We start from the raw sequence: 71,788 nt of genomic DNA on the forward strand, positions 1-71,788 counted from the left end.
TGCATTTCATAAGACTTTCTGTTACCATGGCAATGAGCATGGTATAAATACCCAGACAGATCTCCCTTGTGACAGAGCATTCTGCTGCTCCCATGCTGCAGGGCCAGTCTGTGTACAGACACTTTGATGGGCATCTGCAAACCCTCTCTGGTAAAACTGTCAATTATTTTGTTCAATCTCAAGCCTATAGTTCACTGAGCAAGAATGCTCTTTCCTCTTCATTCACCTCAACTTACTTTCTGGCTCCTACAAACAAGTAACAAAATTCTTTCAAAACATAGAGTACTACATCCTTATTAATTTGTATTCAGGCTAAATAATCTATAGGAAGAACTACCATTTTATTTGCTTTAGTTATATTTGGAGTCAGACTCAGCACAAGCATTTCCAATAACAATTCAATGTGATGGTAACTGCTAATGTTGTTGAATTTTGAGTTGTAGTGGAGTTATAACAGATCCAGGTTAGCCAGTCACAGAGAAGCATAGCCTTTAGCTGAGTGCAATAATGAAAAAATAAGTGCCTATGTTTCATAACACAGAAACCCTCCAATTGATTTTTCCAGGATGGGTGCAGTCTTGCATGAGATGCAGAGAGAAATAGGTGGATTTTGTTATAAAAATCAAGCATGATCCTATGTACAAAACCTAAACATCTTATTTTAAAAGGTTCACTGCCCCCTGATTCATTTGACAGGTATGGTAATGGCAGTAATCAGATTTACCAGGACACCTCCTTTCCATTCACCCCCCGCTTTTTGAGTGTACAGTTGGAAAGAGGAAAATGAAACAGCAGAAGGGTATATATGCTCCTTTATATCACATCTCTGCAGGAAGACAAACAACTTCAGAAGGGGAAAAAGCATGACTTCATTTGGAAATTAGTTTTACTTTTATGCTGAGGAAACTCAGTCAAACTCAAATCCAAGCTACGGCAAGAGAGCTGGTATTTTCCACATAAATTAGCTGGGTAAATTTCATATGGGAATCCCACATAGGTTAACCCAACCTGTTGTGTGGAGAACAAAATAAAAATGTCAAGCTGCCTGATTTTATCTTATGACAGTTAACAGAAGATCAAGCCAAAATGGAAATGAGAGAAATGTGCCTTGAAAGAAATCCATACTAGGATTAATTTCTTCCTGTACTCTTCCTGGTAACAAGCATGTAAAATGGAAACAAATGGGGCTGGGAGCAGGAGGAGAGTCATGGAAAAGCCAGGCGATGGGATGAAAGAACCCTTCCTGCTACCAACACTGCCTCACTTCTGACATGCTGAAATTTTCCAGACCAGCACTTATTCTCCCTTTAGGTTCTGAATAATACAGAGAAGAGGCCAGTAGAGCCCAAATGTGAGGGAAAAGCAAAAAAGAGTGAATGTCCCCCAATTCCTCACCCTCTTAAAATAAGTCTATACTTCTTCATAGTTTCCTCCCTCTCCTCACTTTTTATTTCTAAGCCAAACAATAAAAAATAACAAGGAAGAGCAAGAGAGAGCAAAGGAGTTTGGAAAAGGAAAATCTGCGTTGGCAGTGAGAGCTAGTCAAGATGTATGTTTATCACATTTTGTAACAGAGGCAGTTCTAATAGAATTGTACTGTAATTCCATGTTAAACTGAATCAGAGCTCACACAAATCTTCACACTAAATAATGTCACAATCCTGCAGTACTTTTAAATTGAAAACTCTTCCAAGAACTGAGAAATTGGTTTGACCTTTCCTTGGACACAGGTGAGGTGACTCATGTAACAACTGGAGGAAGAAGAGGATATTGCATGAGTGACTTCTGTTTGTTATATGACAAGCAGCTTCTCCTAACTGTTTACTTAAGCATCTTTCATTTCCATCTGCTTCCCTTTGACCACAACAGAAGATGTCATCCCCAAGATGTGGCTTACACTTGCTTCTTGCAAGTGGCTATTCAGTAGACCTAACCAACTTGAACAGAACAGAAAATTCTTTCTTACTGAAAAAACACTTCTCAACCACTGGCCTGACTCTGATCTAGGACCCGTCCTTGTGGCTGAAGCCAATGGAGGTGCAAAAAATGCATGAAAAATGGTTTTCTGATCAGCTGGTTCTTTCAGGCATTAACCTATTTCCAAATTCTAATTTCATTCCAATAAAAAATATCCCAAAATAACAAATATCACCACTTCTAATAACAAATATCCCACTTGGTTAGACCTGTAGTCTATCTAGCTCAATAAGTCTTTATCCAATAATGGCCAAACCCAGATGACTAGAAGAGTTTAGAAGTAGAGGGCAGGTATTTTCCCTCATTTCCCTGTTTCCAGAAGTTTGTAGGTAAAGGACTTGCCTGTTCTAAGATTCCTGGGACAGATTTCCTGTGCCATGATGATGCCTTTTTCACAGGGATAAATATCTGCCCGCAATTACTAGAATGCCCTGAAGGTCAGAGACAGCTCTTGCCAAAGGTGAATGATGCTCTCTAACTCCAAACGTTCAACAACTACTCCCAAGTGACTTGTGGGGACTTTCCCAAGCCATTTGCCTGATGGCAGAGAGAGGCCTAATGGAGGAAAAAACCCCAAAACTCAACACCTTAGAAAAATCTTAGGCAAGTATTACAATTTAAAAAGTGTACATTGGATAAATGATAAATAGAAAATACTATGAATGGGCTGAAGGGCTATTTTTTAACACTTCCCTTCCATGTGAGCAGAATGATAATTGTATCCTTGATGTGTCAATATCGGTTACACACTGAGAGAATTTTTTTAAGACAGTTTTTTAAACTCTTAAATCAGAACACATGCACCAAGGTGAACGTGCTGTTGAGGCAGGAACACTGCCACTTCTCTAAGAGTGACAGCATCACTGTTGTCTATCAGTGACCCACTCTGTAAAAAGGTACAATCTTCCATAAAAGCCTTTCCAGTAATTTTGGGAAGCTGCAGGCAGGATAATCTCTGATGTCACATACTCTGATGTGCCAGCATCAAGAGCATAACCCCCAGGATGTCCCAGATATGGCCCTGTGTTAGCTTGGAAGCTGGACAAAGTTACTGTCTGCAGGCTTTTGCACATCAATCAGAAATGGAACATGGAGCCCTGGAGTGTGTTACAGACAAGTTTATAAACAAGGAAAGAGAGATGCAAGTCTTTCCTTTTCTCCATTTGATTCCAGGACTGTGGATGAGTTGGGCATGCCTTGCCATATTCTTTACAGTGAATAAAGGCATTTTTTCTTCTGCTATTATCACCAAGAGGTGATATCTGTGTGACTGCTCTGTATTCAGCAGGCACCTCTGACAGTCTCGCCTGCACTCTGTCCACCAGCACTTGACAGTGGCCTGTAACCTCAGATTAAAGGGATGACTGCGTGCCTGTGCATGCTGCTGCCCATGGATAGCTGCTCCATGCCTGCAGGAAGGTTGTGGTAGCTGAGAGAGAATTCCTACAGGTAGATAAACACATTCAGAATCGGAGGGTGTGATGATTTGGGGGTAAAAAGTCAGGACACCCAGCAGAGAATCTGCACCAAACTAGGACTATACTGATGGGGATTAATATGAGAGACATTTTGCCTAATATCAGAGGAGATTTTAAATTGGACAGAGAGGGAAAAAAAAAAAAAAGATATCTTTGATCTTTTGATTTTGAGGTTATAAAACCTCAAAAAAAAATAGCAATGATCCTTTTACAACTGGATCCATAAAAATGTACTCCATAACCCATGGAAATCTGTTACAGTTCTCTACTTACTGTGGCATTACATCCCTTGGTATTACTGGAAGGCAGCAGTGTATGTGTGCATATGAGTGAGTGTGACAGCACTCGGGAGGATGAGAATGGAGCTTTTTTTAATTTTGACTGCCTTTTAATGAATGAAAAGTGAAAAATTCAAAGCTTTTCTGCATGGTACTGATTTCCACATTTGGCACCTGGGATTAATTCTGCAGGCTTACTGTGTGTGGATGCCCCTCCACATCTCCAGGAGTGCAGCATCCAACCCAAGGTGCTGCTGCGTCCCTGCTTCCTGGGGATATTGTCTCATCACAGCCAGGAAAAAAAATAAAACAACAATCCAAGCAGGCATCTGCAGAACTGGCTTCTAGACTTAACATTCAGGGTAGGTTACAGCAACACCTGACTACCAAACTATTGCATTTGCTAAATATTTAAGCAGACAGTGCAAATAATTGCAGATAAAACCATTTCTTTGTGACAAAAGAATATGAAGCAGCAGGCCAGGATCCTGTTTGGCTTATGTTGGGCATATTAAATGAATCTTAGCTGGTGTTGATAAGTCTGTCAATCCACAAGAGGGGGGAAAATGCCTTAAAGGAAATAAGCAGAGCAGGAAGAAGGAAATCTGTATTCAGGACAGTGTTCTGGGTACTGGATTGCAGCAGTGACGGAGAGAGTGGAGGTGAAAGGGAGACGTACATACTATTCCATACGCTGTCCTGATTATCAGGCAAGGTGGCTGAGGCACTGTGAGTTGACTTGGAATAGATGTGTAAATAGCAAGTAAATGTTATCTCTGATCCTTTTATGATTTTTAATAGCTTTTTTAGATTCAAATGTTGAGAAATATACAGGGAAGCTGACAATGGCATACCTGGAAAAGAGTGGAGAGCAGTCACCTCTGTAGTTTCCACAGATGTTGTCTTCAACACCGGGACAATCTTTACCCAAAGGAGCAGAGGGCACTGACAGGGTGGTGTGCTAACACCACTCCTTTTGCTCTAGCTGAATAAGGGAGCATCTTAAAAAGCATTCAAGTGCAGTTTTGGTTGAGAAGTCAAATGTCTCAGTTAAATCCATGTAGTGCCAGACTTAATATCCCCTGCTGAGAGGCAGGGCCATGCTTGCATGACTGTACAGGCTTCTGCACTGGAGCTGGACAGGAAAACATTTCAGAGTTACTAAGTGCTGTACAGAAGTAAATATTTAGACATCTATGCATACAAATGCACACTTGATTGGTTTATAGATGTGCTTATGTATTTAGGCACCTGCTCTTAAATCAGTGTAAACCTTAACAAAATCCTCCTGGAAATCCCACCAAGCTTGGTGGTTTTTTTTCCATTTTCCATTCCATAGGATCCAGCCCACTGACTGAGGCCCTGTGTACTTGTGAGGCTCAGTTCCCTCTGAAGATGGAATGGAGGCTTTTGCATCATGTAAATACCTTTTAATTTCTTTGTTTTCAGCCACCTGGAAAAGAGATCAAATAGAAGATAAGGCAGAGAATCTCTAACAGGGCAGCACTTGTCTGGCTGCCCATGTCAGCCTATGGCCACAACTCCCTTCCTCATCCATTGCTTCAAGACTTTACACAGTGAGGATAGACAGAAGATGTCCAAGGCAAAGAAGGATCCAGAAAAGTGGTGGCATTTCCAGAGTGATAAGGAGCACAGCTCCTGCATCAGTCCTGGCCATGTCTCACTGTCACAGGCTCGAAACCACTTGAAAGGGCTGGACATGTCCTGCACAGCCCTGGCACAAAGCAAGCTCATGCAGTTTGCCAGTGATGTTGACCCATCAGGTCCTAGAGGGAGCAGTATTATCTGGCCGAATGGGGGGCAATAATGTTTGACCTGGCAGGGATGTTCACAAGTCATTCTGGAGGCTCCCAGATTCACAGTAATGAGGTTTCTGGTGCAACTACCCAAATTTTCTTTTTAATTTTTTCCTTCTTCTACCTTAACTGAGGTAACCTTGGACTTACAAATATGCAATAAGCTCTAGACTCAGTCAGTGGACTGACTGTCAACCACAGTCAGGTGACATCCTGCCCTACTTTATATGTGAGCAGCATCTCACAGCTGAATAAATGGTTGATTATGAGCAATCTCTATAGAGCAGTCTGTGGAGACTGTTCTACCTGTGACTGATAGGCACACTGTGCCCCTTCCTCACCACCTGAGGGATTTGCACTTGACCAGAGTTAAAAGTGTATTCATGAATTCCAAACTTTGTTATTGTAATTCCCTATTCCTGCATATACAAGTGCCAAGTTTAGAGAAAAAATCGATTTAGAACATCACATCTTCTCAAAAGATGCCTGCAACCAACAATACTTCATCCTTTATATCTTATTCTCAACTCTGCTGCTACCCTGAATACTGAAAAAGAAATTGAGAAATCCTATTTTCCTTTCCAGTGCTCTTCAGGGGAGTGCATAATGTACCCAAGGTCTGGCTAGACTGTGTGTTATTTGGATCTCCTGAACACCTCCACTGGTCAACTATAAAGTTTGTGCCAGAGCAAACTTTCAGAAGAGAACAGGTACAAGCCACACATGATTTGAAGGGAAATTTGAGACAATTTCTTTAGTTCTAATCCAGCTACTTAAAATTTGTGAGGGATGCCTGGACTCCTATGATGTGCTAAGGAGTCACATATTTTAAAAAGGTGAGGAGAAACTGTACATGTACAAAACCCACAAGTATGGACACACATTTCCAAGCATTCTTTAAAAAGCTGCTCTGTCTACCTCATACCATAATATAACCTTATCCTCTGGACCTATCACACAAAGGTTTGAACTAACTCAGAAACAAAAGGGGAGGACTGCTGCAAGGTCAGGAGCACTAAATACTTACTGCAAACACCACTGATAATTAAACCACTTTTTATTTTTTTGTCAGAATTTGTCCATTTAATAACACATATGCCTTTCTTCAATCAGTTGAATTCCAGCTGTATATGCCTCATCCTGAAGAGCAAAGCTGTCAGCATAATGGGCACATTTCATCTCTGGGTTGATGTGGCAAATTTCAAAGGAGCATCAAAATCCTTCCTGAACTGCAGAGTTCACCTCATGCTCCCATGTACAGAAGTCCCAGGGTTCAGTGGTGTGGCAAGGGGCCAGTGGCTCAGCATGTGTCTTCCATGGAGAAAAAGTCATACCTGAGAGGATACAACCAATATGAACTCTGAAATTACACTTCCAGACTTGCTCTTGCAAAAGGGAAGTTTCTCCTGCCTTGCATTATCTGAAGGCCAGAAACTCAGGTGCAAAGTCCCTTGAGGGTCCATTGATTGTTTTAAAAGGCTCCATGAAAGGTAATCATCAAAAGATTCATTATGGGGAAAAAATCCTTAGGGATCTGAAAACTGAAAAGGCAAAGGATAAAAGTCACAGTTTAGTCTTCTACCTTCTTCATCCTTTCTTGAAGCCTCTACTAGCAAGGTCTGGAAATACTTTTGATTATCTCCGAAAATGACAGAAGATGAAGGCACTCAGCACCTTGCACAATCAGGTACTTAATGTCCTTACCCTCCCTGGGGCTCTGCTGCTGACAGCAAATGAACTGATAGCTCCTGCTGCTCCCACCAGCCTGGTTCTGTGTGTCATCCACCTACACACACATTCATTCTCTCCCTCATGATTTATTCATTCAATTTATTTATTTATGTAGGTCATTTTCAGTAGTAGTTTTACAAATAATGGCAGAAGTGAAAAAAGAGGAAGACAGAAACAAAGTTAAGGAGAGAGCTGGTGACACACAGGGAATGGCAGGGGGGAAATCTACTCTGCTGAAAACAAGACCTACTCTAGAGGACTGCTCCTCATTTTCTCCTCAGGCAGAGCCTGAGCAAATTCCAAGTGACATCAGCTTCACCAGCCTTTGGCACTGACTTCCCACAGCCAATCCACCTGGTGCTCATACCCTGGGCTTATATGGTCTTTCTGATTGCACTTGAGGCCTTCTGGAGCTCTCTGAAGGCTTCTTCTGCATTTAGAGACAACTGTTTCAGTTTTCCAGGCATTTAGTCGTTAATACTTTTAAAGCGTTGGTCACAGGGGTCTTTGCAGTAAAGAACATACCTATTTATATTGCCTAACTTATGTGTCTAAATTAGATTACTTCCTTTTGTTTCCTTTTTATCCACCCTCTAAAGAAACTCCATTTTCTACACTGAACCCACAGGAACTCCAGGGAAATCACTTTCCTAAGGATATAATCAGACATGGTAAGCTGATCTTAAGGCTTTCTATCACTGAAAGAAGCAGTCTTGTTCCTTCACCTTGTGTGCTTCTTCCTGTCTTCTTCCTCTTCCTTCCCCTAATTCTACCTGTTTCCCACCCATGCTTCCTTACTTTTGACACTTACCTGACCCTTCACTGAGCAGATTTAGCTCACTGAACTGACAGAAAATAAATCCAGAGAAGTAAAGAAAAGGACAGTTTTCTGATGGGTTAATGAGCTGCATCAGCTCAATGAATATGAAAGTCAGCCCAAGGGTGAGTCAGGATCATGTAGGAGGGAGTGTGAAGAGCAAGGAAGATTGACCCTTCTCACAGCAGAAAGTGATCAAAAGAGCTCAGTTTGTCTCCACTAATGGTATCCTTAGGTGGGAATATAAAGTAGATGCCTGGAATCAGACAGAATTTATCCTTGCTGTTCTGGCTCTGCAGTAATGAATTTATATTTCATTTTCTTTCCCTTCTATGCTCAGCTGGCATGTTCTAACACAATTCATAGCCTGAGAGTGTTATAGAGACCCCCTTCAAGCACAGCATCTCTACACTGCTAAGAAAATCTGTCTCTCAGATGTTTCACAAATACAAGAAGCACTGAAAACCATTAGGTATCAACTGTGACCTGCCCTGTTATGGACTCTAGTGGAGAAGCACATAATGGGAGCTAAGAGCAGCACAGTTTTCAGACTGTGAAAGTCAAACTGTGACTGAAGTGAAATGAAACCTTGTCTGCTCCATTTTTTGATACCTTCAGACCAAGACAGGGCACTTTCTTCCTGACATGCTGTGCCAAGCACAAGGTACGTAACATGTTATGCTCAGCAACACTGTTAGTTCAGTGAAATTTAAGGTTCTGTGATATATTGGAGGTGAAAGAAAATAATCTCATATTCCATAACTCTGTAAAGCACTGATTACACAAAGGAAAAAAAATATATACCAAAGCAATACTTTTTAGTTAATAAGTACAACCAATTCCCAAGAACCAATTGTTCTTCCAAAAAAAAGAGGACTTCTCCCTACATCCTTCACTTTGGATTAGTAAGCCTCATCTGACAGGAAGAGAGCTCCTTTGCTTTTGATCTGTGGGCATGAGCACCAAACCAGCAATTACAGCAATTGCAGGTGTCCTCTGTTTTTAGAGAAGTAATTTTTGAATGCACATGCTGCATCTCAGCATTCTCCTAGCAATATTCTGGAAATGCTTTTGTCACTTCTGTTTCTCCCATGGTTTAAGAAATTATGTGCTCTACCCCAGATTTTCCTGCTCAGGCTGTGATGGAAGCGCAAGCAGAATGTGCATCAAAGGGTTACACGCCACGTGGAGACCTTCAAAGCCCTCAAAATATAATCTCTATTCTGATTGCAAAATCTGTGGCAGATATTTTATTTCAACAAAGGCCTCAGCTTCTCTTCATGGGTTAAGGAGAAATACTTTCATTTCCTATCTTTACATTCAGAATGCATGCAGACAAATCCAGTCTGAACTACAGCTATTGAAGTGGTGGGTGCCTGCCCTGGCAATGGTCTGTCAGTCTTTTTTTAAGGAATCTTTTTGTCAGACTCCTTGAATCAGAGTCCTCCAGTGGTCTAACCAGTCTCCTAATTAGCTTTCATCCCCATCAGCCATGACCAGTTATGGATTGCATTTCTCCTGCCTCGATTTAAAACTAGTCTAGCTTCCTACAGTTCCTTCATTTCTCTAACTTTTTCTTTTTTTTTTTCTCCTGAGTTAAAATTTTTAACAGGTTCCTACCCATGGTCCAGGATTAGTGTAAATAGTGTACTATTATAGTGTAGTATTATAGTGTACTTTGGTTCTGTAGCAAGTTGGTTTCCTGTTCAATATCACCCACACTAAGGAAACCACATCTCTTCAGAGATGCACCCATTTTAAGAAAAGTTATTTTTAGGCTGTAGAAGACTATTAGTCGTTAAGACAAAGGGGTCAGGTAAGTCCTTAAAAAATAAGAAGAGAAGGGAAAGCCTTCTGACATACTGAGAGGCTGATGGGAGAAATACCATTTGCAGGTTGCTCTGCTTAGGGGAATTAAATTAATCATTATTTCAAAATAGTTTGGAAGTTTCTGTGTTTGAAAATGAAACAGTGTTCTGAAGGACTAAGCAGACTAATGGGTGAAATTGTTGTGGGCTACAAGACAGGATTTTCAACTTCAGGGTGGGCAGAGAGGATGACATCCCCCATCTTCAGTGCTCTTTGCCACTTCTCCTGCATGTTCTGAATATTGTGATTTATGGCTCTTATCGCAGGCGAGATGAATGCCCTGGCCAGGTTGATCCCTGCCTGCTGCTCTGTGCTGTGAGCACAGCTGGACACCTCCACTGCCTGTGTGTGTGCACATGCACAGGGGCTGCAGTCACATCTTCCCCTTTGGGCTGGATGCAGCTCAGAGCACAGGAAGAGTCCGAGTCCTCCCGTGTAAAACACTCAGAGCTGATAAAACACCTGCCGTGTCATTCACTTGTCCTTTCTCACCCCTCTTCAAGATGTGGGGATACAATTTGCCAGCACAGACAAGCCCTGGCACAATTTCCTCATGCAGTGTAATGTTACAAACAAGGAAGTGACATGATACAAACCTAAGTTGGGAACCTCTTCAGCAGAGAATCTTCAGGGTGAAATGAAGGGACAGCTCAAGATAAGAGCTCAGACCCAGCACTCTCTGGGGAAGTCTTCATTGTTTTCCTGTCACATTTTAGACTGACAAATACCTCTTGTACATACAAATTTGTTGCTCTTTTCTGACAGCAATTAAGATAGAACTTATTTGCATGAAGAAAAGGGTCTGATCAGCTATTCTGGCAGCAGATATTTTGCACTACAGGACTATGTGGTCTCTTTTTACCTTTTAGAAACAGATTAGGCTACACTGCAGAAGGACACTGTTTGTACAGTATGAAAGGATCTATCCAAGGAAAGGTACAGAAGAATAATCAGCTTTTAAGTAATTATTTCACTGATTTTAACAACTTTCCCATATACACAACCCATCCCTAGGAATGTTAGTTTTTTTATCTACATTCTAGCAAGTCAAAGGAACAGGAATTGGTCTGAGTTTTCATTCCTTGTTTTATACCAGAAAATGTTCAGTTCTTATCTCTTGATGTACTGGTATTTTATGTACTGTACCTCTGACTAGCACTTTACAAGATGCTACAGAGAAGGAGGATTTTTTGTGTATGTCTTTGTAAGATAACATATTATACATTTATGGAAAAAAAAAACAAACCATCAAAAAGACCATTCTATATTTCTCTCTGCTCCAAACTACTGGTAAGTTTAGTTCATGTGCTTGTGCAGGAAACAAGTTTCCAAAGGCCTGTTCCAGAGAGCCCTGATTAGATAACATGTAAAGGAGAGAAACCATGGGCTAGAGGACTTTGTTTTCACTTGCTGCTCATTAGAGGCAGCCCAGAGCTAACCTAAGCCTCCTGGCTGGGAGATACAGGATAAAACCAGGCACAGACAAAATAGCACAGTTTACACTTGATACAGCTGTACCCTGGGTTCCCACACCATCAAAAAATAATAAGCCACCAAAGGAAGAGGCACTGTCTTCAAAAGCCTCAAATCCTTGCACGCAAATTGCTGCAGTCCAGTACTTGGGGGGATTCTTGCATTGTAAAGCTGGCAAGAAAAGCACCCTTAGTCTATGAAGGTGACTCTACCCTCCTACAGTTTCAGACAGAAAATTAGACCAAACTCTTCTCCTGCTGCAGAGGATGAGACAGGCAAGTGGTGAAGGCAGGTCTTAACCAGTTTCACCCTGACTGGTCTTAGGGCTCTCTTAAGCCTAATTAAGAAGGCCACCTTAGAGGGGGGAAGAAAGAAGAGTGTCCATGTGTATCTAATATAATTTCTAAATTAATTTAGTTAAATCAGTATGTGTTACGTGAGCAAGGCTTATTGTCAGAAAGCTAATTCTTAATTAAAATGAGAAATAGAGTGGTATTATCTATTACAAAGAGGACATGGGCTGAAACTACTACTGATGTGCGTGATTTCTTCTAAAAATACCAGAATGCAAGGATTAGGTACAAGTGAGTTAATAAGGTGTTGTACTGTGCTCTGAAGGCTGCTTAAAATTAGCTGTAAATGTGTTTTTGCTTGTCCTAAATGCATTGCGGACAGACAGAATTATTTTCTTCTCTCTCAGTCTTTCTTTGAGCTGTCATACTCTGAGAAGCCTAGGTCTGTAGGCACTAGAAGGAGAGAGATCACTCTGTTGTTGCTCTTCTTTCCAATCTTGCTCTCAAGCCTGAAGGAATCAGTTCCAGTAAGTGACGTTCCGAGGTGAAGCGCAGTCATTTCCCCACACAATTTATTTTGTTTGCACTACGGTGCCATTGGGCAGTGCTGTGCCTTCTGGTGAAAGCACATTTTCACGAAAAGCACCCACTTTCAGGATCAAATCACTTCTTATAAACCAATCAAACAAAAGATAGGAGGGGCTACTGTTGCTTTGTGCCACAACTCAGTCATGTCCAGGGAGGTGCAGCCACCGGTGACCAACGTGGGAAATCAACGAGACAAGTCTCCGTCTGGTTAAACTCGGGAATAGAGTTATTTGGCACCACCAACACAGGATTTAACCAAGCATAAACCAGAGACTAAGAACTAAGAACAAAGGCAGGGTGGTGGGTTTTATGGGGTAGAGCAAGGGTGGAGTTTAGGGTCTGGGTCCAATAGGGATACAGCAAAGAAGAAGTCTCAGGGGTACAAACTAATAGGGGTACAATAGGAGGGGTTATTAAAGTAAATTCAGCATACATTAGCAACATAAGAAGGTAGAACACTTTTGGCTGATACTTTATAAGGGATTTGGGGGTGGAGTAACTCTTCCCGGGCTTATAGGGCACATCCCCCAAGGCAAAGGGGTGGAGTCCACTCCTCCCGGGACTTAAAGCCACGCCACTCACCTCAACACTGCCCGTCTAAAATCAAATCCCCGCCTCTTTGGGTGGGGGCACTCCACAGGCTACAGCTCTCCTGGCTAAACTCCCATTGAAAATAAAATGTTGCTAGTATTTACTGAGATTCCGTGTCTTCTGTGTTCCACAGCTGTGCAGAAAGGTAACAATTTTTAGCATTTTGCACAGCACTGCAACTAGCCACAGGCTGTTAATTACTTCTGCAATCAGCAGGGCAGGGAATCTTCTATGCTTAACTGTAAGCCGCATGAATTGTGGGACACATGAAGTTCTCAGGATGTGGTCTGTGCCCCACAAAAATCTCTAAGCAACTCTCAGCTACGTGCTGCCTGGCCCCACGCAAAGGATTTCATGTCCCTCTGGCACAACAGGATGTATTTAGTTAGATGTAAGAGGTTGGTGCTTCCAGATGAACTACAATCCCTGAAGAGAGGCAATCCCACCCTCAATCTACAATTTCTGATCTTCCAAAGTTGGCACTGGCCAAAATTACTGCCTGCATGGAAACCCTATAGTATCTGAGAGCAACCTGCGCCTCTTGCCCACTAGCAAAATTAATAGATAATAAGGTATATAATCTACTAGAGGACCAGTATTCCTGCACTGCTACAGATATGAATTTGCCTTTTTGCTACACTCTTAAATTTTAAGGGACAGTGAATAGTTGCTGGAGTTCACTAAGTCAACCAAGTTTGTAGTCACACAGTTAAACATGTAATCAGCTCTTCAGCCTGGAGCCAAACCTGTTCTGGCATTCTCTTGTGAGAGCTGGCATCTTGGAGCCTTGTGACAGAGGCAGTGCTTAGATAAGATTCTAACTTCTACCAAAAATGCTGGTTTATCCCTTCTTGGGGGGAAAAAATATCCCAGTCTAGAAGCTGTGCAAGATGGAAATTTCTTGGACAGTATCTTAGCCCAGAAACTTCCTTCACATCCAAAGTCTGAGCAAAGCATGGCAGCTCAGACACAGTTCTGTGTGTCCTTACTTCTGAGAGAGAGGGTCAGCATTTAAACCTCATCTGACCACAGCTGAGATCTACAAAGAACTTGCAATTAAGCATGTTCTGGTACCCACCTTTGTCTTTAGAGGAGCATGACAGTTTGCACTGTCTGAATGTATTAGCCAGCAGCAGTTAAACACAATCGAGCTGTCTGCTTCTAAGGTCAGGACAGAATACGCCACAGCTGCAGTCCTTCTCCCACTGGGTATGACTAATCACATCTACTTCCCTCATATTCTCTCCATCTCTTTTAGCTGTTTGCACAGATAACTTTTTTTTGGCCAAAAGTGCTTTCATGTTGAAATAAGGGCTCATTTTGTATTTTTTCAGCACACATGTAATTTTTTCAAATTCTGAGTAACACCCAGGGATGGTTAGACAGGGAGAAATCCCAGGGTTTGGAAGGTATTGTCAAATTGTTCAAGTCCATGACTGAACAGTGCAATTCATCACTTTACCCCCATGTGCCTGATTGCCAGATCAGGGGCTCTTTCTCCTTTGTTAGCATTTCAAAGATGTGGGGTCCAGAAAGGATGTCACTGTTTTGCTCCCATTTCAGAATTACTTGTGAACAAAGCATTTTTTTATGCAGAGAAAAAAAAAATGCAGCTTCTGTGGTTAAAATAGTAAATTGAGTTGTAATTAACTTAATCGCAATAATAATGAAAATACAGTCTTTTGAGGATAGCAAGGCCTTTAGCTGGCTTTATTTCCCATCTGACAGAGATAAATCAATTTAAAATTTACACTGGATATCAACATTGTTAGTAAAGAAGTCCCAGAAGAAGCTCAGAGTAACACAGCTATGTTCAGTATTTAAAAAAAATAATCCATTTTGCCTTATGATAAGAAAGGGGACCTTTGTAAATTCAAGTAAAATCAAAGATTCTATTTTATGACTCGGAGAATGTTGCTTTTCTTAGTTTGTTCACAACACATAATTAGAACTGGGGTGTACTTTACTACGCACCACACAAGAAATTCTCTGTCTCACTAACCAGAGGGACTGATGGAGAACTCTCAATCTGTTACTAAAGGTCTCCTATCATTCAAAAAAATAGTTTTCAAACTTAATCCCACAGATTAAGCAGATCAAAGAAAAGACTTCAAATTATAATTTTAAAGATAATAAATTTAAGGCTTTTTCTTTTTTAATTGGTTCCCTTTGTGATTCTTTTAATAAAAAGAAAAAAAGCTGAGCATGTGCAGCAGCCAGCTACAAACCCTCTTCCTTTAACATACACACACACAATTTTGCAAAGAATGCTTCATTTTAGATGCCATAAGCCCTGTACAATTCACAAAACAGTGATTTGTGGCTTGAAGTACTGGACTGTCAAAAAATTAATTAATTTTAAAAGTGTTTTTAATTAAAAAAATAATAGCTAATAGAGATACAGGACATAAAACCATTTGTGACTAAAAGGTCATTGATATTTTTCTACTGGAGTTTCAGCACAGCATTATAGAAGTCTTACATTCATGCAAATGTTATAATGGAAAAGTCTTTTTTCAGTATTGGCATGTGTTTGATCTAATAGTGACACATGAAACATTAGAATTTAAATACATATCTTAACTTTTATTGAATTGTAAGCTCTGTAAGTTTATAATATGTAGCACTGCAATTACTGATAACTCTATGTGGGAAGTCTCCCACACTATATTGGATTCTCTCATGTCTTCTGAAGAGAATGAAGGATATTAAACTCTTATTAGTCATAATTTATATAGACATTTGGATGTAACATTGCTAAACGTCACAACACTATGAACTAAATAATTAACAAAAAATATTTGCACTATATTTGCATGCATTTTTTTTATTATTTAAAAAAAATACTTAAATGTCAAGTCCAGGAGGTGCCTGAGTGATGAAACATTTCTCTCATTTAAAAGCCTGACAGAGAAATGGAATGACCAAGCTCTGAGCCACACAAAGACAGGACAGCTCAGAGCCTGCCTTGTAGAGCAGGATATGGTCTGGGCTCCCACTGAACATTTGCCCCAGGGTTCCAAGAACAGTAAATGTTTAACTTCCATGGAAACAGAAAGTCACCTGCTGTCCTTCCCATTAGCTCTATAACCCTGTCAGCTCCACAGTTAATAGCAACAGATTTGGATCAACCAACACATGCCTACCCAAAGTCAGGTTCCTGGGCTGTAGGACTACAACCTTTTTACACACAGGTTTTTACATACAGAGGGGTGCACTGACTTGAATTATGGAATCACAGAATAAGCTGAGTTGGAAGAGACACATCAGGATCATTGAGTCCAGCTCCTGGCCCAGCACAGGACACCCCAGGAGTCACACCATGTGCTTGAGAGCATTGTCCAAACACTTCTTGAGCACTTCTTGGTGTTGTGACCACTGCCCTGGGGAGCCTGTTCAGTGCCCAACCACCCTCTGGGGAAAGAGCCTTTTTTAATATCCAGCCTTAACCTCTCCTGACACAACTTCAGGCCATTCCCTTGAGTCCTGTCACTGGTCATGAGAGAGAAGAGATCTGTACCTGCATCTCCTCTTCCCCTCATGAGGAAGTTGTAACTGCAGTGAGGTCTCCCCTCAGTCTCCCCTCTTCTCCAGGCTGAACAGACCAAGTGCCCTCAGCTGCTCCTTGTACAGCTTCCTCTCAAAGCCCTTCACCATCCTCATGTCACACAATGGGGCCCACACTGCACACAGAGACTGGCTGCAATGCTGGGCCATCACCCCCATCCCCTGTGTCCCTACCACATCCTCCTGACAGGCAACACCCTGCCTCCCCTATGGCTCTAAGGCCCTGTCCATGCTCCATGATGAGCCAGGAAGAGCTGGTCATCAAAACAGATGTTTCACTGTGAGGGTGTGAGGCCCTGGCACAGAGAAGTTGTGGATGCCCCATCCCTGGAAGTATTCAAAACCAAGCTCAATGGAGTTCTGAGTTCTGAACAACCTGCTCTAGTGAAAGGTGTCCCTGTCCATGGTAGGGGGATTGGAACAAGATGATCTTTGAGGTCCCTTCCAGCCCAAGCCATTGTGTGGTTGTTTGTATGGGCCAGCCAAGCCTGCACATCAGGTCACTCGGCTGGATGGGGCCCCAGTGCCACACTGAGTGTCTGTGTGAGGGATTGTCTGTCTGCAGGAAAACCTGAGGTCAGAGACAATGCTTGTGTGAGACTTACCAGGCCTGCCCTCTTCCCATTGCTATGAGAAAACTTGTCACCAGGTTTAAAAGGCAGAAGTTGAATCCTGCTGAATGAAGAGAATAAACACAAATGAAAACACAGTAGCTTTTGCAAGGAGCCCTCTCTACTCCAGAAGTCTTGTTACTCTTTCCAGCAACCTCACTGGCCCAGCTTTCTCCCTCCTGTAGTTTTGTTTTTGCTACCCCAACAGAATTCTGGAACCTACTTCCAGTTCCTTCAAGCTGAGTTTGGCAGAATGCTCATCCTTCCTGGAAGTACTTGTGTCAAAGAACAGTAGCATGCCAACCTCAGAAAGGCAACAAGAAGCAGGAAACTTAAATATTTATTTTTTCACTACTATTATGTAGGCCAGTCAATTGTTTTTGAACTCCTAACGCTCATGTCCAATAGTTAAAACAACTGATCTTGCCAGGCGTCCCAATAGCACAATTGCTGTGGGTGCAGAACCGTAAGACTTGAGCTTCTGAAATTTCTATGTAGCTGGTCCTCCTTTATTTGGAAACAGTATCAAGAGCTTCTTTCCTATGCAGCCACGAGAGAGGAGAGCCCAGCACAACCTGTGCCACAGCTCTGATTAACTCCTCTCCAAGAGGAGTGGAGCAAGGCAGACATGCTGAGGATATCCACCCCCCAGCCAATGCTGAAAAATTCACCAAGACCAGAGTTTTTCTGAGGGAGAATTCTAACAGCGACAAACTTAAATTGCATCAGAATTTCCCCCCTTCTTTTTCATCAATAAAGTCTGAGCTTGTGCAACTGAAATCAATGGGAACTTTATTACAGATTTAATCAGAAGAGAAGAGATGGGAAGAAAAGGGGAAAAACAATTAAAAATCTTGTATTGCTAAGTTATAGCTCTTCTAAAGAGCATAATCAGATTCCTGTGCATGTAAGTCAGTATTTTCTTCATTAGTGCAGCAAGTTTGCCATAAAATGACTACATTGCATTTATTCATGCATCTAGACTGAAAAAAAAAAAAAAAATTCATACATTTGGAAAAAAAATCTTTGAAATGGGCAGACAAGAACTTAAAATACATTAAGCCAATAGCTTATATCACAATATGATCCAGAGAGTATCTATTATTCTATCCTTTATAGACCCTTTATAGATTAATTTATATGAACGGAACAAGTATTTCTTCCATCTGTATTGAAAAAAAAACCCTCTCAACTAATCTAAAAAACTTTTAAAACAAACAAACCTCACCCCCCCCCCCAAAAAAAAAAAAAAGTTGGTTATAAACAAATGTTAGTGATTTTAGGAGTAAATAATTCCCAGCCGACAGTCATCATCCACCCCCAGCTCACAGGTTCATCTTACTGCGACAGAAGCAGCCCACAAACCTGACATGGCTCACAGCTGCAGCAATACTGCCCTTCCTACTCGGATGGGTTATTGCTTTTGTTATTATTATTAAACTGATTACACACTTCTCAGGTTGAAAAAGGTTTCCTTTAATATTTAACTTTCCTGGAAAGATATGTATAAGAGGAGAGGTTTTTTAAAGTCTGCATTTCATACAAAACAAATAAGACCTCTTATTCTTTTTATTAAACTTGGAGGACTTTGGGTATTTATTTCTTGGGTGCTTATTTCAGGGATTTCTTTGTAATCATAAGGCAAGAATTCATGATTTAACACTTGACTGAATCATGACACAAAACACCCAGGATTTATAGTTTCCTTACACAGTTCCCTTTGGTAACCAGCACACAACACATCAATCTTCAGCTGTTTACAGATGTCCCCTCTCCCTCCCTTCAGAGGGGTCAGTTGATCTGTAAGGCAGAAATATGAAAAATTCTAAATGCTTTTTGTCTATCCCTAAATCTCACTGGGTGCTCTGCCACTCATGGCTCCCTTTTCTCTCTTTAACAATGACCTCAAAGGACTAGTGCTTCTCATCTGGATACTCCTCTCGAATGTCCTGCATTTTCTGAGTCATTAGGAAGGGATTGGCCAGCCTTAGGTCCAACAGAGCCCGCTGTTCCTTGACACCCCCAAGAATCACATCAAAAGCACTTCTGAGGTGCCAAATCTATAATCTGGTTCTCCTTCACTCTGGATTTCAGTAACATGAGCAGAACAGGGACAGAGATGTGATCCTGCCCCTCTGCTGAGCCCTGTGAGGATCTCCTGGAGTGCTGTGTCCAGCTCTGGGCTCCTCAGGACAGGAGAGACACGGAGCTCCTGGAGCAGATCCAGCAGAGGGTGACAGAAGATGGAGGGACTGGAGCATCTCAGTGAGGAAAGGCTGAGGGAGCTGGGCCTGTTCAGCCTCGAGAAGAGAGGGCTGAGAGGGGCCCTCATGCCTGTGTGTCAGTGTCTGCAGGGAGGGGACAGGGGATGGAGCAGGCTCTGCTCTGTGGGGCCGTGGGACAAGAGGAATGGGCAGATGGATGTACAGAGGATCCACCTGAACGTGAGGAGGAATTTCTTTCGTTTGCAGTGACAGAGCACTGAAACTGATTGTCCAAAGGGTGCGGAGTCGCCCTCACTGGAGATATTCCAGAACCGCCTGGACACAATCCTGTGCCATGTGTGCTCTGGAATGGCCCTGCTTGAGGAGGGAGGTGGGATCAGATGGCGCACTGTGCTCCCTTCCATCCTGACCCATCCCGGGATCCAGCAGTCCCGTGGCACAACGGCAGCGCCATCCCCATGTCTTGTGTGTGTCCCCTTGTCCCGCCTGTGTCCCGTGTGTCCCCTTGTCCCGCCTGTGTCCCCCTGTCCCTGTGCCCCCTGTCCCTGCCCCTATCCCTGCCCGTGCCCCCCTGCCCGTGTCGCCCTGCCCCTGCCCGTGTCGCCCTGTCCCTGCCCGTGTTCCCCTGTCCCTGCCCGTGTCCCCCTGTCCCTGCCCATGTCCCCCAGTCCCGCTGCCCCCGCCCCGCCCGCACTTCCCGGAAAGGCTCCCCGTTCGCTTCCGGTTCCGTGCCCCATCATGGCGGCGGCCCCTGCGCCCGGCGGGCTCTGAGCGCTGCGGAGCCGCCCCGCTCCCGCCGCCCCTTCCCCGCTCCGTCCGTGCGGGGCGAGCCGGGCGCGGTGCCGGCGCCGCCGGGAGCCGTTCCCGGGCTGCCGCGCGGCTCCTGCCCGGGGCCGAGGCGCCGCCGCCGCCATGGCGCCGGTGCTGCTGGAGAGCGCCCAGCTGGTGCCGGCCGGCCCCGCGTCAGCCCCGGCCCCGCCGGCCCCCGGCGCCGTGACAGCCGCCGCCAGCCCCGGCTATCGCCTCAGCACCCTCATCGAGTTCCTCCTGCACCGCACCTACGCCGAGCTCACCGTGCTGGCCGACCTGTGAGTGCCGCAGATCTCTCCGTGCCCGGCTGGCGGTGCCGCCTCGCAGCATCCCGAGAGGATGCGGAGGCCTCGCCAGGGATCTGTCCCGGAGCTCCTCCGGGGCTGCAGTGGGGGGAGGTGGTCGCTCTTTCCCATTCATAAAATGGTTTGGGTTGGAAGGGACCGTAGAGATCACCCAATTCCAAGCCTGCCGTGGGCAGGGACACCTTCCCCAAGACCAGGTTGCTCAGAGTCCCATCCATCCTGGCCCTGAAGACTTCCAGGGATGGGGCATCCACAGCTTCTCTGGGCAACCTGTGCCAGTGCCTCACCAGCCACACAGTGAAGAATTTTTTCCTGATATCTAACCCAAATTTACTCTTTTTCCATTTGAACGCATTCCCCATTGTCCTGCTGTTGTAAATACCCTTGTCCGTTCTCCCACCCGGGGAGATGCCTGTGCATGCAGGTTGGTCTCTGCATCAGTCTGTGTCCAGGGGCACAGCAAAAGCTACTGAGTGATCTATCATAAACAGAGAAAATGTCTCTGGGAACTGAGAGCAGCTGCAGGTTGGCTGCTTAAATGCTTAAGTTTGCCCCAAGTTACTGCCAGAATACTCCAACTGTAGTGCTGGTACTGATATCAAAATATGTGAAACTGGAATGTCTGAAACTGAGATATTTTCAGATGCTGCAACTCCTTAACTTACCTCTGTAGTTTTTAAAATACCATTTGATTATTTTTGGGAAATAAGTTATTTACATTTGCTTAGTGATCTGTGTCGATGTTGTTGTGTTTGAAGTGGCAAAACAAAGGGATTGTTTTGGGCCAAGAAAAATTTTCATGAAAGCATTTGGATTCTGAATAAACCTGTTTCCCTCTTACTTTGTTTAACCATAGAGGTTCTTGTGGGGAAGCTGTGTGTTTCAAGAAGTGACATACAGAGCAAATGGGAAAAGATAGGTATAGCTCTTGTACAGTGCCATGTCTGGTAAGGATGCAAACACAAGTTTGCCTCATGTGAGCTGAAGAATATTCAAACTCTGGAAAGGGCAAGGAATTTTAGAGTTTTAGTTTGCTTTGAAAAACTTCCAAAATATCAGTCAAGAAGTCCTTCCTGTATGTTTATGGCGTGTGTAGAATAATTGATCTCAGCAGCCTTCATCAAACTTTTCAGTTAATTTGACCAGTTCCAGTTTGCCTGGTACAGAGTAGTGACATGGTACTATTTTTCATATACTTTGTAGTTGTGTAGAAGTTCCTGTAACTGAAAGTGGCCAACAAAATTTCTAGTTGTCTGGAATGTAATAGAACAATATATAATACATCTTTTTTTTCCCCCCTCTTCTTTCATATAGATTACCAAGAAAGACTGATATGGAAAGGTGAGTTATAACTTCATAGATAAGAGAATCTGTAACACATGTTAAAATATAGAACTTGTTTAGGATGTTAATATACTGTTGTTTAAATAAAATCTTTTTCACATAATTTTAGATATGATGCAAGAAAATAAGCTTTGTCTGTCTTGCTGTCCCTACATAGTTTCAAGATTTTTCTCAGCATCAGTGACAATATTGGGTTTTGTTGGTGTTTGGGTTTACAGTTTTTTGGGCTTTTTTTTTGCTGTTATAATAAGTGAACTCTGTTAAGGGTGTTTTTCTCTTCATGAATCTTGAGGCAATGAACTAACAGTAAAGCTGATGTGAAAGGCAACTAGAGAATTTAAATAGATTCTAGTTAGTGTGATAAAGGAATGTTTTGTTCAGAAGTAACGGTTCAACAATGACAACGAGGTAAAAACCTCTTTTCTGCATTTTTCCATGTTACCTGGTCTTTCTTATCATGAACGCTGTTTTCTGCTCCTGTTCTATGTGGTTTTGAAGTGTGAAAATTATTAGAGAGCAAATGTAAGAGACCAGAACAGTACAGTGCTGAGATGAAAAAAATCCATTTACTTTTCTGTTTCTCTTAATAAATGTTATGAAACTTGTCAGAATATTGTTCCCTTTATTTGTGTTGACATATGAATTGACTTAAATTTCTTTAGAAGATATAGGAGCTATGATATTCCTAAGAATCTTAATAAAGAATTCTGTGTACCAGGATGATCAGTAATTGTTATCTCAAACCTTCCAAAACTCTCATAACATGTGGAATTAATCTCATTTTCATGGAATCACAACCTGGAATGATTAACTGTACTCCTTTTCCTTCTTCATAGTATTTTATTAAGAGAAACAGTGTGGGTTTTGATTTGGTTTAGTTTGGGTTTTTAATTATCACAGTATTTACTGAAGAAATTACTTCAAACTTGGGACCAGAACTCCCTTGTATTCATGGGCGGGCTTTTCCCATCTAGATATTTAGCATTTCTAGGTGAAGTTGGATTCTACTTTTTTGGGCACATGGGTGTGGGGCAACAACTTAAATCATAATGGATTAGAGAAAAGAAAATAAGACAGCCTTCAATGTAGAAAGAATGTCCTACAACTGAAATTGTCTTGAAATTAAATGTTCACATCCTTCTTAGCTTTGACTTACAACTCCTCTTGGTGAAATGGATTTCCAGCTCTTGGAGGAGCTCATCTGTAGGAATGTGGCTTAATTATCCATATTTTCTCTAGCTTTGAGATTCTAATGGATTCAGTAGTTGGGCTTCAAGCTCTGTTTCTTGGAGCTAGAGCCTGGTGACATGGCACATATACTTTGATGAAGATGTGATGGTGTTATCCTCTAAAAAAATTCACATAAAATATAAGTTCTGTGTTACAATGCCTGCTTAAAAGATGCTGGGATAAGAAAAACTGATTAGAAATTATGCATCATACTATAATACAGTGTTTTTTTTTCAGGATCATTTATTAGTTATCCATTGTAGGAATAAATAACTCTTAGAATAAAGTGGTTGGATTGAAAACAACATTAGTACTGTGGTGGAAAATTAATATTGCTGAGTTGTGGGGGAAATCCAGGGGTTTTCTTCTTGGTAATGGAGACTGGGTTTCGCACAGTATGCTTATCTTTTTCTGGGTGACCTACTTTAGTCTTTGACCACATCACTGTTTCTTTGTTTTCCTCATGTCTAAGTAGTTTTTCACTGGTTTAGTTTGTAGCTGTTGTACCTTGGCCTTCTGCACTTCTGAAAAGTGTCTGGGTTCATCTTCTCTACAATGCCCCTTTAGATACTTGAAGATGTCAGTAGGATCTTGCCACAGCCTTTTCTTCTTAAGCAGGAGCAAATTCAGCTTCATTAACCCATCCTTGTATTCCACATGTTTCCTGCAAATGTAAATCCATTTTCTGATCTCCCCTTAATCACAGAGCATTTCATTCTGTAGAAGGCAGTTTATTTATCAGGGATGATTTGCCCTTGGCAAATTTCTGATATTGTTTCCAGGCTAATTTCATGCTTGGTATGTATCAGGACATAGCTTAGAGAAAGACTTGTCCTATGAAATTTTTTCTTACTTGAACTTAGGCCAAGTGACCTACAGTTCCCAAGATCCTCCTTTGCCTCCTTGAAGAAGGACATGGTGTTTGCCTTTTTGCTGTCATCATGACCTTTGGTCACTCTAGGTTTTGGAAATTATAGAGGGCAACTTTACAGTGGCATGGATCAGCTCCCTCAGAATCCTTGGATGCAACACATCTACTCCAATGGACTTTTGTATGTCAAGCTTCCTTAAGTGGTCCTTAACTTGATTTAATTCTGCTGTAGCTAATGCTTTACTCCCCAGACTCAGCCATTAGTCTGAAGAATCTTAGAGATCCAAACTTAGCAGTGAAGATCAAGGGTAAAAAATGCACTGAGCAACATGGTTGTTTTAAAGATTTTTAATTTTTGTTTCTTGTATGGTAAATAAACTCTTTCCTGAGGTTTCATCTTCCTTGAATATTTATTTTTGTGTAGTCCAGTATGTACCTATAGTGAAAGACAATGCAGGAAATTTGAAGGCCTTTATATTTTATTAGAGAAGTAGATTCCCATTGCGGTTGTCATTCAGGGATGATGATGGTGGTTCTGAAAGAAGGGTTTTGTCAAATCAAAGTAACAAGTCTTCTCTAACTTCATTTAAGTGGTATAAATGGAACAGCTACCAGAATACTCTGTCTAGAGTCAATTATATTTGACTAAAAAATATTTGTCAATTATTTTCATTATTAAATTGTTGTGCTTCTTGTGGGCTGGTTTTTTAAATTTATTTTCAGTCACAGAACATCAATTTGAATTTTTCCTGCTGTCATGCTGCTTTTACCATAGATGTTTGACATAACTACTGGATTTTAGCAACTTCTGGGTGGAGTTTGTCTGAGAGATTACTGGCTTTCTAATGTCTTATGCTAGTCATAATCATAAAGTTTTCCTGAATCTTTCTAAATTCTCAACGTCTTGTTTTCATAGTGTGGTTACTGTTAGAGCAGTGTGTGCGTATAGCAGCTTGTCCACCACTTGAAATCTTAATATCAGGCTGAATGCCATTCCAAAACATGTGCTCTAGAACACAGAGAAATTACTGGCTTAATGCCCAAGTTCTTGGATGAGGTTCATGTAATGGAAGAAACAGGACCAGATGGTATTAGTTGTGCTTCTGGCCTTACATGTTCATCTCCTACAAGCAGATTATGGTTTACTTGCACAAAAGAGTTAACCTCATTATACCAGCACTCTCAGCAGAATCAGACTCTTTCTGTGTTAGGAATTTGTGTTTTACAGATTGGGATCAGAAGGACATGCAGCTTCTGTTTGGTAGAGGCCAATATCTTATGCAGTAATTAATGTTGTTTTTGTCCAAACGCTTCTGTTACTTTAGAAAACCATAACAGCTTAGATTTGGGGTTTTTTACAAACTAAGTAGAAAACCATGGTGAAATTAGTAAATTGAGCACATAGGAAGGGAGGAAAACCTCCATAAACTGTTGATGAAGTGGTATTTCAGAGTGTATTATGTTACAGATCTGCACTGTAGATCTTTATGTCTCATCTGATGCATCTGCACTGTAGATCTGTAATAATGCATGAAAATCTGCCAGTGCCCCTCTTGCATTCTCATTTACAAAAAATAGCTCTGAAGACATGCAGACATACACTCCTTCATTTTGACTGTCTTGTACAAAAGTGGTGGGAGGATTATTGAGAATCAGTAAGTTCTTACCTTAATTTCTTTGCAAGGCAGGAATGGAGAGCAAAATTAAAGGATGGGGGTTTTGTGGTCTTCCCCACCACCACTCTATTTCCATATTGTAACATACTGTGTAACAATATTGTAAAATGCTAGAACGATACTTTGTTCAGTATCTTATTTATTTACTTATAGTGAGTATATGAGTGTAATGTTACTGTCATGTCCTATAGTCCTTGGGTATGTTGCCTACTTTAAACTTAGTTTTAAGCCTTGGGGAAATCCTATAAAAGGTGTAAAGGTAATTTAGTTGAGCTCAGTATGGAATTGTTTCTCTTACAGTCAGTGATTAATTCCTATGAATATGTTTTTTGTTTCCCCAGACAGTCATGATTTGTTAGAATCCATGTATGTTGTTAGGTATTCACAACAGAGACTTTTTTCCCCATGCTCTTAATCAAACAAGCCACATATAACTACTGTTGCCTGCATTAATACAATTAGAAGTTATCATTACAGCTTTTTTTATTTTTTTAAAATTGGCACAGTTAAATTACAGCTTTATTATATATCTGAGCACTGGCTTAATACACATTTATTTTTTTTTTTTCCAGAAAAATAGAGATAGTGCAGTTTGCAAGTCGCACTCGTCAGCTGTTTGTTCGTTTGTTAGCCTTGGTCAAGTGGGCTAATAATGCTGGGAAGGTGGAAAAGTGTGCGGTAAGTTAGAGTCTGGCCTGAAACAGCCTCTGAGGGATATGGGATATTGCTGCACCCTGACTTCTTTTTACTACAGAAATTTAAAAACAAATATTCCTGTTTAGAAATTGTATAATCTTTTTTTTTTTTTTTTTTTTAAACACTTCATGTTCCCAAAAACTCATCAGTGGCTGAAAGGAAAGACTTGTCTGCACATAGTTTCAGGAAGGATTTGGGTTAAGATAACAGGACAGGGAAGATGGTGATCTGAGTGTATTAGTTCTTATTATCACTTTCATCCTGGATAAATAAGAAAAAAGTCCAGAATGCTGCAGAAAAACAAGCCCCTACTGATTACAAACAAGTATGGTTGCATTCCAGTAGCAATCAGCAGATAAGGAGCTGTGAGGCTGTACAGATCCCCCACAGCATCAGGAATGTCATGTGGATTTTAAGTGTCCTTGCATGTGAATGTAAGAAATGGCCAGAATATTCATTATTTCTTTGTTTTGTAAATGCAGTTACTTGAATTGGAAGTAACAGATAAAATAAATATAAAGAGCCATTGATTTGTGCATTTTTTTGATTTGCCTTTTTTTTTTTTTTTTTTTTTTTAAACTCCTTGTTCTCTACAGATGATATCAAGTTTCTTAGATCAGCAAGCAATCCTGTTTGTGGACACTGCTGATCGTCTGGCATCGCTGGCTCGAGATGCTTTGGTTCATGCTCGGCTGCCCAGCTTTGCCATCCCATATGCAATTGATGTTCTGACAACTGGATCCTACCCTCGGCTGCCCACCTGCATTAGGGTAAATAACTGCCCTGTCTGGGGGGTGTGAGAACCCCCTGTACAGCCTCAAATGCACGGTAATCAAACTAATTGTCTGTGTGCAGGTGGAACTGTAGCTCAATACAGGCCTAGTGCCAAGTCTGCAGTGTCAGTTTCTCATGCAGAACACTTCCTGTTTGAACAAGTTACACTTTCCCAGTAAAGCATTCCCTCCATTTATTTAGTTCTGCCAAATTTAACGATTTTATTCTGTGGTCAGTCTTGGCTAAAATGTAGTCAGGTAGAAAGCAAATCTGAGTGTAAGATAATAAAACTTCACTGGACAATGGCCTGTAGTATTTATATTTTCAGACTTCTGGTCTGGTTAGTTTTCACAATTGCTGCTATCAATCTGTTACACGTGTTTGAGATGCATAGACTTGTCTGTGTTTATTGTAACAGGATAAAATAATCCCTCCTGACCCAATAACAAAGAGTGAGAAGCAAACCACACTTCATCAGCTAAACCAGATCCTTCGCCATCGACTCGTGACTACAGATCTCCCTCCACAGCTGGCAAATCTTACAGTTGGTAAGAACTGGAATTACTTTTTGAAGGATACATTCTTGCAGGCTGATTTAAAATTGTTGTTTTGATGCTAAAGCAAAGCTAAATGATAGTTTGAGACCATTAAGGATGCTTCATCTCTTAAGACTGGGATCCTATCTCTGTATGACATCAAAATACATATTTTTTTCCCTGTTTGAAAAATGAGAGCACTGATAAAATTGCTGAAATATTATTTATTTTCAAGAAGGAATCTTGTGCAGGTAATGCCAAAATGTTTTAGACATTGTCTTGCTCTTTCAGCAAACGTTTTGTGAAACAGTCTTTGGGCTACTTTGTCTTAATTGAATTTTAAAATTAGTTAAACTGTTAGGTCTTTCTGCAGAAACTCTTTGAACTTGAGTTTAAACAAATGACTCCATGTTGCTTTTTTAAGCTGTTTTGATATTCATGTTCAGGCAGAGTTTGCCTGAAAACAGAGTTTGTTCATATTTATGCATGCCTTTTGTTCAGTGGCTCACCACAGTGCCAGATCTCTTAAACTGTTTTGAGATCTTTGTTTTTATTTAGCCCAAGTACTGGTAAACATTAAGAAAACCTTTTATATAGGAAGGATATCTATAAACTGGACTAGGCTATTGCAGAGTCATAGAGAATAGGGTGGGAATGGACCTAGTCCATGCTTTTAACCAAGACAAGGTTAGCCATTTGTAAAGCATTCCCCACAGATCTAGATCAAAGATGCTTTTGGAGAATCTTAGTGCTGCTTTTCTTTAGTCCCTCTGTGCTTGCAGTATCAGTATTAGAGGTATTTTTGTCTATCAGAAGTATATATGAATGATAATATGTCTGAACTTTTAAGAGTTTTCAGTTAGCTAAACATTTCAATGACTATTATTTTCTATTTTGGAGTGTGGTTTGTTTTAAGAGCATGTCTCGGGTGCTCTTGAAAATGAAACTTCCTGAGCTAAATGGTTAAAATTTTTGCAGCAATATTTCTAAATGTCTTTAATTGTAAAGGCATATGATGTAGTTTGTTAAATGATTGAGAAGGTTGACCTGCATGTCAGAGTAAGGACTTGTACTTACTTGTTTGCTCTGTCTCATTCTTTTTATGACCTTGCTTGCATAGTTTTAAAGTCCTTGCTCCCAATTCTTGAAACAGATTGTAGTTTTCATAGAGATGTGAGGATGTACATGTCAATTAGAAAAATAATGTGTGTAAACTTTGCTTGTTGTGTGTATATAAATTCTGCAAAAGATTACCTTCCTCACATGAAAATGGATTTATAATATTCTGATATTAAATAAATGCTTTGCAGTGAGATGTGTTTTCAGGGCTACATTTCAGCCTGGGCTGAGATCCATGTTCTGAATGTCATTTGAATATTGCTGAAAGCATTCATTGTTAGTAGTAGCAAAGAATAGGAATATTTCAGCCAGATGTTTTGTTTTTCAGGCTGGTAGCTCCATGTTATGCTGTATTACAGAAGTGCAAATGTTAACAAGTTATCAGATTTAACAAGTTAACTTCAGGACAGTTTGTACATCTTTCTATGCTGCTTATTGACATTGTGTCTGTTGCAGACTGTAAAATGTTCCCAGTTGCATGGAAACAAGCAACAGAGCAGAAATGATAGGGAAGTAATCCATTATGAGTGCCAGGAGCTACCACACTGTTATTTTTTAGGCACCTTAGGAGACTCAGTGAAATAAAGTATTCTTGTCTTCCTTAGCCAATGGCCGTGTGAAGTTCCGAGTTGAGGGTGAGTTTGAAGCCACCTTGACAGTGATGGGTGATGACCCTGACATCCCCTGGCGCCTTCTCAAGCTGGAAATTTTGGTTGAAGACAAGGAAACTGGTGGTAAAGAAAAAATCAAACCTTTACACTTTGTTTTTAACATGATATTTGTCTCTGAAACTGTATAAGTCTGTTTTTTTGCTGGGTTTCCTCCATATCACCACTTAAGAGAATGTACTTGTCCTGTTTTGACCTTGCTTTATAGGCTTCTAATATACAGTGACAGTGTAGTAAAATGACTGACATTTCCAGAGTAAACCAAGAATTTTGTTATTTTGTTGCAAAACCTGGTATGGAAATTGCTCAGTACAGTTGTATCTTTTTTATTTTTAATTTGTCAATTTACTGAATTATTTTAAGTGCCTACTTTCCTGATGGCTAATGTGACTTATTTTTCATATGCTAAAGATGGTCGAGCCTTGGTTCACAGCATGCAGATCAACTTCATCCATCAGTTGGTCCAGTCCCGGCTGTTTGCTGATGAAAAGCCCCTTCAGGACATGTACAACTGCTTGCGTATCCTTCTGAAAGGGGCTTCTGAATTAGGTGTTTAATGTAGCCTTGCTCTTATTAGCTGGAAGTCAGGAAAGATAGATTCCCTGCTAAGCTTGCGGGAAATGTCTGGACATGCAGTTATGGTGGCCTTGAAGTAAATGATGGCCTTGGAAGCAGTAATTCTCAGGTGTCAACATGTCAAATTTAATGCTGCATACTAAATCAGCAAAGGTGAGGGTGAGGTATTCAAGGCAGCAGGTTGTGTGGTAAGTCAGTGCAGCGGCAGCAGCAAATTTTGGGGGTGAAATACAAAGCTGACTTGCTCTCAAGAACTGCAGTAAAGTGCAGTTGATGAGGGTGCATTAACGCCATTGTATCTGTGTGAATAATGAGAGGAGATACGGGGTGTGCAGTGATTTTCCACTTGCAAAGGGCAGATTGTTAGACAATGCAAAATGGATTTCAGTGAAATTCTTTCTGCAAAAAGAGTTATTTTTTTAGGGTGACTGTGGGAGATAGGGTGAGTGGAATTTCTTTGTTAGTAATCATCTTTTCAGTAAAAGATGATGACAACTAGAAATCTGTAAAACAGGGCTGTGACACTCCTGTCTAACAACCTGTCCTAGTTTAGAGTTTATAAAACCACAAGAAATCCCTTTGAGAAATATTTGGTGCTGTTTATATGTCCTTATCTCTGGATTAGTAAGTTAGTGTGTTTTCAGACGGCATCTTGTGACTTAGATGACAAAGGGAGGGATGTGGTATACAGAAACAGGCTTATATAGTGTACAGCCTTCCTGGACATCTTATATTTTCTTAGCTCCATGCATTAGACTCCTTCTGCCTGGCTCTTCAGCTGGAAGTCTTGCATTCACAAACACTAATGCTGATCCGAGAGCGCTGGGGTGACCTTGTGCAAGTGGAGCGGTACCATGCAGGGAAATGTCTCTCACTCTCTGTTTGGAAGTAAGTTCATTTCAAAAGGACTGTTAACAAGCAATAAATGAAATAACAGGAGGGATTATATTTACCAAGCTTGAACCATAATTCTCAGAATTGTACTTTCTTTTTGATGTGAGACTCCTAAATTCTTGTAATTAGGTACCTACATGTGTTGTGTGACTTGCAAAGTAAGGGCTGCATGTTAATGTACAGAAGAGCATTGGATGCAGTTATAAATGAGTTTATCTAAGATACCTTTTTATTTAGATATCTGAGATATCTAAAAACTGATTAGATTTCTGTCAGACTTCTGCTGTATTTATTGCTTGATTTGCACTGGATAACATATTAAAAAGCAATCCCAGTACACTTCTGATTGTGTTAAATTTGCAGTCATCTGAAATTCTTCATGTAGTTACAGTTTACCAACAGTTCTGCTGTAAAATGTCATCTAAAACAAATGCCTTTTTCAGTTCAGCTGACACAATGTTGTTTTTAACCAGGACACACAGAATCAAGGTTTAGCTACTGGAAAACATATTTTCTGTTCTTCCAGTTGTGTGGTTTAATTATTCTATTTATTTTAAGTCAACAGGTACTTGGCAGGAAAACAGGGACTGCATCTGTCCATAAGGTCACTATAAAAATTGATGAAACTGATGTCTCAAAACCCTTGCAAATATCTCATGAGCCTCCACTTCCTGTCTGTGATTCCAAATTGATGGAAAGAGCCATGAAGGTAAAGGTTTGCTTTGCAGGAGGCATCTAATTTTGTGAATAGAAAACTCAAGTGCTTTACTCTGTCAGTTTGTTCCACTTTGATTCTATTTAAAGAGCTGTTTCTAAGATTTCTAGTAGGTATTTACTGTAGGTTGTGTAGTGTTTATGTGAGGGACCTCAAATTGTTGTTACAAATTATTGGCTCTGACTTAATCTTAAAAATTGCACCTACTTCACAAGTGCATTATACCACTTATGAGAGAGAATGCTCCGGCTGGGGGGAAACAACAGCGTGTCAGTTATTGTTAGGGTTTGGCCTGAAATGCTTTGTAGAGAGACAGTTCTTCTCTTTCCTGTCTTGGAGCTACTCTGAAGATCAGCTTCCCCTTGTCACTGGAGTTGGCTACCCAGCAGTGCTATCCACTTCAAAAAATCTTACATTGTGATTCAGAAATCTTTTGCTGAAGAGCTCATGTGGCATGTTTGTTACAAGTGTTAGGTGAAGCTTAGTTTTACATTACCACTAACCAGATTATATCATGTGGCCTACTTGAATGTTCAAATTCCTGTATTTTACAGGTGGAATTGTTGCAATGATCCAAAATGAGTAGCTGCAGTAAGCTTCCTACTTGGATCATGCTTCACTGGGGGTAATTCTAGATCTTGGTAAAAGATATTTAAGAAAAACTGCATTCTGGGTATTATAATAAATTGTCTGTAAGTCCTTCAGCAGATGTGTGTATATCACTGTGATACATCAGGATGTCTGTTTGTCATTATTGCTTTCTGTGTTTGGGTTTTGGAGAGCTAGGAAACTGGAGTGAATGGTGTAGTCTTCACACTTTCAGTACAGTTTTTCCACAGGGAAAAGCTCCCCAGCTCAGATCTACCACCTGTCTCACAGAACTTTCTCCTGATGGTAGCCTCCACCCCCTGTACATACTGTGTATTTCAGCCTCTTGGCCCATCATGCTACCAGTGCTGACAGATAAGTCTGTATGGTGAATATCAAGAGCTACCAAGGTTTCACCTACAGAGGGATGTGGGAAACCGAGTGAAGCATGGTAGCCTTCTACTCTATTTCTAGAGTAGGAATTCTGCTGTTAGTTTAGTAAATATATATTACATTTTCTTATTTAAATTAGCATATTTAGGGATTTAAATATAGAGTTGATTTAGTGAAGATGCTGTATTTATGTGTAAATCCAAGAAATGGCTCTTTATCTACAACATCTGCTGAAGATCCGCTGGAGCTGACACAGTCTAAGCTCACTGAATGAAGTCTGCAGCCCGTCGATTAAGATATGAGGCCGCTGTAAATTTGAGATGTATCAAAGTTAATGCTGTCCCCCTTTATGGGGACTTGCTCTGAGCTTAAAAAATTATCAGCTGTGGTAAATACAGTGTTGTTGTAATGTTTGAATAATGATCTCAGCTATAATGACGTAGATGGCACACTGGGTTTCTGTTTGTTTAAGATACTGTATAAAACTGGCACAAACAAACATGTTTGTCTGAGCAGGTTGTTCTGCATTAACCTACTGAAAATTGGATGGAGCTATAGAACATGTAGTCACTTCTAAGTGAGGAAGATTTAACCCATTGCAGCTGCTGAGGTGAAATGCTGTAGTGTCTGGATAAAGACTTGATTGTTAAGGCCTTGGAAAGCTTGTGTTTAGGGGAAGGTCATTCTGGTGTACAAAAGCTTGCACTGAATATAGTATAATTCTGTGGTGTATGAACCTCTTCTGCATTTATCTCTTATACTAGAATAAAATTTGAGTTTAATTCAGCTTGAACAGTTTTCAAAGCAGTGTGAGGTTACCTAGAAAAAAGGTTTTGCTGTAATCTGGAGCTTTGCTTATGCAAAATATGCAAATAATGTGACTGGAATGTGAATGAATGTGAATGCAAATGCTTTAATTTAGATTGTACAAGTAAGTTACAGTGAATGTAAGTGGTGGCATGAGCTTCAGCACTGGCAGTGCAACAGAATGTAGAGGCAAGCCCCTAGATAATTTTGGGTTCGGTAGGGTTGGCCATACTCAGTGTCAGTCACTGCATTGTTACCCTGTTAGCAGGACTTAAACTTGCTGGATTTCATGTTACAGCTGCATGTGTGTTTGTGTGGAGGCAATCATATCCTATTGAAGTGGTGTTTTGGGGTGTTTTGTGTTTAGGGTCTTTTTCCTTTAGATAAGTTGGTTACCAATGGCTGAGAAAAAAAGCTAAGCTGAAAATGGACCATCCTTGATCCAGAACAAGTAGGTCTGCACAGGGAGTGGTAACAGCATAATTTGTGAAATGTCTTTTACACCTTCTTCTAATCTTAGCTCAAAACTCCTCCCACTGCCTGCTGCACAGACAGAATCTCATGGTAGCTTGTTGTATTTTATAGTGCTCCAAATACTCAAGTTAATAGTTAATGTGACTCACCACTGTTCCAAGCAAATTATTTCTGAAGTGATCGTTTCATTAAGTACCTTTGTTCCAGTGTGCTAATGCAGAAAATCTACACATCAAATATGAGCTTACTCAAGTATTTTTCTTTTTTACAGATTGACCACCTATCAATAGAAAAACTCCTAATAGACAGTGTCCATGCAAGATCTCATCAAAAACTCCAGGAGCTGAAAGCCATTCTTAAGAGCTACAACGTTAATGACAATTGTATGTGTTTTCTATTGAGGTTTTTCTAGTTCATTTCTACTTGTATATAGGGATGGTTTCCTTCTCTCTTGATGTTTCTTGTTTTCATTAATTTAAATTAAAGAAGTAAAGGGAAATGTGTTCAAAATTAACAAAACTTAGCTTTGAATTATTCTGCATTGATAAATGTAAAATACCTGTATGTCTAAATGCAGTGTAATACTGAAGCTGGAAGAACACTGTAGTCTGGCTTGAAGGGTTAAAATTTGCCTACTGTAAAATTGTTTGTGTTCAGAATTGAAAGCAAATCTTTCACTGCTTTGAACTAGTTTTGGATGAGACTTTCCTTAAACTGCTGTTGAAACTTTCGGGATGTAGGTTGATAATTGTGAAGCAATGAGTTAAAAGATAGTCGAGGATTAATAATCTTCAGATTGGGTCTGCCTTTTCTCATTGATTTGTAATTGTTTTCACAGAAAAATTCTTATATTCAGATTCTTCTCTATGTCAACACTATAATAATGTAAAAGTGAAGTTTGTGTCTCTAAAAACATACAGGTTTTTGATTATAATTGGCTACATTTTAAAATAGGCTTGAATTTTGACTGAAATTATTAACACCATTTTTTGTTTAGCATTCATTGAGACGGCTCTCCCAACTCTTGTAATCCCAATTTTGGAACCATGTGGTCGATCAGAGTGCCTGCATGTATTTGTTGATCTCCACTCTGGAATGTTCCAGCTGATGCTGTATGGTGTTGGTAAGTAAGCACAAAACCTGGAGGTATTTCATATCTTGCAAGAATCCTGTGCTTTGAGGTAGTTCTGTGGGAACAATTCTGTTAGATCTGCAAAGTTTTGTGAGCAAATGAACCCCACACTTGGGTCATCATCTAGGTATTGGAGTTTGAGGAATAGAAAAGAGGATATTATTGCTTAAGTGTCACAGTTCAGTTAAGATTGTTTTAAGAGGACAACAGAGTAATTATTGTTGGGAGTCAATGGAATGCATTTTCTTCATGACTCATGATTCCTGGCTTGCTCTGTTAATGGATGGGGTCATTTCACATGGACCTGAGTGATAATTGTATTATGTGACCTTATACATCTTGAGTTACTTCTGTTCAAGTTTTAACTTCAGGTTTCTCATTGCTTAAGAAAAGAAAGTAAGTTATTTTAGTTTATTTGGTTAATAACATCCTGCTGTGGTCTTACAAGCATTATGGATCTGTTGGTGCACGGGACAATTACAAGTTGCACCAGAAGTTTCATCTCAATATGAGAAAGGGATTCTTTACAGAGAGATCAAACAATCCTTAGAACAACCCCCTGAGAGTTCTGGTGGAGTCTGAATCACAGGGAGATGTTCAAAATGTTCAAGTTAGATAATCTCATCTGTGTTCCCTTTCCCACAAAAGGTTGGATCAGGTGATCTTTCAAGGTCCCCTTTGAAGCTCGAACCTGGACTGTTACGTGATTAATTAGATGAGATTCTTTCAATGAAAGTTTGAAGGTTTGTTTGAAGGGCTGGTGCTAAGACCATTCACCCACCTGGTGTTCTTGCAGATCAACTGACACTCGATGACATAGAGAAGTCTGTTAATGATGATATGAAGCGAATCATTCCTTGGCTTCAGCAGCTCAAGTAAGTGACTTGAACAATTTGCTTGGTTTGCATGGAATGAATCACTGCATTTGTATTCTGGATGAGGACACTTGCATTTTACCACAGTAGGGGTTATACTTTCTCACTGTTGTAAACAACCTTCAGTATTTGCCATCTCCTCTAAGCAGTGAAGTCCTGTGTTACTTGTTCCATGGTCCTGCTTTAATTTTGCCCCTTACAGGTAGCCTCATGCTTTCCTATATGCACACTTTGCATGAAGTCTTTTGACTTTTAAGTAGCAGACCACTTGCTTCCTGAGAATCTCTTTTTCTGCTCGTGTTCATTGTCTGTGTCCTTTATTCCACTGTGTTTCTTGTTTCTCAACAAGAATGATCTCACTTCTCACAATACAGAGGAAAAACCAGGAAGTGGCCTAGGATGATTTAAATAATACCCGTTTATATTCTAGCACTTCCGCCCTTGCTGGTTTAAGCCTCTAATCATCCTTCTGTAAAGCCCTGAGATTTAAGCACAAGATACATTTGGCTACCATAAGAGGTTGTAGCAAATAATACAAACACCGTTTTCATCTGCATGAGAACTGAGTTCCACCTGCCCTGTCGTTTTGGAAATTCCCAGTGCTCTGAGTTAATTGCAGGGTGAAATCTCTATTTGAGGAATTCTGCTTCTAAAAGAAGCTTGATGATGCGTGAAGCACTGGCACCCTGGAGAAACTAATCAACCTCCCTTTGTTATAAATAATGTACTTGAGATAATGGCTTGGGTAGTGCTGCAGTTTCTGAGGAAGCTCATCAGTCCACAGAATGTCTTTTAGGACAACGGTATCTGACATGTATCTGTGAGAATAAATGTGGTGTGTTGTGATGGAGAGATGCTGAGCAGCCACACTTTCCACTGCTGTTGTCAGTGGAAGTTTGACCGAGTACCCAAGCCATGCATTTCTGAGCCCCTTTCAAGCCTAGCTAGTCTCCCTGGCCTTGCCACTATAGCTAAAATCCATTGGAGTATGACAAAGTTTAATTCCAAATGTGAGAATAAATTTGGCATCTTGCATGTAGTTCTTCATCTCCAAACTTATTCAGGTGAATGAGTTTCTTTCTAACATAACTCCGAGTGAAATCCAGCTCCAGTGACTTTTTTTTACTGTATTGCTTAGCAGCCTATGGGAGCAAAGGTTTTTCTTTCTATACCAAAATGTAATTGAAGATTCCAGATTGTCGAATAACTGCAATCTGCATGGGTATTTTAATGTTTTCCTTCTATGTTTTATATTGTAATTTCATAGTGTAGTATATAAAAATTTATTCAGCAAATAATTTCAGGGCTTTTCTTCTTGAACTAACAGCTGTCAAGCTGAAGAAAAGATGTAAAGATAGTGATAAGAAAATATAAAGTAATGAAATTTCCTATGTGATTTTTCTGTATTTAACTTTTGCTGCAGTGATAGATGTTGGTTTAAATATGGCTGACTCTTAATTTGACACTAATTCTCTACACAGCAGTGTATTAGAATCATAAAACCAATCTCAGGGTACTAATACCTTTATTTCCATGCAAGGTTCTGGCTTGGACAGCAGCGCTGCAAACAGTCTATAAAACATCTGCCTACAGTGAGCAGTGAAACTCTTCAACTAGCTAATTATGCCAGCCATCCAGTGGGAAACCTTTCCAAACACAAACTGTTCATCAAACTCACTCGCCTTCCCCAGTACTACATTGTAAGTAACTGAAAAATGCTTCTGTCTTTTGCTCCCTGTCATGGATATCCCAGGCAGTTTGTTGTGCGGTTAACTCTTAACATTATCAACCAGGTGATTGATGTAATGCTTGATTCTCTTCTCTCCCCCCTTCTCCTGTGGGTTTATTAAGCACTCAGGCTTGTACAGAAGGAGACACATACAGATTTATTACTCAGCAACCTTCCCATTCTCTGTGTTTTCTGAAAGGTTTGGTCTTTCTTCTCTTCTTGGATACCTTTCCTAGCCCACAGTATCAATACATTGAAAAAAACTAATGTCTGTTCTTTGAAAAAGAAAGGATAGGAACTGAATTAGATTTACTCTTAGCTTGAGAATCTTCTCAATTTGTTTCGTTTAAATATAGGTTGTAGAAATGTTTGATGTTCCTGGCAACCCCACAGAACTAGACTACAAGTACCATTTTCTGTCTGTGAGCTATGCTGAGGGAGATGACAGCCCTGCCACTGCACTTTTACTACAGCAGTTCAAACCAAACATTGAGGAGTTGGTACTGGACACAAAGAGTGGCAAACAAATGAAAAGTGGTGTCAAGCGCAAGGTATGTGTTACAAAAGTCATTGGGGTGGTTACAGTGCATGAAAGCTCAACACAGGTTCTGAGCATCAATTCCAGCTTTAGTTGCCATGTTTCCAGTGTTTGTATGGCTGACATCTTACTTGTAGTGGTTCTCTGGACTGCTTCTCTTAGGGAAATGCTGGGAAACTGTTTTGTAACAGTTGTCCTTCAATTCATGCCAGGCCTTCTCTGCTGCTCTCGGAGCCAAGGCAGAGCTCTGTGCAGAGGAGTGTTTATATATTGTATGTGAAGAGTGCTGGCATCTGTGATACACTTTGGGCCATGTGTAGATTTTGAAGGACTTGCAGGGGCTGATAAGAGTTACTTCTTGGGGCCAGGCTGACATGGCTTAGTGATCTGCAAGTACTGTTTTAAGCACAGACTTTAACTGAATTGCTCAGTCCTGAAGTGGATCCTTTCAGGAGTTTGTGCTCGGTGTGATTCATTTAACAATTATGTTATTCTCTGACATCTCTTCCAAGTGTTTACTCCCAATATGCAATCCCAATACATTTATCTTTATTTTAATTCTAGTTATCTGGAGATCCATGTTCCATAGAACCCAAGAAACCAAAACGGTCGGGAGAAATGTGTGCCTTCAATAAAGTGCTAGCTCATATTGTAGCCATGTGTGATACAAATATGCCATTTATAGGGCTTCGGATAGAGGTAGGTATTAAAAATTATTTTGTTTCCTTCTTCCTCTCCCCTGTGTCTGATTCTGGTGTCTAGATATGACTATTTGGCAAATTTGTGGTCATGTGCTCATTCTGGAGTTCCCCTGCCAGCTGAGCCCGGATGACTCAGTCTTTTGCACTGTGTTGCTCTAGTCTTGTTACAGCTGCTTCTCTTAGTACAAGGCACTGCAAAAAGCTTGAAAAGTTGAGGGAAAAGGGAAAATGAGGATGAAAGATGCACTTGTGGGAAGGGTTGGGAGACAACTTTATACCAGATTTGCACAGACCATTTTTTGGCTTTCCTGCTTGAGGATGTGAAACATCTGTCACCTTCAGGGGGGAATAAAAAAAATCCTTGAAAATGTTACAAGTTTTTGGCTTGACTTTTTGTTTGGAATAACATTTTTCTTGTTCACTCCTAGTTATCCAATATGGACATTCCTCACCAGGGAGTACAAGTAGAAGGAGATGGCTTCAGCCATGCAATACGTTTATTAAAGTAAGCGGATATTCTGTGTTTCATTTTATTAATGTATGTACACTTGAGAGAAAAAAAAGTCTTGTTTGGAGAATAACAATAGAAATAACAGGACAGAGGTGGGATTTTTGTTTTGGGGTTATTTTTCTTTTTTTTTTTTTGGAGGGGTGTTAATACTGTGTGTCTTGCACTTGCATGTGAAGCAGTGCTAGAGAAAGGGGAAAATTAGACTACAGTTTATTTCCTTCATTAGCCTAAACTGAGGTGCTCTGAAAACAGTTTGACAGTCCTCAATCTTTAAATCCAGGCACTGCTAAGGAAGATGCAGTGATGATTCATGAACATGCAATTTTAGATCAGATCAGAGGCCTACATACTCCATATGTTATTTGACAATTATGTGAAACTGCAGAGGAAAATGCCAGGAATCCCAGAAAAGACAATTGCATGGTAAAGAGGTTGTAGAGGAAATATCTGAGAATCATACAGTAATTTAATAGGTTATTTAGGCCTAAGTGCAGGACTTTGCATTTGTTTTCATGGAACTTCATAAGGCTCCTGTTAACTTGTTCCTCTAGCCATCTGCAATCTCTCTGAAGGGCAGCCCTGACCTCCAGCATGTTAAGTGCTCCCTTCAGTTTGTCATCATCTGCAAATTTACTATTCTTCTGTATCATATAGGCTACTGAAATAGGTATATTAAAGTTCTTAATGGGAGGCCAATAGTATCTGCCTCTGTGTTAACCCTGAGGATTGCCAGCCACAATCAGCCACTAACTGGAAATGCAACAAATAAAGTTTAAAGTAAAAAACCACAAAGCTTGAAGACACTTCCTTGAGTGAAACCTTCACAACTCCTTTTCTGCTGCAGAAATGTACAGTGACATAAAGACACTAGTCTCCAAATGCATCAGGCCATACCTTTTTAACTTTGTATATGAGCAGAGAACTTGTGAGCTGAAGTTAAGGGTGGAACATGAGATTTCTGGCTAGATCCTCAAGGAATTTGAAAAAGAATTTGGCATGTTTTTACTTAAGCTTTATTTAGTCTGTCCCCTGAGCTCAATTCACACATTGGGATACGAATAAATTAGTGAGTACTAAGGGAACTGCCAGGTTGTTCATTGCATGTAGAGCAAGCTTGTTCTAGAAGGCAAATGAATTCATATTGCCACAGAACTTAGTTATTTTCATCTTTTTTGGCTTATTTCTCTGTACAAGAGCTTTCTATTGGTGAGCTCTTAGTTCACCAGAAGATAAGAACAATTCAGCAGATCCTTTAACAGTCTGTAATTTGCAGGTGTTGAATCCATAAATAAAGTGGTTTCAGCTCAGAGTGTTTTTGTGACACACTAAGTCCTTGAAGAGGAACAGGTTATCTTGCTGTGCAGTCCAGCTGCCTCTGCTGTTGATTTGTTCATTCTTTCATGTTCAGACCTGGGAGTCCTTCAGGAAATACTCAAGGCACTGTTGTTACTTGTGGAACTGTACTGTGTCTGATGGAGGATTTGTTTTTGTCATGTATAGAATTCCTCCCTGTAAAGGTGTAAACGAGGAAACACAGAAGGCTCTGGACCGGTCTCTTCTTGATTGCACTTTCCGACTACAAGGTAGAAATAATCGCACGTGGGTGGCCGAGCTGGTGTTTGCAAACTGCCCACTGAACAGCACTTCCTCCAGGGAGCAAGGCAAGTTTCATTGAGGAACACTGGTAAATTTTGTTTCTTTGTAGTTTACATTGTTTGTTCCAGTAGCTTTAATGTCTTGGTGTAACTGGACAGCTGTCTGCTCCTAAGACTGCTAATAAACCACAGTGTACCTTAAAATTCTGACGGCTGAGTTGATGCATTTTTGGTATTTGAATTTGCTCCTGGTCACTTCCCACAGTTCACTCACAGTTTGTAAATCACAGCTCAGGAATCAAATTTCCCATCTCCTCACACTGCAGGACCAACCCGTCATGTTTACCTGACATATGAAAACCAGTTGTCTGAACCAGTTGGAGGTCGCAAGGTGGTCGAGATGTTCCTTAATGACTGGAACAGTATTGCTCGACTGTACGAGTGTGTCCTGGAGTTTGCACGATCCTTACCAGGTACAGAAATCACCTCCTTTTTGTCAAAATGGTGGGCTTACAGATTACTGTGATTTTTCTCACTCTAACTCTCTTCCCTCCTCTCTTCCCAGATATCCCCAACCACTTAAACATTTTTTCAGAAGTTCGGATTTACAACTACCGAAAACTAATCCTTTGTTACGGAACTACCAAGGGGAGCTCAGTGAGTAACTCCTAAGTGGACTTTAAGTGTATGATTGAAAACAGGGTAGGCTTAGACTTCTCAGAATTTTGCTGCACAATTTTTCTTCGTAGTGGAATTAATATGGATGAATGTAGAAAAGACAGAGGGTGCCGCATTGCCAGTTTGTTGGGTTGCTAGAAGCTCAGGATTTTTGAGAATTTCTGTTAGATGCTTTATGTTGTGGGAAGGACAGTTGTGTGCTTCTGACTGATGAAAGCTGGTGTGTCAGCCTTTTTCTGAAAACCTTTGTGTAAGTGTTGTTACTGCTCACTGCTGTACTGGGATATATGGATGGATATGTATTAGCTGAATGCCTAATTCTGCTTTAAAAGCGAGGACTCTAACAAAGTTTTAAATGTAGTGCTGTGCTTTCAATGAGGTGTTCGTTGGTTATTTTGTGTCAGTGCTGTTCTCTTGTTCAGAGCTCTAGCTTCATCTGTAGTATTTGAATTTACAACTTACTAATTACTTAAATAACCGAGTACTTGCTCACACCTTTACGTTAAGTGCTGGGTAGAGGAGGAAGTAAGTGCACGTTTATTTCAGATTAAGAATATAGTTTTGTGTGCAACTGTTGCAAAGTAGTTTGATATACTTGAAATTTGCTTCCTGGGGCTTTTTTGTGTTCATTTTCTAAGCTGAATTTTTAAAAGTATTTTTATGTGTATTTTATTGGGAAGTGTGTGTAAATATATATATGTATACATATATATGTTATATATATGTTATACATATGTATGTTATATATACATAAGTAGCCAGAGCAGCAGTATGGACTTTGCATTTAACTTCCTCACATATTATCCAGTAGTCATTTTTGTGTAATGTAACTTAAGAAAACCACCTTCACCACATGTAACTTAAGAGTCCACCTCCAGCAACTTGCTAATCAGTTTTCCACACCATGAATCTCTGGAGTTTAATTTTCTCTCTCTCACTTTGTCAGAAAAGATTCTTTTGCTTTTTTGGTTGAGTTGCTGATACAAGTGCCCAGTTCTGCGATTGCCAACAATCCAGACAGCTAAATGAGTGTTAAAGCCGAGAGTGCTTTTTTTTTCTTCACAACCTCAGCAGATTTTGAGGAAGGTGAATTAGGAATCTGTTGAGGTTTGATGAAAAATGGGGGAAAAATTAAATCTGACCAACTTTCTTGTTATAATCTGTTATTACAACCTCATTATTACAACCTATTTGTTCTAGCTTCCAAGACCATTTTATGTTTGTGACATTGCAGATCAGCATTCAGTGGAACTCCATCCTCCAGAAGTTCCACATTTCACTGGGAACAGTTGGCCCAAACTCAGGTTGCAGTAACTGTCACAACACAATTCTGCACCAGCTCCAGGAGATGTTTAATAAAACACCAAACGTGGTGCAGTTGTTACAGGTAATGTTCTAAAAAACTTCTCTCAAGAAAATTGCAAGACACTTTCTTGTGTCTTGCATGGGAGCTGAATTCTGATTACACTGTTCTCTTCCAGGGTGTTATGAGTGTTTATGGATCTCATTGCCAGAAAGTAATTTTCCCTGACCTTTCCTTTTAGGTAAACTACCTGACCTCTCAATCTCCGCTCTCTCCCAGGTTTTGTTCGACACTCAGGCTCCATTAAACGCCATCAACAAACTCCCGACCGTGCCCATGCTGGGACTGACCCAACGCACCAACACTGCCTACCAGTGCTTCTCCATCCTGCCCCAGTCCCCAACACACATCAGGCTGGCCTTCAGGAACATGTACTGCATCGACATCTACTGCCGCAGCCGCGGCGTGGTGGCCATTCGCGACGGCGCCTACAGCCTCTTCGACAACAGCAAAATAGTGGAGGGCTTCTACCCCGCACCTGGCTTAAAGGTGACCACCCCTGTGTTTTCTGGCAGGTTGTCAATAAATGAGCTTCTAACTTGCAAGTGTGAATCTGAGGTGAAGAACTTGGTGAAGGTTTTCTTTGTGGAGAGCTGCAGTCCTTCCAAAATTCTGAGCGTAGAAGGAAGTTTTCAATTTATTGGTAGATCTGTCAATGAGTTTGAATCACCACATTTCCTTTAAAAAAAAAATAACATCAAGTGCTAGGATTTTTTTCTTCTCTTACCTGTGTATTCAGGCATGCTTTTTTTGAAACTTGCTGAAGCTTTGTGACTAGACTGGATGTGTGCTCCAGGATTAGCAGCACCTGCTCCTAATAAACTGTGTTGTGTGGCAGTACAGTGCTCATAAGTTGCAGGTGGGACAAAACTCCATGTCAGAGGATTCTAGACAGGATTCTGTTCTCTTTTAAAATAGTTTCCATCAGTGTGTGGCAGGAGCTTGTGGCTTTGCTTCTAAATACAGTGCTGGTTCACTTTTCCTGAAAAATGAATTTGTGGACACTGACAGAATGCCTGAGGGCAGCTTGTACCAGTGCTAGTTATATTGAAATGCTGGATAATGGCACCCTTTGAGAAAGAGGTTAATTTGCTAATTTTTTTTCTGCCAGTTGCAACTGAATATTAATTCTCTGGTATTGCATTTAACTGATCCTGAATATCTACCTCTTTAACAAATGCCAAATGAAAGGCTAATGGAAAGAAGAAGGAGATTGTAGACATCAGTGTAAAGTGGTAGAAGAGAATGGAAATGGGAAGGTAGAGGAGGAATTAATTCAAGAAAGTTGTCAGGTTCCTCTGGGTACAAGAGAATGCTGTGGAATAGGTGACTTAGATGTTCTAAACCGAACAGGGTAGTTGTAGGTGTGATACAGCAGCCCTGTAGGTTCTGGACACTGATGAGTTGTTCTGGAACAGGTATTCCCAGACTTTTTCTTATCTTTAAGGAGAGAAGAAAAATGTTGGTATTTCAATTTACTGGAGATATTTCTTGTTATAGAGCCAGGTGTCTCTGTTTATTAATTGATATATTTTGCCGACTAATTATACTGTAATTAATGCCCACTAGTATTTAGTTCCAGAGAACTTGCCTGTCTCCTATGTGCTGTAGCTGATAAAGGCAGTGTTAAAGTTTAGCAAATACTGCCTTCATTTGTAGATTAAAATTTAAATGGGAAAATTGCTAACAAAACTGCTTTTCCCACAGACATTCCTGAATATGTTTGTTGACAGCAATCAGGATGCACGGAGACGATCTGTAAATGAAGATGATAACCCACCTTCTCCTATCGGAGGAGACATGATGGATTCTTTGATATCACAGCTCCAACCCCAGCAGCAACCGCAACAACAGGTATCCTTCAGGCAAAATAAATGTTTATTGTCTTCCACAACAGTAGATTTCTAAGAGCTTCGTGTTCTAAAGGGATTAGCAGTAACAGAATGGAAAGAGAGACTATAAACCCACTCTGCTGCAGAATTCCCCTTCGGGCAAAACGTATTAATTTATTTTGCCATTTCTCATTCCAGTGTAAACAGCCCATAGCATATGAACAGCAGCTTTGGAAGGTCACATGAGACTTGCTGCCTAGAAGCAAAGGACTGAGGGAGGGAAAACAACTGTTTCAGATAAAAGATGGGAGGGACAGTCAGGAGGCTTTGCTGTTACAGGGTGGCAGATGAAAGGAGAGAGGTACAGAGGTATTATGGCTTTAGAAGAAACTGTAATAAACAGTGAGCACTGAACAAGATAGTATAGAAAATCAAACAACTGTGTGGATGAACTTGTAAGACCAAAGTCTTATTAGTATTGTCCTGCATATACTTAACTTTTGTTTTGGTACAAAATGATCAAAGGTTTTCCTTGTCCTGTGTTGACAATTTCAGCCATTTGCAAAACAGGCAGGAGCCTCGGGGGCATATCCTCTCACCTCACCACCCACCTCCTACCACAACACAGTGACACCCTCCCCATCCATGATGCACACACAGTCACCAGGTAGGATGGCTGGGAGGATGGGAGCTGATCCTGTACTAGAAAAATAGGTCTTTGTGCATGCATGTTTTTCTAGTATTTGAGCTGTGTTTAACACCAAATTAGCCAAGGGAATGCACCTTGCACTGTGGAGGGAAAAAACAGGGTTCTGCCATGCATGTTTTGGAAAGTACATTTTGAAGCTAAAAAAGCCCATTAAGTAAAACTGTCATCTTTAGCTGTGTAATATTTGGGACTGTTTTATTATTACAGTTTATAACTTGCTATGACAAAAACCTGATAATTTTCAGTACCTGCTTCTTCAGAAAAGCTTTTCATCTTTTCTTTTCTGCTCTCAGCTGTTGTAGAACAACAGCTGAAAATATTTAAATTTAGGGAAGGGCTGGGTAAGGAGGAAATGCCATTCTTCAAGCCAGATATCATGGGAAGTTTCCTTTGTGTGGTAAATCAACCTGAAAAATATAACAGCCATGCATGTACAAAATAAAACCATTGAGTGCAAAAACAAATTCACTTGAATCTTGTTTGCTGTCTCCCTAAAAAGGAGAGAGCAGTTGATAGAAAAAATTAGAATAGAAAGATGGGAAATATGTATAACAAGTGATGTGATGTCTTTGGTCAGGAAATTTGCATGCTGCAAGCTCACCTAGCGGGGCTTTAAGAGCACCATCACCAGCATCCTTTGGTCCAACTCCTTCACCTTCCTCTCTTGGAATCACAATGGGACAAACAGCTAACTTTGCCAGCCCACATGGTAAGTTCTTTACTGGCAGGTGTATATGTAGTGACAGGGAGGGCAGATTTGCTTCTTGAAATTAAGTCTTCCAGAGCAGACTTAAGTTAATTTTGAAAAATTCATGGTTTGTAATTGGCTCAAGTACCTGTTTTCATATATGTGAGTGTTAACAGTAGTCAGAAGTAGCTGCATGGCACGTTGAGGCATTCCTAACATGTTAAAAATTGACCCTCAGTCACTCTTTTCTGCTTGCTAATGTGGGGAAATTCCATGTGGTCTTGTAGCAGAACAATGGCTGCAGCTTTTAATGAGCATTTTATTTTGTTAGATTAGCTAGTGTATTTTCACTGCTTACATTTCCTGGAAAAATAACTGGAACAGGTTAGAAATTCAAATATTGCAATTTGAAAATGTTGTCAAAGTCTGGCTGGTTTGACATATCTGTATGTGAGCAATGTGCCTTTTGGTTGTTTCCTTTATTAATGTTGTTGGTTATTTTGGAAAGCTGCCAAAACAATCCTTTGTGTAATCACAGTGCATTGGAAACTGTTCTATAGATCACAACAAGTGAACGGTTCAGATGGTAATTTTCATGCATCAGTTTGACTGTTGAGATGAACAAAGAGAGAGATGTAGCACAGAGCATGTTTAAGCTTCTGATCAATCTGTATAGCAGAGATACCTTTGCAGCAATAACTGTAAGATGTTGAAAAGGAACTGTCTGGCTGAGGCTTCCATTTGCTAAGGAGCAATAGAAGTCCAAGTCTGTAGGCAAGAGCTTCTTTTGGTTTCAAACCTATTACTTGTTGAACATGACAATTTTCCTTAGCATTCAGTTCTACTTTTTTAAAAATATAGCTTGGAAATCTGTGTCTTGATTTTTGCTCTCATCCCTCACTTGTGTGTTTAGTATGGCTGTAACAAATAGTCTAAGAGCTTGCAGGCACTGTCATGCTTTACAGATTTTGGTAACCTACTTTTAGATTTCTCTATTAGAAATATTTTTACTTTCAAAAAAAAATAATAATGGTCTTGCAACGTCTGTAGGTACCATAGACCCAAGCTCACCATACACCATGATGTCACCCAGTCAGCGTGCAGGGAATTGGCCAGGATCTCCCCAGGTCTCTGGTCCATCACCAGCAGCACGGATGCCTGGAATGTCACCAGCCAACCCTTCCCTTCATTCACCTGTCCCTGATGCCTCTCACTCCCCACGAGCTGGAACAAGTAGGCTTCTTTATCAGTGTTATAACCGTGAAGCGCTCATGTTTAACATTTCTAGTTGTGTTCCTTTTGGTAGTTCTTGCATCAGTCTAACAGTCCTTACTGTCCTTGTGCAGTAAAATGTCTAAGGAAATTAAGCCTTTTTTCTGTCCTAGTTCAAATCTTCAATAAAAAATTGGGAAAGTGAGCTAAAGCATACAGCATAAATGTCAACAGGATTGATGATAGCTTTTGTTGTAGTGCAGAAATCAGTCTGAAACTATTGAACTCCATGACTAAGAGAAAAGTTTTCAGAGTGAAAGCAATAATAGGCACATTTGCCAACCCAAATACTAACTTTTCACATCATAGATTTGTAATGCTGCTCTTGCACGACTGATTTAGCCATCTTTACGTCTCATTGAGTTTGTTGTGCAAACCTGCTGTCTGCATGCTGCAGAAAGAGGAAAAGGGAGGAGAATTTTAATGTTACTGAGACTCTTTGCATGGGTTCAGGGTCGAACCTAATTCCTTGTCTGTCTGATGCCTATCACTAGGCAGGCAAATTCTTAAATAAGAAGGAATGTTCTTTGGCCCAGAGGACTTAACTGATGAATGGTGACAATTAAAGTGAGCACATATCTTATGTTTCAGCTTAAATCGTCCCTTACTGCAAGTCCTTGTGTCCCCACAGGTTCCCAAGTCATGCCAACAAGCATGCCTCCACCTCGGAAACTACCTCAGCGCTCTTGGGCTGCATCCATTCCTACAATCCTCACCCACAGTGCCTTGAATATTCTGCTCTTGCCCTCTCCTACCCCTGGGCTTGTGCCAGGACTAGCTGGCAGCTATCTGTGCTCCCCTCTTGAGCGATTCCTCGGGTCAGTGATTATGAGGAGGCATCTTCAGAGGATCATACAACAGGAAACGGTACAGTTTCAGTTTGAATGGACCTGTGGGTATGGCTGCTCCATGTCTTTTAAATCAGGCACAAACTGAATTGCTTCAAATAAAATAACTGTTTGCTGTTAGACTTGTGCTATACTTCTGATTTTTGCTATCTAAAGAGTCAAAATGTAGAGAAATCATTTAGTTCCACTTCTTTTCTACACAGATCAGATGTTGAAAACCTGTTTGGTCAGGTGAAATTTGGTAACTGTTAAGATAGCAAGTCTATGGCCAGACTTTCAGGTGCTGTGGGTTCTTTGGGTTTAGCATGTCCATTGGGAATTTACTAGAACAGCCATAGGCTTACTGTGGATACCACTCCTTGGCAGGATTGCCAGAGAAGTGAGTTACTGGTTAATGTTAACTACTCAGTTGGGAATGTTACTTTAGGGTTTGGGACAGACAAATGTGCCTCTTCACTTCTGTGGAATGGATTCAGTGACAGAAAGAAGCCAAATCTGGCTTGAGCTTCATTCTCAAGGCAATTTTACCTGTATTAAAATATCATGTGTTTCTTTCTGGAAAGAGAGGTTGATCACTATACTTTGAGGAGGGAGTGAGAGAGAGACAGTGTGTGGTGTGTGTGTGTGTGTGAGTTCATGCCATTTAATGAAATGAATGAATGACTAATTGACTGTGAATCTCCTTTTTATGCAGCTACAGTTAATAAACTCCAATGAACCAGGTGTCATTATGTTTAAGACAGAGGCACTGAAATGTAGGGTTGCACTCAATCCCAAAACCAACCAGACCTTGCAGCTGAAAGTAACACCTGAAAATACAGGACAGTGGAAATCAGAGGAGTTGCAGGTTTTGGAGAAGTTTTTTGAAACAAGGGTATGTACTGAAATCAAGAATGCTGATGTTTTTGTGCATTGCTTTTAATCTCTGGTGTTGTTTTGAGTGGTCCTGCTGACTTCCACTGGCATGTGTAAGAGCTGCAAAATATAAAATTGACAGCTGTGCATGCTGGTTGCTGTGCATGCAACATAAATTAAATAAAATATATTTATTATCTAAAATAGGTACTACTAAATAGTGTCTTTCTTTAGGTTGCAGGACCACCTTTTAAAGCAAACACCCTGATAGCCTTCACAAAGTTACTAGGGGCTCCCACGCACATCCTCAGGGACTGCGTACACATCATGAAACTGGAGCTGGTAAGTCAACTGTTCTATTTATTTAGTTCACCCAACTTTGGTAATTATATTTTTGAAAAAAAGCTGTTGTATCTTTATCTACAAACAGACAAATTACTCTAAATTTATACATAAGTTATTTAATGTTATTGGAGAAGTTACCATTTTTCTTCTAGCTTTCCTGGAAACACTCAAAATTTCTCACTTAAACTGTGATTTTAAGGAGCTGCAGGCATGTTACTGCACAACAGGCACATGCATAGGCTGACCAGAATAATTCTGATTGTGTTACTGTGCCCAGTTTTTTCAGAGTTACTGTGATTTCTCTAAACCTGGCAACATCTGCAGGTTTAGCTTAAGAGGCACATTCTGTGGTGCTTTCCTGTTTCATAGCTGCGTGTGTCACTGACACGAGACCTTTGCTGTTCTTTCTCTGTGCTGCTCTCTCTGAACAGTTCCCTGACCAGGCAAGTCAGCTGAAATGGAACGTGCAGTTTTGTTTAACAATCCCTCCCAGCGCTCCTCCAATTGCGCCTCCAGGAACACCTGCTGTTGTGCTGAAATCCAAAATGTTGTTTTTTGTAAGTAGAGCTGTTTTAAAATTCTAACCCTACATGTCTCTGAGATCAGCACGAGTTCATAGTGAAGCAAGCCCACTGTATCTGACAGCTGTAATAGCTAAAAGTGGTGTGCTGTTTGGAATCCTGGATTTGCTTGGATCTCTTCTGTAATGAGTTCGGTTCGTATTCCTACTCTCCTTCCTACTAAAGCACAGCAGCTCCTCGTGTTTCGTGTTCTTGGAGAGATGTTGACAATATATAAAGTTCAGCTCCCTCTGGGCTGCATCTTCAAGTGCTCAACTTGTGGGTGTTTAATTCTTCTTTGAAGCACTAACAGGCTAGATGGGGCAATGTGCACATTAGTGGTGCTGGGAGAGGAGAGCAGGGATTAAATATTCAGAACAAATCTACATTTGTTGTTGTGCCTGAGGCAATGCTCACTGTGGGGTGCTTTTGAAAAGACAATAGTCTCCACCTGATTGATAATTTCTGTATTACAGAATTGTTTGAAAACAGGGGGGTGGAAGTACATGCTGTCTGTAGGCCTAGACTGTTTAACTGTTAGAAGTTGCACTGAAGTACATGGTCATTCAATTTAACACACTTTTTGTGTTGTTTCCCCACAGCTTCAGCTAACACAGAAAACAACAGTCCCACAGGAAGCTGTTAGTATTATTGTCCCAATTATTTATGATATGGCTTCGGGTACAACGCAACAGGCTGACATTCCCAGGCAGCAGAACTCTTCTGTTGCTGCTCCCATGATGGTTAGCAATATTCTAAAGAGGTTTGCTGAACTGAATTCACCACGACCAGGTACTGTACATGTCCAGTAGATATATTCTCTTCACCCAGACATCTGTGACAAATCTCCAGTGTAAAACTAAACCTCTCTTAAGTCTGAATTCTTCTTGGTTTCTATCTTACATCTTTAGTGATTACAAACTCCTGATGTGACAGGCAACACATAATAGGAAGTACTGGCAACACAGCAGAAGGTTGCACTGATGATTCAGGCTGGGTTTTGCTGTTCTGCCCAAGTGATAGAGTGCACCCACCTCTTGTTGGCCCAGCTCTTGCTGCTCAATAGGAGTCACACTTTTTTGACAAATGGGCCTAGAATGAGTCACAAGAAATATGCTTTGGCCAAGTGTCAGTTTTCATGGTTAATTATGAAGTTACTCAGCTTAACAGTAGAATATAAAGGGATGTTAAAATAGTTATCAGAACTTGTCCGCGTGCTGTGAATGATTTAAAGTAATTGCAGTGGTTGTATACTCCTTTGTCAGTGTTTTCACTAGCAGAGGTGCATACAGTTCTGTCCACCAGAAGTGCTGTGAAGTGTTTGATCTAGGTTGTTCAGAGTGTTCATTGGCCTGTAGGTAGTGCACCGTGAGCAGCATTGTGCTTTACTTTCCCTCTTATTTGTCATGCCTTTTATTTTTTTTTAGTATCTAAAACATGGAAGAGCAGTAGCAGGTTTTTTGGGCAGCATGTTGTCTGTAAGCAGTGGTTTGGGGTCCTAATACACAGGTGGTTCATAAGAACAATAACTTCCAGTTTGATGAAGAACAAAATTTTTCCAATAATCCAGTGAATAGGTTAAAGTTGTGGATTGAAGTTGTGAATCCAGAGGTTGACTCTTACTTCTCTTTTGTGTAATTATTCATCTTGTTGTTATGCAGTAATTTTTACTATGCTTGATGGATTATTTCAATTGGTAGAACTTGAGCAATGTTTACCTTAAATTGGTGTGGATATGCATACATTTCTGAAAGTTGTGATGGGATTTAAATTAATATGCACTTTCTGTTTAACATGTAGTAATAGTGTAGGTAAATAGGAGTGAAAATAGCCTTGAGGGCATGTAGAGTTCCCTGTAGGAGTTCTGTATGTGGAAAAGAGCTGTTGTTTGTATAGCACTTTTATTTCAAAATACGTTAACTAAACTTCAGGTGTTGCTTTTGGAAGGTGCTTCCCCACAGAGTTCCCCTGGTGTGGGGCAGGGTAGGTTCTTGCTTTGCTGTTTGTTATTGCCCTGAGTTGTGTTTTAAAGTAAACCCTCCACAAAATACCACAGGCAGAGCAAGTAACTGTCAAAGCTGCTCTGGAGATGCAAGGTGAGATATTTTCTGATGGTCACTAGATAGATCAGAATGGACAATTTTTTTTTGTTGTTCAAGTTTTGAAGCAGTTTTGGAATCCGGTACAGGAAGCAAAGTATAGACGGGGGGAAAAAAAAACATAGGAAAAGCACTGGAGCCACAAGCAGAATCTTGTCCAGACAAAGGAGCAGGCTGAGCAGAGGAATTTTCTAGTAGTCCTTCCTCTGACTTCCAAAAGAAAGGATGAGTCTGTATAATTCTATTTATTTCCACCATCACCCAGCAAAAGTAGGATCTTCCCTGAGGACACTTGAAATGCAATTTTCTCTGTTCCTGTTGTCAAAACATACATTATTATATCTGATCAAAGAGAACAAGAATAGCTTCTTTTCTTCACCATTGAAGGGTGATAGGAGAGCCAGCAGATGAAAGTAGATAGCTGGGAGACTTCTCTTAAAAAAGCAGTACATGGGAGATCCCAGATGTGTGTCCTTTCTCGTCTGATGCTCCTTTCTCTTCTGCTGCTCCTGTGCTGTTCTGTACCCAGAACTTTCCTGACTTTCCTACTTGTTAGCTCTCTGCTGCACTAATTGCAATCTGCTTGGTTAAGGGAATTTTACAGTGTTTGAGTCAGGAAGGACCAGGGCCTCCCATCATGCACAGATGATGTTACTGGCACTGTCGTTGTAACCTGCAATCAGTATTGCCTTGTTCTGGCTGTATCTTTTTTACCTTTCTCTCTTTGTGAGAAAGTATTTTGTATTCAGCTTAATTTTCCTCTTAATAAAATGGTAGTGCCTGAAAAGTAAGTTCTTTTGAAAGAGTTTTCTTTTCAGATCTGTGGGCAAACACATTCTGCTGTGTTTAACAGTAAAATGTTGACTCATTGTGAGTACATGTTGTCTAAGACCACTTTACTTATGCCTCCATGGGAGAAAATACTTTACTTTGGGGAAATACTTGTATGAACTGAGAGGAAATCAATGCCCTGAAATAAGTCTAAATTTGAGCTGTGAGTCCAAAATCTACAGTATGTAGTGGACATCGATCTGGTAAGGAAATTAAAGTCCCTATGGATGCTGGAGGTGACCCTTAGAGAGGAGCTCAAGGGACTCGTGATGATTCTTAAAGCACTTCACGACTAAACATTTTTCAGTGTCTGATTTTCAGTGATGCAGTGTATGGTATTTAGCCCAGATTTGTAGCTTTGATATGATAATGACCTGCCCAAAATAATCTTGGGAATCCCTACTATGGCAGTTAAGACTAATGCATCCCAACAGGCTCTGCTCTTATCTCTTTGCTCACACTGTTGCTCCTTCAGCAGCAAAATTCAATGTCTTCTAATTGATATTTCTTGAAATATGCAGGAAAAATTCAGCCCACAGTGACCAGGGTGCAACAGTGGCTATTAATTGTATTCTCTTAGCAGGAAACAATAGATGAAAAGCACAGCTGCCTTTTACTCCATCTTTTGTTGTTCTTATTTAACCCTTTCCCTTCTCTTGGTTTTAACTTCTTTAAGCTATTCAGAACATGTGTGTGTTTTTGTCAACAAGTGCTGGTATTTAAAACTTGGGGTAGCTGTGGCTGGTTTTTCCTCTCAGTATTGAATCTCAGCTGTTGGAAACAGAAGTCCACCTGCTCTGTATTTTATTTTGCAGTTTAGATGTCCAGGGTAGAGCCAGAGCAATTTGGTTGAAAGAAGCAGATTCCTGACTGTTGCCCAGTCTTGGAATTAGAAATGTTTCCTAAACTAATCTTAGGACAGAAAACATCTTCCAGCTGTTGCAGACTTGAGTCTTTCAAAATGTGTAGTTTCTGCTTGTAGTCAGTAGAAATAAAGCTTGATAAAGTTGGGTAATTTTCTTTGTAAGATGCGGTGCTCTTAATTATTAACATACAGAAAAAATCGGACCACAGTCCATGTGCGATCAATTCTAGCATAGATTCAATCTGACATTCAAAAGCAATTAAAAGTTAAGAGCTACTTGCAATTCCATCACCAACAAGAGCAGTCCTGCTGAGAAAGCTGGAGCTGTTTCAGCTGGTAACTCCCACAAATCCCAAAGTCCCTGGAGGTCGCTGGGGTTTGGGAGTCATGGCGTGTCTGCACCCCAGGCTCTGCCCTGGGGGCTCAGGGGCTCAGCAAGGAAGGGCTGTGGGGTGTGGGGCTAACCTGTCTCTTTTCCCTGCTCCAGAGTGAGGAAGGGCTGTCCGGGGCGCGGTGCTAACCTGTCTCTTTTCCCTGTTCCAGGTGAATGCACAATATTTGCAGCCGTTCGTGATTTGATGGTTAATCTTACGCTGCCCCCTGGGGGGCGTCCCTAGACACTTTTAAAAGAAGGCTGAAAGTGAGACAAAACAGAAAAAAAAATATTTAAAAAAAATAAAAATAAAGCCTTCCGTTAAAAGAGGACGTTTTAATTTTACCTTTTTTTCTAAGAGCTAACTATAAACTGGCAAACTTTCAGGGATGCACTTTCATCACATGAGTATCACCACGACTTTTGTATAGTGCTGTTGTATAGTGTGTTTTAATGGGAGACACTTCAGAATAGGTAATAGATTGAAGTATCAGCTTGCTGGTAATAGATTTAATATTCTGTTTTATACTATAAAGATTATGAAAATGCCAAACTTGTTTGTTTTTCTGTTTTTCTTATGTTTTGGTGTAATAGTCTTTTTTTAAGCAGGTCTGTCATTTTTGAATACTGTAAAACTGTGACAAACTTTATATTGAAGCTGTATTTTAATATGACTGCTTTGAATCCTTAAACAATTTATTTGGGCTTGTTGTAAACATGTCCCCAAAAAGCAATATTTAATAAACTGGATTAAAAAATCTTAAACTGGATGTTGTATCCTCTTAAACTTTATTCCTCTCCCCTGCTGTAGCTACTGGTCAGATCTCTGATGTTCACACTTCCTGCAGTGTCTCTGTATGTGATCTTGCTTACACACACATGTGCTGCTAACTTAAAAACCCAAACAAATCTTTATTTATTTATCCTCTGGGTTAAATTCTGTTCTACTCTCCAAAACAGAGTAGAACAGAATTTCTTCGTTTTCCTGGTTGTAAAAATAACCAGTAACTACTTAAAATGGTGCTTAATTTCTTACACCAGGAACTACATCTTTTCTGTCCCAAAAGCAAAGCTTAGTGGAAGAAAGAAGCTTTTGTCATCTGTTGTGGAGTCTGTAATAACAGACTCTTGTCTTATTGTAGAGGCAGGCAAGGTAGAAGCTGGACCTGCATACCACAAAACTGGAGAGACTTATCCAAAAAAGAAACAGCCTCACACTTAATTTCCTGAATTGGATGTTTGTAGATAACTTTGTCAGTAATGACTGAAGGCTCTTGTAATTTAATAAAATGTCCATCCTTAGGAATTACTCTTCATTTAACCGTCGGTATTCTCAAATTTTTGTGGAGTTGAAGCTGGTTTCCTGATTTCCTACAATAGTGACTTTCAGCTGTGCTGCCTCCCTGCCTTTGCAGCTCCCTGCTCAGCTGAAGGATGTTTTAAACTAATTTTAAATATCTGTTAGTGAATGTATTCCAGCCTGCCTTGCTGTCTTCAAGGCTGCTCATTGCCCCTACAACTGTCACAGTGCTTCTTTCTCTGAACCTCTTGCTGCTAGAAATCACCTTTTGGTTGGTGCCCACCTCAGATTTCAGTGTTGAACCTGTGGTTTGTGAGTGGGTTCTGTGTCACTGCTGCTAACCTGTGTGTATCTAACAGATGGTTATACAGCTTCTGCTTCTGAAAAACAAAACCCATCCCCTGGAGTGAAAACCTGCAGTTCTTAAATGCTGCTGCTGCTCAGCTGGAAAGAGCCCATATTTCTGCCTCTTTACAGCTAAACTGATGCTTTAAAATTGAGAGGTGACACAAGGATGTCTGAAAAAGACTGGCTATTGTGCTGGTCACTGGTCTGGTTTTGAGGTGGGAGTATTCCCGTGCCTAAAATCAGCTTCCTGACATGTGTCCAGTACCTGCTGCCCCTTGTGGGAAGGGGCAGGGGATGTGGAATGTGGTGGCAACAGAGCTTCAGCACTTGGAAATAAAAGGGAGAGGAGAGGCCTCCTCACAGGGCAGAGAAAACAAAACATGTCACTACTGACAGATGGTTCTGGACTGACACTCCAAATCCCAGGTGATGTGAAGGTTGAATTTTGTTTTGTATTATACACAGCACTCGTAACATACGCCGCATTTTAAACATTTCTCCTAAATAATTAAATTCTTAAGGAAAACTCTACTAGTAAAAGGAAGTGTTTCCCACTGACCAGAGACACTTTGTTCCTTTCAAAGCAATGATTGTGTATTTACCACTGCAGTTTTAAGTTTTGTTTTTCATGTGTATTTACAACTTCATTTTTTAGTTTCATTTTCCATGTTCAGTCCCTTTTTGTGGCAGCCAGATGATGTAATCACCTGCTGCACTGGGACTATCTGTGGATTCCTTCCTTATGGCAGATTTCTTTTTCCATTTATTTCACTGAAAGTGCTGCAGTGACTCCACATCCTTCAGTACTTCTAGAGGATTCTAAGTTTCTGATCTACCCACCTGTGAGACAAGGATGGGGGCACTGAATTTAAAGAGAGGAAAAATAGTTATTCTGAGCTGATCCACAAGTCTGGCTTAGAAGTGTTAGCCATTGTCAGATGGAAACACATTTTAGGTGTTCAAAAAGCCATGCCCAATGACAGCCATAGATTTTGTGGCTTTCCAGGTAACAAATACTGATCCTGTTAAAGGTTTCCTCAAGATAGAAAATAGGGAAGAGGATTTTTTGAGCCTTGCAAATACTCAGAAAAGGAGCAGAATCCAGGTGAGGTTCTGAGGGGTTTTGGTTTGAAACTAAGTTTAATTCTTTGTTATCTTTCCGTGTTTGAGTGTTCTGCAGGTCGTCTGAGTCTGCAGATGTTTTTTTAACTGAGTTTACAAAGGCTGCGGGGGAACAAGCTCTGATGATAAACTGCTGAGACAAAACAAAGCTCCATAAAACCAGAAGCTGTTTTTCTTTACGAGCTGCAATTTGTCTTTAGGCATGTGCTCAGTTTCATCTGTCAGTTGAAAGTTACTCTGGTTCACAGGCATTTGAAAGCAAAATCTTCTGTATGAAAAATAGACTACTAGGAGAGTATTTGGGTCATTTTAATCAGATCTATGATTAGTCTGTCAAAGGTGTCACTTCAGAAGTTGTGCTACACTGGCCATTTCAGCTCAAGTGGTTGTAGTTGTTCCCCTGGCCCAAATTTTCCATCTACCACGGACTTTCAGAGGTTTTTAAGTTAAGAATGTATTTCGATAAATTAACGTGTAATTGAAATGTGTTAACCATATGTAGCATCGAGGCTGTAATTACCGAGCTGTGACTCTGTGTAACCCCATAATAGCGATGTAATTGAGACTTTCACATTTAGATTAAATCACGCTGACTTCAAGTACGCGACGCTTTTCCGGAGGTGCTCCGGCAGCCGCCGGGGGTTTGCTGCTCAGCGGGTGGGTCATTATTTTGGGGAACGCTTTTAAGGCTGAACTTTGGCTCCGGGAGCATCGCACGCCCGGGAAGCAGGTGCTGAGCTGGCCGTGCCGCTCTCCCGCGTACTCCCAGCTCCGCACGTTCCTCCGGAGCAGGAATTCATTCTTTGGGAAATGAGCCCTGGGAGGGTCCGGCAGGAAGCCGCTCCGGGAGATAAGGGATGCTGAGCGGGGAGGGGCTGGGTGGGGGCCGTGCAGAGCAGCACGGATGCGGGGAGCTCCGGCAGCTTCAATCCCGGGAGTTGGCAGAGCCCCTGGAGCAGGGATGTTCCCTCGCACTGGGCTGCAGAGCTCCCGCTCTCCACAGCCCGTGCTGCGGGACAGCGTGTCCCTGCTGCGGGACAGCGTGTCTGCTGCGGGACAGCGTGTCTGCTGCGGGACAGCGTGTCTGCTGCGGGACAGCGTGTCTCTGCTGCGGGACAGCGTGTCCCCGGTGCGGGACAGCGTGTCTGCTGCGAGACAGCGTGTCTCTGCTGCGGGACAGCGTGTCTGCTGCGAGACAGCGTGTCCCTGCTGCGGGACAGCGTGTCTGCTGCGGGACAGCGTGTCCCCGCTGCGGGACAGCGTGTCTCTGCTGCGGGACAGCGTGTCTCTGCTGCGGGACAGCGTGTCCCTGCTGCGGGACAGCGTGTCCCCAGTGCGGGACAGCGTGTCCCTGCTGCGGGACAGCGTGTCTCTGCTGCGGGACAGCGTGTCCCTGCTGCGGGACAGCGTGTCCCTGCTGCGGGACAGCGTGTCTGCTGCGGGACAGCGTGTCTCTGCTGCGGGACAGCGTGTCTGCTGCGGGACAGCGTGTCTGCTGCGGGACAGCGTGTCCCCGGTGCGGGACAGCGTGTCTCTGCTGCGGGACAGCGTGTCCCCGGTGCGGGACAGCGTGTCTCTGCTGCGGGACAGCGTGTCTGCTGCGGGACAGCGTGTCCCCGGTGCAGGACAGCGTGTCTCTGCTGCGGGACAGCGTGTCTCTGCTGCGGGACAGCGTGTCCCTGCTGCGGGACAGCGTGTCCCCAGTGCGGGACAGCGTGTCCCTGCTGCGGGACAGTGTGTCCCCGGTGCGGGACAGCGCTCCGCAGCTCAGCCCTGCCATGACAGGTGTTCCTCCTGCCGTGACGCTCCAGCTCCACAGGGAGCTCCACAGGGAGCTGCCTTTGGAAGGCATCACTCCTGCTAGCAGAGCACCGGGGCTTTCACCTGCGCCCCGACTCTGGAGAGCAGCGGCTGAAGGGGGGGAGCTTGTCAGGAATTACAAAAAAAGGCGGTGTGAATGCTCCAGGGTGGGAAGGGGTTTGCTGATATCCTGCCCTGTGTTAGGGCAGGCAGCTCCCCGGGCTCAGGGGGTTCAGGTAAGAAGGGGTCCCCTCGCTCTCTGCCACACCTGGGGATGTGCCTCCCTCATGGATGTCTAACCCTTCTCAGGGTCACTGCAGATGATCAAAACCGGACAGAGTTCTCTACCCTCGGGAAAGCTGCCTGTGGCCGTGAAGCACTCACATCTCCACACAGTCGTGACCTGGTGTGAGGGCAGGGAACCCCAGCTCTCACCTGCAGCCCCCCGGGACCCCCGGGCCAGCCCAGCCCTCAGCAGCCTGCCCAGAGCCCTCCTGGTGCCCTGCCTGCTGCCACGGCGCTGCTCCCGGGCAGCACAACGCTCCTTCCCACAACTTCATTTTTGAGGCTTCCTCCGTGAGGAGTACGCTGTTGAAAGCAGCTGGCAAGCTGGCAAAGCAGCATTTAAAAGAGACAGAGAAAAGCACTCCTGTCCTTTGGAGCTGATTTTGCAGCAGAAGGAGGGAGGGGGCGGCTGGGGGGCTGCAGGCCAGGCTGGGCCTTGCTGTGCTTTTGGCACAGATCTCTGCAATGTCGATCCCAAAAAACGGGGACAGAGCCAGCCTGGCACAGGGCTGGGAGCTGGGGTGGTGCCTCTGGGGCTGCTCTCACATGAGCTCCCGCCTTGCTGCTCTAGGAGAGGAGAGGATGATTGAGAGGATGATAGGACAGGACTATTTCAGTTGGAGAGGACCTACAAGGATCTTTTAGTCCAACTGCCTGACCAGTTCAAGGCTGACCAAAATTTAAATCACATTGTTAAGGGCATTATTCAAATGCCTCTTGAACACTGGCAAGCTTGGGGCATTGACCACCTCTTCAGGAAGCCTGTTCCAGTGTTTGACCATCTCTCAGTAAAGAAATGCTTCCTGATGTCCAGTCCAAATGTCTCCTGACAGTGCAGGTTTGAGCCATTCCCATGCATTCTGTCCCTGGATCTTTTGGGAGAAGAGCTCAACATCTCCTCTCTATTTCCCCTCCTCAGGAAGCTGCAGGGAGCAATGAGGCTGCCCCAGCCTCTTCCAAAGGAGACACACCCAGAGCCTTCAACCACTGTTGATATATTTTATATATTAGTAAAGGCCTGTATGCACAAACCAGCCTTTGAAATAAGTTGTGATATTAGGGGCTAAAATCCTTGAAACTTGCCTGCAGAAGAGAGAGTAAAGCAAAACAATATTCTTGTGTACAAGGATAAGAATGTAAACCTGTGTGTGTTAGCCAATAGTAGCTTGCTCTGTCCGCAGACCCTGTAGAACCCTATAAAAGGTGTGCTAAAGATAGAAATAAACGGCCTTCACGATTACTTCTGTGAAGACTGGTGAATAGCTGGCAGTCTCTCAATAAACCACTCCTCACAGGACATTCCTTCCAGCCTTTTTCACCAGCTTTGTTGCCCTCCTCTGGACACACTCAAGGATTTCAACATCCTTGTTAAACAGACAGGCCCAGCACAGAGTACAGTGGGATAACCACTGCTGGCACCTCGCTGTGCCATGTCTGGTGCCCCCCGGGATGGGCTCTGCTCTCCTGGCTGCTGGAGCAACACTTTTCAGTGTGTTTCCAGCCACTCCTCTCCCCCTCGTACTTGCAAGGTTGCTGCCTGTGAAGTGCTGAGATGTTGTAGGAGCTTGTCATGGTTTCCACAGCCAGCTGGGAAACCACGTTGTTCACCCTGCAAGTGCCCCCACAGAAGCTACTCCACAGCCTGACACTGGGATTATCACACACTGCTGCTGTGCAGTAAGAGCCAACACTTTGACTTGCTGATCTGTGTAAACATCAGCTAGCAGCACAGATACATCTTGTTTATTTACATCTGTGCTCTGTCCTGCCATCAAAAGGGGGACAAGGACAAGGCAAAGAAAAGAGGTGATTGTGTACATGTGCCATCAACGATCTTGAAGAAAGAAAAAATAAAGGAAAAATGGATGTATGCTTTAATGACTTGGGCAGCCTGTAAAGCTGACTGATACCTAGGGATTTAAATATGTGAAAATAGCTATTTTGATAACAGTACTGTGTGAGAACTGAAGTGTAACTTCAAATACTGCTGGGACCTCCTCCCCCACCACTGAAGCAGCTGGTTGAGCCTAGCTCAGTCCTGCTTGGCTGTCACCTCAGTGCCCAGAGGAGAGCTGCCAGCTCCAAGCTGAGATCTAACCTGTGTTTGAACCCAGCTTTACCCTTTCCACCTGCTCTGCACTCAGAGTTCAAGTTTTCCAGTTCAGCTCTCGATTAAGGTGTCAGGACACCACACCAGAAGCTGCTGAGTGGCTCTCCCAGCAGCACCATGCCAGCAGCTGCTGCTCCAGCAGCCGGGCAGGAGTCGGCTGGGAACCCAGGCGCGGACCTTGGCTTTTCCAGGCAACTCTTGGCACCCACAGTGGTCCCATTGTTAAGTTTTCTGCTTGCAGGGGTCTCCAAAGGGTGGTCTGTGTTGAAATGTGTGCTTCCTCTGCTAGATAAAGTGGGCCAGGTAGGGACTCGGGCTTGCTGTGCGGAAGCTGCAGGACAGCAAGATCCCTGGCTCCGTGTGGGACTGCTCCAGTGAGATCTCTGCAGGCTGTATTGGCTCAGGCTGAGTGTGGAAGAGTTAGGGTGTGAGTCAGTCAGGGATGTTTGCCCCAGGGGCCCACACTGGGTCACTTTGCAGTGTAGGCACAGTCTCTCCCTTTCACAAAGCTCCATGATGAATGTACAGGCGTAATATGCACATTCAGGGTAGCTCTGGATGCTTGGAAACAATATATTCCTTATGATTTCTGTGGGCTGGAATTTACCTTGGGAGCAACTGCTGCGCTGGGTGGTGCCTTTCCTTTCATGGGTTCTCACAGACAGGAACCAGGGCAATCTTTAGAAATAAAATAATTATTTTCTATGCTCCAGGTGCCCAGATCCACGCACAGTTGGTCATAGTCAACTTGAATTCATTTTAGATTTGAAAACACACTTGGTAGCGCGGAATCAGGTTTGTAAGTTGCTTTTCTCGACACACTTTTGCATTTGTTTTTCCTCTTTGTTTTGTTGCAGATGGGTGCCTTAAAAAAACCCAGAGTTTGCCTACACACCTCCTGCCTCTTGCTCACTGCACAGCTTGGCACAGCGTGGTACCATGCATGTGCAACTCTTACCCAAGAGTCAGCTGCTCGAAAAGGGAACGATTTCTGGAGATTTTCAGGGACAATGTTGAAGGAATCAGCCTTTTATTCAAACACACTGTTGTTTGCAGATGCAAACAGTACATCCTGGCCATCCTGGAAGAGGATTATTCCAGGCTGTTTCATTTATTTCAAACCCCAGTGGCATTCAAGGTGGGGTAGTGACTGCAGGCAGTTTGCTGAGGCCCGAGGTGACCCATCAGCTGTGTGGGTTCTGTTGTGCAGATTTACTTGGCTTGTGGGCAGATTAAAGTTTTTGGGCCAGCTTGGTGGAGCACAGCAGCTCTCCTTCATTCTTTTAACTTTTAGGACCATAGACATCAGTAGAAAGTTACAGAGGTGACCATGACCAGAGTATTTCCCCACTGTGCAGGGTGTTTGTGGGCAGCAGTGCCAGAACTGAGCTCAGCACAGTCGTGGCCTTCCAGGGGCACTGCTGCAGCTCTTCCCTTATCCCTGGCGGGTTGGAGACCTCAGAGAACTGGTGTTCCTCAGAAATGAGAGTTTCTTCTTCCTCATGTCCAAAGGGATTTGGGAGGGAGACGTGAGATTCACTGTGTGCAGTGCAGAAGGTGACACTGCTCATACAGATGTAAAAAGAAAAATAAAACTAGGAGTTCTGCTTCGCATTCCATAAGAAATGTAGAACTGGCAGTGCCCTCCTGTGTCTCCCAACCCAGATCCATTACAGGCAAATGTGCTGTAAAATGCTGTTTATAAACTTGGCAGGCTCTGTCTCAATTACGGGCTTTTGCCTGAACTCCCAACTCCTTCCTCCCCGTATCCCCAGCAAGGGAGGCTCGTGGAGATCCTCACTGCTCTGAGCTTCGTGGTGCACTACAGAGATAAAGTCAGCCAGAGAAAGCTGTGAGCATGAGGTGATATTTGTAAGAATCCAAGGAAAAAAACTGCCCTTTTTCCCATCTTGATCCAGTCCCTTTGGGCAGTTAGGATTAGAGTCAGGCAGCTGCTCTTAAATTGTGATTTTAGAAGCATCTTGCTTCTTTCTTTGTCAAAAAGAACAACAAAATCCACACAGCCACAGGTCTCTCAAAGACTGATCTTAAAGCTAACGAGGAGTGGAGGCAGCAGAGGGAGGAGAGCAGCAGGGCCTGGCCCAGAGGTGCCTGGTGTCCTGCAGAGGGCTGGAGAGAAGAACAGCCCCTGGATGCTTCTTCCCTCCTTCCCCATGGCCTCTCTATAGCCCTGGTGCCGGGACATCCCCCCTGCAATGGAGAGGGAGCCAGAACATCCTTCCTGCATCACTGTTTTCCTTCAGTGCTTTCCATACCTTCATTTTTAAGGAAACAGATCAAAGTCTTACTCTGATTCTCTTTGCTTTTCCAAATTTTCCTCCCCATCTGAATCACACAGTCATTCAAATACATAAATAAAAGTAACCTACTCCATCCCATCCGAAATCTTTGCCAGGGTGTCCCAGGCAGGCTCAGCCCAGTTCAGGGAGTGGCAGAGAGAAGCTCAAAGCTGATGAAATGAAGATCACCTGGGCTGTGCAGGAACAGGCCAGCCCTGGAGAATTCATTCACGTTCAGAATGAATTCATTCATTCCCTGAGTGAGGGATGCCCTGAGGAATAATGTTCTATGTAGGAGTACTTAATTCCATCAGAATAGTCTTGTCCATTTGTGCTACTCCAGCACTTGCAGGAGATGCAGATTATAAAGGACTTTTTGAAGGACTGGAGTGCAGAGGCTACAATGCTTTGAAAAACAGAAATATGACCAAAGCCAAATTTTAACAGAGACCAGAGAGGAAGAGCTTGAGGAGAAAAAAAATGGAGTTAAGTATGCAAATGTGTTTATTTTCCAGCTAAGATAAAGCTGCATGTTACAGGGAAATTTGTAAAGGAATTTGTCAGTATTTAAAGACTTCCGCTTTTTAGATTTTTTTCCCTCTGCCAAATAGTTAATTTAGGCTACAGTAACCAATTACTCCTACACAGTGCTGGAAATGATGGCAAGTAGGACTTGTTTCACCACTTCCAACAGTCTGAATATTTCAGCAGCTGTGGAATTTTTAAAGAAGCAGGTCTGTGGCATTAAAGTGGCCAAACACAGTGTGGAAAGAAGAAATAAACCTGATTCCTGTGCTGATGAATTCCTGGGGACCTGAGTTAACAGAAAAAAAAAATCAAACAAAGAAACAAAACTAAAACAAAAAGAATAAAGAATAAAAGCAAAGTAAAACTAAACAAAACAAAAATAAAGGGGAAAAAGGTAGCAGAGGAGGAAGTAAACTGCAGACTGGTTGTGCTACTCCAGCCTGGACAGTCTGGAGACAGGAAGCTGGTCTCATGACAAGATCATGACTCCAATTGTGACAAGTTCAGAGGTGGCTTTCCAGAGTGATGTTCCCAGGATGGAATGGTTTGTCTGTCTATTATCCCCTCAGCAGGAGCACAGGAGCCTCCAGCTCTGCCCTGGGATGGCCAGGGAGGCAGACTTGGAGGGAGCACCTGAAATCACTTTCTAACATTTCAGGCTTTTCAGTGCTGTTTGTGTCCTGGGGAGGTGTGAGGAGCCATCCCCTCCGACTCCCTCTGTCTCTCTTTAGTGCTGAGTCTTCCTTGGATAAAACATGGTAGCTAAGGGACAAAGGAGAAATTAAAGTGACCCTTGTGCTGCAGGCTGACACTGAGGCTGTCACGCTCCAACAGTTACTGTTTGTGTCCTGCTTATTGTCCTAATTCACTTGTGCTTATTTTTGATGGATTATTTTGTTTTTCTCCAGAAGTAACACACATCAAAGACAGCTTCTGGTCAGCATCACCTGTGGGATGATAGTGGTATAGGCAGAGTTTACCTGCAGATGTTTTTCCTGGACATCTTTTTTCAGGTGGATGTATTCTTGTTCATCTTTGGAGTTTATAAATCCTCATTTTTAGAAAATATTTTTAAATACTTTTTTTTTTTTTCCTCTCCTTTAAAATATGGAAAGAGCTTAAATGTACTTTCACTTTTCACTAATAGTACTGTTTTTAATGGAGGGAGGAAGGTTCTTCCAGGGTTTAATTTGTAAAGACTAATATAACACTCTGTGTGTGTGCACAAACATGCAGGAAGGCAATCAAAACCATCTCATATATAGAGAAAGCTTATCTTAGTTTGTGCTTTTTCCAGTTAAGCCTCCTCACCCCATCTGCTTCTCTGCATGACTGACAGCTGATTGCAATTCCTATTTCTAGCCTGTTTTCCTGTCAGGTTATCCAGAGCTGCTACCATTTGGGTGCCGTCAGGCTTCCCTGGGAACACGACCCCATTCAGCCATGGAACAGAGCCTCCCTGATCCCAAGGAATCCACCACAGCCAAGGACACAGCTCCCTGGAGATTTCCAGAGGGGAGAACTGCACACTCACCAGGGGCAGAGGTGGTTCAGACTCATGTGTCTCCAAAGGAGTCAGAGGTGCTCTGGAGTCAGCAGCTCTGCTATGGGTAGCACTGGCAGCAGAATGTGGCTGCCTCTTGACTCTGCAGCCTGCAGGAAAGTTGGGATGGGCCCATGTAAAAGAATTGGTACAGCTGTTTTTATGTGTTTTTCCTCTTTTTATTTTTTTTTCTACAGCAGAGACTAAAAGTGACAGAAATAGTTGAGAGCTTTTTTTTCCAAGCTGATGCTGTACCACAGTCAATATTTTGATTGATCACCTGCTGTAGGGCATGGTTGGAGCCCCCATTTACCTCTTCAGTGTTCCAAATGCTCTGACTGATCACTCAAGTATTGCAGCAGACTTTTTTTTATATCAATTGCTTTGGTACTTGGAACATTCTATTGTAAAGAAGTATTTAAAAAACAGGGGTTGATCAGTAGATTGGAATAGATTGGCAGCACTGAAGTCATTCAAGTTTGTGACTTTACAGTGCTGGCTATCAGCTACCAGCTAAAATACTGTGAATTTATCTTAGCCACTGCTCCTATGTCCCTGGCCTAATGAAAAGTGTACGTTCACTAGATTAAGGACATATAAATTTGTCATCACAAATTCATGCACTGGAGCATAATTAAGTGGAATTTGACTGCCTTTGTGATTTTGTGCAACCACAAATTTTGTTCCCCATAAGAAACATTTTAAACATTTTTATTATGTATATTCATGCCCAGAACTGAGCTATGTGTTTTTGTTGATGTTGGGTGACATCAACAACAATACGAAATTTGATTGCCAGAGTCCTTTAATGTGAATCCTTTAATTAAGGTTCCATCCTTCAGCAACAGAGGGATCTCTTTAAGCTCTGAAGGCACACTAGCAAGGCCAGTCACTATTCAGGGATGGGATTTATATTCTAGGTGCTGTCTTCAACCACTGTAGAATACAGATGCAGAACATGCCTTTTTGACCTATTCTAGAAAATAATTCCTGAGAGTTACAGAGATCCAGGAGAATCTCGACACTTCCAGAGCACTGGAACTCCCATGCACTCCTGGTTTTAGACAGCCCCATCTCCTGCCTGCCAAACACAGACACCATCAGTAGCAGCTGTTTTTCCAGCAGTTCAGGTGGGAGAGGGCACAGGAGCAGACTATTTGGATGCTTGGCTTTGTGCCATCCATCAGTTTCTGCTGTTTAATTGAGAGGAGTGTGACCACCTGGGCTTTCTGTCCCCTGTCCCTCAGCCCTGGGCAGGCAGGACACGTTGCACAAGGCAGGGTGGTGATTTCACACCATGAGCTGTAGGAGCCCTTTACTGCTCACTTCCTCCACAGCAATGCTCTGCACTAGTGGCACTACAGGACAGGAAATAAACTTCTGGGTTCCCCTTTTTTTTTTCAGGATTCTTTTCAGGATTCTGTCTTCCTTGATCTGGCTCCTTTTCTGTCCTGCAATACTTATGTGAAAATGTTCTCCTTGCTTCTACAAAGATGAAAATTCTTAAGAATATGGTTCAGGGCCTGCAGAGGGGAAAAGAAAAAATGCAGGAGAGTCCCAAACCCTCACTTGAGAAAAAAAAAATTTTTTTTAGAGAACATTTGTGACTTTTAGCTCAAAGGACCCATTTCACCATAGCCAAAAACGGTGTCAGTATAGGATTCAGAATGTCGTTGTTTTGGAAGGTTTTTGTTTTGTTATGAGAGATGCTCGTCTCCTTACCTAGACTCTGGCAGTGTGCTTCTTAGATCCATAAAGGGTGACCTATAAATCTCAGCAATCACTTGCCAGGTTGCTCAACATTTGCATTTCAATGTCATTTCTTCATTTCCACTTCCTTTTTTTAGACATAACATTTACACATTTCAGATCTGCTTTAGGCTTCCCTTGCCTGTGTGTTGCTACAGCTGCAAGAACTCTGAAAGTTGCCATTCCTGCCACAGAGAAGTCTGGAAAGGTGATGCAGGCTTACAAAGGCTGATTATACCTCCCTCTGTCAGGTTTAGACTTTGGGGCATTATCTAGAAAAAGCAGCATACTGACTCTCCAAAGAGCCCTTTATTTTAGGGCTAATTTTCTCTTTATTTTTTTGATACCTAAGTATCAAAAGCAACACTCAGTCTTCAATTCCGACTCAGGATCCTCTCCTTCTTCAGAGAGTTCAGCACTTCCTGAGAACAGATTAGGTACACCCCAAGCCAAATACTGGACAAGACCAGGGTCTGAAGAAGACCAAATCAAATACACATCACCCTTTGCGCCAGAGGCCAAACTCCCCAAAGAAAAACTCTCTTTGGTGATGAGATCACTACTCCTGAGCAGCTGCATCCTAAACCCACTGACAGCACACTGTGGAGCCTGTCCCAGCCTGGTGAAAGCTTCTTGCTGCCAAATATTGCAAAACAACCCTCCTGCCCTTCTCACTTTGGGCACACAGGATCCCAATACCAGCTGTTATTTTCCTTGCATTCTCTTCCTGCCTCGGCTTCTCCCTGTTGTCTTCCTTCACAGAACTTCATCTGACAGTTTTGCTGCTTTCATCATAGCTCTGTACACAAAACCTATGATTTCTGCTGTATCAAATAAATCTTCTTACAATTTATATTCTTGGGGTGATTAAAGAGAATCAAGAGCAGGTGTGGTAGTGCTGGTAGCACTTCCATTTTAATTAACTTAATTCTAAGTATGAAAAGGCTATTCCTGGCTCAGTGATCAGAATTGTAATTGCCTGTTTGATTAGCAGTTATGGACTAATGCTGTTGTATAATAAAGTGTGTCTGGCTTTCTTGACTCACACTGAAGTACAGGGGTTCTGGTGTGGTTCAAAATGCAGCCTGTGCTGCACAAAGCATTTGGTATTTAAGACACAGCACACATGACAGTGCTCAAAAGTACCTTTAGTACCAGCTGGAGGCCTACAGCCATGGAAAGGAACTATTGTGGTAGTGACAGAAGTGGGAATTGCAATTCACCCTTCAAACTAGTCTAAGACCAGCTTTAAAAAGTAAAATTAGAGCCTACACCAGCAGCTGGGAGAGCTGACAGGCAGAGACCATCTTAATGGCAGGTCCTGCATTTGAAAAAATTCTACACTGCCAACTTCACACTGACTACAATACAACTGTTAAATATTTACCACTAATTTACACAGTCCTTTTAAACAACCAGCTCCTGTAAAACTCTGTACCAGTATTTGAAGTAGACTGCTAATCTGATCAAACCTCTGAATCCGCTGTTAGAGATGACAAATTGCTATTTAGATACTGCACTGGGAATGTTTAGATACTGTATTAGCAATAAATCTAATCATAATCATTGACATAATCACTGTGTCCTACTTCTCACACCTGGCTGAGAGCCTTCCCTTGACTACTCTGTCACAGTGTGTTACAGAGTGTTCAATAATTACATTTCTGGCAGAGAAACTGCCAGTGCAACTCTTCCTTTCCATCTACTGGTATCAATCATCCAGATTAACTTTAAATGCCATTACAAGTAATTTCGAGTGATTATAACATACACTGAACCAGATTTCTTGGACTCGGGCAAACCTGCAATTTGCTCATATAAACCTGAATCACTGTCCAGGATCTCCAAGACATGAACAATTTCAATGCCCCCAATTCAGACATTCCCAGTAAATGAGACTAATTCAGTGAGAACATCTTTTCTGGAACAATTATCTCCTAGCAGCAGAGAAAGTTTAGTATATTAGAGGGCAAGGTGATAAAGAAGTAGTTTCCATTTATGCTGCTGTAAGTCTGGAAGATCTTTTACCACAAGAGTAAATGAATTTCTAAGAAGGAGGTAGTTGTAAAAAAGACCCAAGCCAGAGATCAACCACTTGTTCTAATTATACTCACTATCTGGTTTTGGAAAATCTACACAAGGCAATTCTTCTTTTGAAGGACAGTTAAAACTAAACTGCTGCAGGCTTAGGGCCACTGTCACACATCAGATGCTGCCACACCTGCCCTGGTCAGCTGAACAAATCCTAAACAGAAGTAGCCACATCTACAAAGCCACAAGGAATAAATGCATTCCAGAACAACTGTTCTTTGTTTTATTGAATGGTTGAAGCAAGACTGTAATCCAGGCATACTTAAATCAAGTGTTGGTCCACTCTTATAATCAAAAAGAACTTACTTTTTTTTTTAATAATAATAACATCAACACAAATGGAAGGAACATGAAGCATCATAACAGGAACTTTCAACTGTACATGACATTAGCCCATGACCAGACTGGTGCTACTTCAGGATTTACAGACTGCATTGTACAGACCAACCACAGCAGTGTTATTCACCTCCCAACAATTAAAGTTCTGGGGTGACCCTTCTGTGTACAGCTCACCTCTGAGCCACCAACATGAGAGCAAAATGCCATTTATGCTACTAGAGTCCTAGGCTGATAGAAATATTTCTATACTTAGTATTTTACTGAAGAATATTTACTTTCCTCTCTGAAGTTACACATAACCATTATAAATATTTACATCAAAGATTTACAGGTGGTTCATAATATACAACACAACAATTTAGCGATAATTTTTGATTTTCCAGTGTCAAAGTTTCAAATAACACGTTGCTATTGTAATTTCAGTTTATCTGGTTTGCACAGGCAGTACAGGGCATTTCAAAAACTCATGTTGCAGGATTAAAAAAATGGAATGATGTCACTTTAATAACAATTACTCCTGGGAGTGCTGTTTTGGTTTTTTAAACAAACAGATTTCAACTTCTAAATCCCATCTGGTGCTACTACTAACATTTAAAATAGTCTTGAAAGGAGGAGAAAATACTTATAAATACACCTTCAAAAAACTTCCACAATTAACCATGTCAGAATATTTGTTTTCCACACAGGCTCAAGGAGACCTTTCTCTTCATCATCTTCCTGTGCTGAAATATGGTGCAGTTCAATCCATTCTTATCTTCTGATTTGTCATCCTATAAATAATGCTGTCATAGCCAGGATCCATGTTCCAGAGGTTGTAGGAAATAACTATCACAGCTAAAGCAAGACCTATCATCATCCACAGAACAATGTTGAAGATTACAGAGTAGTCGTAGTTATATGGATAGGCAAGATTATATGGATTTTCTTCTTTACTCTGCAATAAAGAAAATATTTATTACTTTAAAGTGAGCTTGCACACCAAACATCTTTTGACTCCATCCAAAGTCTGAGCAACCTAAGTAAGAGAGTTGCACTTTTGTCTAGACAAATCTGATGTAAGGGCACAGAATGCAAAGAAATGATTATGCGAGTGGCATCAATGGAATCCAAAAGAGAAAGGTGACAGGAAAATGAAACCCAAAGTGCTGAACCTGGGGCAGAACAATCCAGGTGACAGCACAGGCTGGGGATTGAGCAGCTGGGCAGCTGCAGAGAGGGAGTGGAGATCCTGGCAGACAAGGGGAATAGGAACCAACAGTGCCTCTGGAATGACACAGGACAACTGCATCCTGGACTGTGTCTGGAGACCAGCAAGGAAAATGTGTTTTCCCACAGCTGGGAGGCAGGACTTGCATGCACTGAGGAGACAACACAGTAAGGCAAATTCTAACAAGGCACAAAGGAAAAAGTTTTCACCATTAAAGTGGTTAATACTTTGGAGCAAGAGAGGCTGTGGGACTTCCAGGGATGGACTTTTCAAGAACTTGGCTGGACAAGAACCTGAGCAACTTGATCTAGCTCCTAAATTAGTCCTGCTTTGAGCAGTAGGTTGGACTGGATGACCTCCACAGCCCTCCTCAAGTGAAGTTACTTTATGACAAAGTGAAGATCAAGGCAAGGAAGTAAGCTGCACCCACACCTAAGTCATAGTCAGTATTTTAGTCCTTAAAAATAGTTAAACTCAGGTGAACTGATTCACTTTGGATCACTTTTAATAAGTAAGATGTAGAAAAATGTGGCTCTACTACCTGTGAAGCCTGGAGAATGGAGCGAGTCTTCCTTGAAAGGGGAGAGTTAAACTCCTTCACAGCCACCACTTCTACTACTGCATTCCCACCATACAGATTAAACATCTCATCTGCAAACTGGAAAAGAAAAGGTGGTTTAATTAAAAGCCTAGAACATAGCCAAGAATTAAGCAGAGTTTTGTTAGCAAGATGTAGTAAAACAAAAGATGTCAGCTTCAGGAATAATTATGGAAAATTATAAAGGTTTACTCTGTTTTAGAATTTCACTAAGTGTCAACCTTCCCCTGGCTTACAAGGCCTCTTTGAAACCCCCAATCACTGTTCAACAGACTGTG

At 41.7% G+C, this 71,788-nt stretch overlaps 2 protein-coding genes across 3 annotated transcripts in view; one reads left to right on the top strand and one right to left on the bottom strand.

Moving 5' to 3' along the window:
• Positions 1-20,227: 20,227 nt before the first annotated feature.
• MED14 (mediator complex subunit 14) lies at positions 20,228-54,955 on the top strand. Its single transcript, XM_005526490.2, has 31 exons — positions 20,228-20,403; positions 21,745-21,771; positions 26,124-26,229; positions 26,844-27,017; positions 27,440-27,569; positions 29,282-29,410; positions 29,756-29,863; positions 30,676-30,808; positions 31,373-31,523; positions 34,063-34,174; positions 34,789-34,914; positions 35,720-35,798; positions 37,339-37,498; positions 37,884-38,078; positions 38,630-38,764; positions 39,195-39,271; positions 40,778-40,938; positions 41,199-41,345; positions 41,438-41,529; positions 42,785-42,937; positions 43,133-43,402; positions 44,621-44,767; positions 45,301-45,412; positions 46,032-46,163; positions 47,193-47,375; positions 48,046-48,281; positions 48,957-49,136; positions 49,352-49,459; positions 49,894-50,019; positions 50,625-50,814; positions 54,361-54,955. The coding sequence occupies exons 1-31, from the start codon at positions 20,228-20,230 to the stop codon at positions 54,432-54,434; spliced, it is 4,329 nt and encodes a 1,442-aa protein (XP_005526547.2). The 3' UTR covers positions 54,435-54,955.
• Positions 54,956-69,562: 14,607 nt separating this feature from the next.
• The window catches only part of ATP6AP2 (ATPase H+ transporting accessory protein 2), an 11,842-nt gene continuing 9,616 nt past the window's right edge, over positions 69,563-71,788 (bottom strand). For both annotated transcript variants that reach the window (XM_014255640.2, XM_005526489.2), the window contains 2 exons: positions 71,454-71,570; positions 69,563-70,639 (listed from right to left, as the gene is read on the bottom strand). In XM_014255640.2, the coding sequence (XP_014111115.1) occupies positions 70,445-70,639; positions 71,454-71,570 (312 nt within the window). In that variant the 3' untranslated portion in view covers positions 69,563-70,444. The remainder of the gene's footprint in view (positions 70,640-71,453; positions 71,571-71,788) is intronic.

This window comes from Pseudopodoces humilis, chromosome 2 (genome assembly GCF_049639895.1).
Source record: "Pseudopodoces humilis isolate 2021_Gansu_Grassland_sample_001 chromosome 2, ASM4963989v1, whole genome shotgun sequence".
NCBI lineage: Eukaryota > Metazoa > Chordata > Aves > Passeriformes > Paridae > Pseudopodoces > Pseudopodoces humilis.

Coding starts and splice junctions, on each gene's coding strand:
- MED14 (XM_005526490.2), top strand. CDS start 20,228: ATGGCGCCGGTGCTGCTGGAGAGCGCCCAGCTGGTGCCGGCCGGCCCC. Junction 31,524..34,062: donor TGATGGAAAGAGCCATGAAG/GTAAAGGTTTGC, acceptor TCTTTTTTACAG/ATTGACCACCTATCAATAGA. Junction 43,403..44,620: donor ACCCCGCACCTGGCTTAAAG/GTGACCACCCCT, acceptor CTTTTCCCACAG/ACATTCCTGAATATGTTTGT.